General features: G+C 48.1%; 1 protein-coding gene across 2 annotated transcripts; it reads left to right on the forward strand.

The window, feature by feature from the left end:
• Positions 1-10,676: 10,676 nt before the first annotated feature.
• LOC149362522 (uncharacterized) lies at positions 10,677-49,405 on the forward strand. Of its 2 annotated transcripts, XM_089569737.1 has the most exons (6): positions 10,677-10,838; positions 27,570-27,670; positions 33,053-33,115; positions 35,699-35,773; positions 47,870-47,923; positions 48,282-49,405. In XM_089569737.1, the coding sequence occupies exons 1-6, from the start codon at positions 10,709-10,711 to the stop codon at positions 48,363-48,365; spliced, it is 507 nt and encodes a 168-aa protein (XP_089425863.1). In that variant the 5' UTR covers positions 10,677-10,708; the 3' UTR covers positions 48,366-49,405. The 2 variants fall into 2 exon arrangements, with proteins under 2 accessions (XP_089425863.1, XP_089425864.1); XM_089569738.1 differs by lacking the exon at positions 35,699-35,773.
• Positions 49,406-72,089: the final 22,684 nt, after the last annotated feature.

Raw genomic sequence — 72,089 nt, forward strand, 5'->3', positions numbered from 1 at the left:
TAGGCTACATAAGAGCAATGAAATGCAATGTCTGCTCATTGCACAAAGAAGCTCTGCAATTCCTAATGCGAGTGCCCATGCACACCAGCTATCGATCCCACATAGGCCGTGAAGGGGCTAGGAAACTGGCGTGCCCAACTGCTGTGCCCATCGGTCCCTTGTAGGCTACATGAGCGCAATGCAACTTCAAGGTGGGCTGAATGCAGAAAACACCTCTGCTAGTCCAAATGGGGCTGCCCACATGAAATCGCTGCAGGTCGCTCGTAGGCCGTAGCGAGGCTGTGTAACGGGCGCGGCCTACAGCCGCCTACAATGGTCCCTCGTAGGGTACCTGAGGGCAAGTGGAACAAAAATGTGGGCTCTGTGCTGGAAAAAGCTCGTTAAGCCTTATTGGTGCTGTACACACAAAACCGCTAAGATCTCACACCAGGCGTGTCGTTGCTCAAATGCGAACCTGCCCATAAGCTGCCCTCACTGGTCCCTTGCCAACGTATTTTGGGAAGGTGTAAGGGAAATGCGGGCGCTATGCGAGAAAAAAACGCGGCAAGCAGAAATGGGGAAGCCGATTAATTGCCCCAAGCTGTCCTACGCTGGCTGCTGCTGGGCTTAACCCACCGAGCTGGTTCCATCGTTTATGGGTGATATTTTTACTAGATAAATTTGTATTATCCGGAATCTTAACTTACTCTCATAGATTATTTGTTATAGAATTCTCAGCATCTTTACTCGATAACACAAACTTACATGTTTCGGGCTCTTGCACTCGACCAAATTGTGCAAAATAATCAGACTATGCTCTGGAAGGAATGTGCCCACTTATCATGGTGCACTGGTCTACATGACACTCTCTAAACATTATAGCTAGGATCATAATCATCGCTCCTCGCGCAACGCCCCAAAATAAGGTGCGCTGCCCGAAAAAAGTGCAACAGGGCCTCGTTATCATCCTCATCATCAGCCTGACGACGTCCGCTGCAGGGCAAAAGCTTCTTCCATGTATCCACAATTACCACTGTCCTTTCCCAGTTGCGAAACCGTATCCCCGCATCTCCTTAATCTCATTAGCTTAACTTTCTGCCACGCCATGATACGCGTGCCTGCTCTTGGAATCCACTCCGTTACACTTAAGGACTAGCGGTTATCTTGCCTTCGCATTACACGCCCTGCCCAAGCCCATTCCTTCGTCTTGATTTTGACTAGGATGTCACTAACAAGCGTTCGATCCCTCACCCACTCCGCCCGTTTCTGATCTCTTAACGTTACACCTATAATTTTTCTAGACATAGCTCGCTCATTAGGCTCATTATGGGCAGCCCATTTGCCCCATGTTTACAAAGAAAATTTTGACGGCTTGCATGGGTCAGGCTGACCTCCCAACACATAGCATCGTGCAACTGCTTCCGTAAAGCATCGAAAAGAGCCTTGCGGGTTAGTAAAGGTATTCGTGGGATTTTTATGTGCTGCAGAAACAAGGCAACGCACAGGCTACATTCCACAAAAGTATGACGGTGGCCCCTCTGTGTAGACTTTTGCAACCGAGCCATGACCGAGCGCCGAGCGTATGTGATACACAAAATATAAAAAAAGAAAGCGTCATGTGATCACTTATAGGAACAACGACCGCAGCATTCGCAGCGCCTTACACATGTGACTAACCGGACTAACCCGCGGCCGGACTCGAGAGAAGGGGCGCTCTCTTCTCCATCATGGCTACGACTAACCAAGCAAGGCAGAATGAAACGAAGAGTGCTAAGCAAAAAATGGCGAGCCTTAACAGCCACGGCTATTTGTGCTCTGGACACCAGCGAACACTTTTCGAGCGCCTACTACTGAACGACGTCCACTTTAGCATGGGGAGCCAACGGGTAACAGTCGCCCGTAGTGTTACAAGCCGCCAGGCCTGCGATTTTCTTAGAACCGTGCTTCCAGCGCGGATGCACGCAAAAGCACATCGCCAAGTGTGAAACTGGTTGGCGCGCTGTCTTACCGAAGAAAGCTTTCGCGGGTATTGAGAACAATCAGTTACGTAAAGATAGTATGCTGAATGAACTTAGCGCAGCAGTGAAGGTTAATGCGTAAGGTAGGCCTTGTAACCCTTGCGCCATCCGCGAAACGCTATGATTACATAAAAATGTGAATGTGCACTCGACTCCGCCGACTTTGTTCCCATGAGGCAAGCAGACGACGCGCTGCTCGACCGGCCAGTCCTTGGGAAAATGCGTGACTTCTGGCCTACTTTTGTCATGCAGCTCGTATAATAGCGGCGTTTCCTTCGTCCCTTTTCATTCCTCAATGCTGTGGATTTTCAGTTGGCAGGGGGAGGGTTGGAAAAGAGGAGATAATTGCAGCCATTGCCTCCTCTCTCTCCCCTTCAGTCTTCGTCTTCTCCTTTGGCTGTCTCTTCTCGCTGGCTGAGCCCCACGTAGTTCATTTCGACGCCAAAGTGTCGAGCGTTTTATGGCTGTATGGCTGGCAACACGCCAAGTATACTGATATGTTAAGTGTATTGGGCGGAGAGTCAGGTTCGATTCCCACCCACACAACACTTTTCTTCACATTTTTATAATGGAGGTCGGTTCAAGGTCTCATTAGAGCCGTAACATGACCTTCAAGATTTGTACGCGAGATGTGGAGCTTTTGATCCCAAATATCTCAATCTGAAACAGCATGAAACACAGCTGCGCATAAAAACGAAAAGTTCAAGTAAAGGAGGAATATGAAAATATGAGCGTCACTTTTAAAATGGGGTGCTGACCTTTGTCGCTATGCTTGGCTTCTTTTTTTTTGTATTGCTTTCAACCTTCCGCAAAATTTTACGGTTGAATGCATGAATTCGCCATTTTCTGTTAATTACAAGTTTTCATCCTGAACTTGTAACCTTACACCACTGCCCTGCTTTTCAGCGACCGGTCTTGAAATAGCTTCTCAATCGTACCGCAGATTTAATCACATTCTCTTTTTTCAGCTCTTAATGCTAGAACCTCAGGGAGGTTGACTGTGCGTGAATCTACAGCGGGAATATCGTCACATTCAATTATAAGAAGATAAAGCGTTTCTACTGACTTACGCCACACTACACAAGTATTTTTCTTGATTAATTTTCTTTTTGTAGCTTCGCCTCTAAAGAGGCCCCATCTACCTTCAAAGATTAGGGCGCGGCCTCTTGAGTTATCACAGAACGATTTCTTGCTGATATGCCCGTTTTGATATGGTTATAATGTCCACTTTTTTCCTTGAAATGAATCCTGTTCATACCTTCTGGGTTTTCACATGCCGTTTTTAGCTCCTTATTTCTCTCTGCCTGTTTTCTGTATACTTTCTGGCTAGGTTGCCAGTCTTTTACCGCAACTGTGCCACCACTCTTTACATATGAGTACTTCTGTATGAGTATTTCGCGGTTTCAGCGCAAGAACGGCATTCCTTGTTATCTGTGCTCCCACCGTTTGCGGTAACTCTCACTAGATAATATACAAGTCTGCGGGTGCAGATCGGCACGTAGAGTGAACGTTTTGTTGCAACACCAACGCACGTATACATGTCTACACAGATGGCTCAGTGACTTCAACAAGCTCTGCTGGGTCTGTGGTGATACCGGCCAGGTCTGTTTTAATGAAGGTGAGGACTACCTATCTCACCTCTTCAACTGGTGCAGAACTAGCTGCCCTACGGGCTGCAGTTCAGTTCATTAGTCAGGAATCTGCAGATGACTGGACAGTTTTCACCGACTCTAAAGCAGCCCTTCAAGGCCTGCAAACTGCACTACGCCGTGGGTCACACGAACAACTCGTTGCCGAAATCCGCAAGCTCTACCATGACGCCACATTGAAAGAACATAACATAATTTCCAGTGGCTGCCGGGCCACTGCGGCATTCATGGCAATCACCAGGCTGACGAAGCTGCCCGTTCTGCCCACAATGATGGAATCCCCGTTAATATCCCCGTTACGAGAGCTGACGCAGCGTGTGGGCTTCGTTCTTTGAGGCTGGAGCTCACACTTTCGGCGTGGAACTCTGGTGAGTTGTGCAACCGTCGCCTCAGGACTTTGGACCCTGGACTGCGCCTCCGTCTTCCGTGTAATGTAGCGCGTCGTGAAGCAACACTACTGTGTCGTCTATGGCTCGGTGTTGCCTTCACGAATAAGTATGCTTTCCGGATCGCGATGGCCGACAGCCCTTCTTGTGTGAACTGCGCCTGTGATGAGACAATCACCCATATCTTGTGTGAGTGCCTGCCTTTGTAGCCGAAAGACATAAGCTGCGATGTGCTTTGGACCGCCTGGACCCTCGCCCTTTCACAGAGGCCAAGATCCTCGGTCCGTGGCCACAACAGTCAACTGCCATCAAGGCTTACAAGGCACTCTTTCGCTTTTTGAGAGCGACTGCCTTAATTGACAGACTGTGATTATTTCCCGTTACTTCTCTCTTTCCTCTTTAATTCCCCTCATTCCCTTCCCCTGTGCAGGGTAGCCAACCGGAATCCTTTCTGGTTAACATCCCTGCCTTTCCCTCTCTCTCTCTCTCCAACGCACGTAGTTATCGGACGCTAAAGAGAACTTGTTTTTTCAACTTTCCTTAGTCATGTAGTCCCAGGTGTATTATTATATTGCCACAAAGTTGCCTAATAAAGGTTTTGGTTTGGTTTTCTGGGGTTTGACGTCAAAAACCGACTGAGGATATATGAGGGACGCCGTAGTGAAGGGTTTCGGAAATTTCGACCACCTGGGGTTCTTTACCGGGCACTGACATCGCACAGTACACAAGCACCGAGAATTTCGCCTTCATCAAAATTCGACCGCCCCGGTCGGGATCGAACTCGAGTCTTTCGGGTAAGAAGCCGAGCGCCATAACCACTGAGTTCCGCAGCGGCTAATAAAGGTGTTTAGTTTCTATAATTTTTTGAATGATTTGAGTATTTCCAGCCACCGCTAATTTCTCGAAAAACGTTCACAAAATGGCAGAAAAGGTTTTTTCTTATGAAACAATAGCCTTTTTTTAGTGTTTAAATGGTCCACGTGCACAAGATAAGCTTTTTCGTGCGGCAAGAGCTTGCACGGGGAATAAAGAACAGAAAACGAATTACTGGGTTCGAATTCGCCTGTGCCGGCCGCGCTTCGATGCAGGCAAAACGCAAGGGCGCCCGTGTACTGTGCGATGCCAGTGCATGTTGCAGATCTGAAGGTGGCCAAAGTTATTTCGAAGCTGTACACACAGCACCTCTTTATCTTTTTCTGATTTTATTCCCAATATCATTCCTTCCCTTATGGCGACATTCGGGCGTCCACCTCGATATGAGACAATTACCGCGCCATTTATTTTTCTCCAAAACTTCTTTTCACCTTTTAATCGATGCTCCGGTGAGGGATCGTTCCAATAATTTCAGCCAGTGTCCCGAGTATTAATTGCAGTGTTTGTGGGCTAATTCTTGAATTAATGTAATATATTTGTCATAGACAAGGTGGGCTTATTCAAATGAGGTTGACCTCAACAGCTGTGCTAAGAATTTATCAATTGATAAACTTAAGTCTTCATAATATGATCTCAACTGGCATTTCCTTTGATGCTTAGACTACCGTCATATATGCAAGCGTGCGTCCACAAAGCAGGCTTACAAGTGTCGCCATAGAAGTCTGACAGAAGAAAGCAATTGGAAGCTAAACAACGCAGGCTCGAAATTTGTAACCCGACATTACGAAGTGTGTAGGAGCTGAGACGTTTCCAAGTCTCGTAAATGAACACGACGGCTTCACAGGACAACTAAGGCAGCAGCGACTGCGTTACAGAGGATCAAACGCATATTATTAGGGAAAGAGGGGCCCGGACTGATATGGCCAGACGTTTTTTACGTTCAGAACTTTAACCCCTGGCTACAATACCCGGGTTTTGCACTACGGACGAGCCGGGAGTTCGCGGCGCTGGGCCGAAACCCAACCCCATTCCGATTTTCCAGGATAATGGACAGCTGAATGCGTTTAATGAGATTGTTCAACAGCTAGAGTTAAGAAGACAAATAAAAAGGAAGCACGTTAGGCCCATCGAAGCCGCATTTAATGATGACAGGAAAACCACTAAAAACGGCAGCTCTCTCTGTCTGTATGTACACGACAATGACTACAAAAAATAAGAGTATACTAAATCGTAAAGGGAATCAGTACCTCACACTGTGGCTTACACAAGTACAGGAACTTGTGCCACTTATAAGGACGCATCGGGCATAGTCAAGAGATATAGAACGGCAGCTACTAGGCAAACACACTTTAAGTAGATCACTTTATCGGAATGTGCCTCTGACCGTCCGGACCCTCATGTTATGAAGCTGTATGCTATCCGTGATGCTAAAGACGAGATAAATATCTTGCTGTGTATGAGACAACCCCATCCTTACACCGACTCTCTAGCGACTATTAGGCAATTTAAACCAGCCAGAAAAACACTAAGAATGACTCAACGGTTACATGTTTTCAATAACAGAATAACGAAACGCATTCATGTACACTGTATTGAAGGAGACTGGCAGAACGTTCAACACAGCACAGTAGATGCTCTTATACACCAAGCACCAACCTCAATTGCCTTGCCAACTAGCCTAATGCGGCTTCCTGTGGGCAGCCTAATTTGGGCTAGCAGCTCTTTTTCATCATCGAGACAACATAGAAGCTGCATCGACCCTCAAATACCCTACATGGGACCGATGTGGGCTGGACACGCCCGTTTCCTAGCTGCGCCGGGACCTATGCGGATCTAGACCGGTTTCGTGAGGTCACCAAATTTGGGCTAGCAGATGTTCTTCGAGCATAGAGCCCACGTTCGCGTTTCATCATCCCTCAAGCACCCAGAAAGGATAAAACTACGATAAATACGAGGAGAGGACACAGGCAACAAGGAACATACAAAACACCACGGGTGGAGTAGGCCTATACGGCTGCCACATTTTCAAAGCGTACTGCTCCAGTTTCTTGTATTACATGCCCAATTTCGGTGAAAAGGCTAGCATGTGGTGTCGAGTAGAAACGATCGTGAATGTAAATGGAAAAGCCGGTGGCGGCCATCGGGAAGCATTCATCCAGGTAACCTTACTAGAGCTTCGTTCTAACGTCGGTCTCTTCTAACGAGGTGTCACAAATTCGACTTAGGGTACTTTCCAATGGTCCGTTGCCAGGTTTCTTTCTCGAAAGCAATTGCTTGAACAGGGCAGTCTAATTTTGGGTCTTACCAGCGAAGAATATTTCTAGGGCACACTCTAATAGGTCTTGATTGCTTTGCTTAAACCATCACGGTTTATCCTCTTGAGTAGCTTGACCGCTGAATACCTCTGGTTTTTGGTAAGAAAGCCTCCTTCAAATTCTTTTTTTACGCCTTCAGTGACCTTTTTTCATAAGAAGCTACAGGCAAAATGACAAAGCCACCTTCTCATCGGCCTCTATGGTAGCGAGGCCATTTTTGTTGTGATAGCTCTCCAGATTCTTTATCAGAGATTTTTATTTTTAAGCGGACCTCTTACGGTGCGTCGCAAGATGTCAACTACGCCCCCGAAAACGCTCTATCGCTGCTTTTCATGAACACGCAGACTAACCTGACGAACCAAACAAGCTCGGTGCGATTGAGTGCAGGCAGGAAGGAAAACTTGGGGCTTTTTTCAAGGACCCTCTGCACCTCTTCAGGCAGGGTAGCGTTCCCAAGGACGATCTTGGTATTAACAGACGGTCCTTCTTGACGTTTTTGAGGCTGCACCCGTGGTGAGTTTGTGTTCCTCGTTGCCTACGTCCTCGTCATTTGCAGTTTTAACTTTGCTGGAACTATGACCCAAATAGCCCGCAAGAACGTCCTCAAGTACCTCAAAACGAGACCGATGTTGGATAGATGCAGAAAAGTTGCATGAGGAAGCCCTCGAATACCGATATAGGACCCATGTAGAAAACAGGGCTAGTACAATTTGGGCTGACCAACTTTTTTCCCACAAGAAGCCGACGTAGCGTGCTTCAGCGGTTGCCCTAGCCTCACGTGCCCATGTGGGACACACTAAGGCCCCCAATCGTGTACCACTTGGGATAGTTTCCTTTTCCTTACCAAAGAAAAACCAAAAACAAAATCGCATCGTTGGAGACCGCTACATAAAACAAGTGGGCAAACTGACCACGTAGCGAGTAGCTTCGTGCCAAAGCGAAATCAAACAATGACACGACTTTGTTTCTTGTGTTATAGGATAGGATAGGATAGGATAGGATAGGATAGGATAGGATAACTTTATTTGGCTCTAGCAAAAGTGTTTTTTTTATGTGGTCAGATGAGTTCATCCGCAACGGTCGGTTGCCCCTATTCCAGGGCTCCGCTGGATGCTGCCGTCAGCTGAGCTCGCCGTATCAAACGGATCTGGTCATCGCGGCAGTCGCTGGAGAGCAGACCCTCCCATTGCTCCACACTTGGGTTTTGTATAACTGGGACGATGTCGACTTTTTGACATGCCCATGTGATGTGATACAGTGTAGGTTTTTCATGGCACCACGGACAATTGTGTGCGTAAAGTGTGGGGTGAATTTTACTTAGTGTGTTTAGATTTGGATATGACCCCGTTTGAAGTTGTCTCCATGTGACAGCCTCTTCTTTGTTTAAAGATTTGTACTCCGCTCTGTAGACTGCAAGACGCAACAAACACATGCAAAACCACACAAGCGGATCAAACATAAGATCATCTGAGTACCCGTGCACACGGGGGTGGCAGGAAACCAAGAGGCGGACAGGATAGCTCGAGGATATACTAACTACCGAGCATCCAACGTCAACGACCTTGAGGAATCCCTGCCAGTATCTCAGGAATACTCGGCCATACTCAACAACTACAAAGGCAACAGGATGCGGTACCCACCACCGCACAAATCTTTCTTGTGTTTATGTGTGCCCGAAGGTTGAAAGTATATCAATACCTGCATGAATTGAGAAAGGTTGTTACGCGTTTAAGTACTGCGCTTATACAGGGTGTCCCAGCTAACTTGGACCGAGATTTATAAAAAAACTAAGCGTTCTTCAGAACTGAAATCGCGTGGATGTTGTTGAGGTTTATCTAAAGTTACAGAACCATTTTTTTCGTTCCTCCTATTCGAATAATTAGTTGAGATAAATAAATTAACTTTTTAAATATAGCTTGAAACGTTCAGGCGTCAATAGGAAAGTTGTGGAGCTCCACAAATATCATCCAACCCCGGCACTTCCAACGAGATAGACCTAGCGTGGCCATTTTTATTCGGGAAAAACGAAAGCCCGCGGAGTTTAAAATATACCACGTGACAGCGCGCTCCGTGCGCCCGGATGCGCTGCGATTACAGCGCTCTCATCCGTGCTTCGTAAGAAACATCACCCGCTTCGGGTCTTTCGTGCTGCCCAAGACAGGGCTTCGCGATGTGCTTGGTTCCAAGATAAGCACCAGTGGGTACGAGCGGCAATGGAAAGAAAGTGCGGCTCCTGTTTTTCAGCGCAATTCGCACGACGTTATCAGGTTTGTTATATGCGTCTTTGTTTGTTGGGATTTTGTTCCCAAATTCAAACTCATGAGATTGTCATCGTTCCTCCGCATGCAATCTGCTAACGTGAGTGTGCAGTTATTGCCGCAGAAACGGGAGCCGCGCTTTCTTTCAACTCCCGCCCGAACCCACTGGCGCTTATCTTGGAACCAAGCACGTCGCGAAGCCCTGTCTTGAGCGGCACGAAAGGCCCGAAGCGGGTGATGTTTCTTACAAAGCACGGATGAGAGCGCTGTAATCGCGGCGCATCCGGGCGCACGGAGCGCGCTGTCCCGTGGTATTTTTTAAACTCCGCGGGCTTTCGTTTTTCCCGAATAAAAACGGCCACGCTAAGTCTATCTCGTTGGAAGTGCCTGGGTTGGACTATATTTGTGGAGCTCCACACCTTTCCTATTGACGCCTGAACGTTTCAAGTTATATATAAAAAGTTAATTTATTTATCTCGACTAATTATTCAAATAGGAGAAGCGAAAAAATGGTACTGTACCTTTAGATAAACCTCCAGAACATCCACGCGATTTCAGTTCTGAAGAGCGCTTAGTTTTATTATAAAGCTTGGTCCAAGTTAGCTGGGACACCCTGTATAGCATGTGCTTTCAGCCATAGATAATTATTTGGAAGTCTGCACCCCGTGGTGTCGTTGTCGTTGCTATGCCTCCTGTCCTGCACTATTCGCATGGTTCTACCGTTCATTGAAATGAATCAACTAGGCGGCCAGCATATTGTGCCTTCGATATCATTAGCGCTATTTTTCCTCCTTGATGGCCAATTTCCAGGAACGGATTTTGGCTCGATTTTGGTTCTCTTCTGCCTCTGCTTTATTTTTCCTGCATGAGCGCTTTTTTTCATTACCGTGCGATGTGTGCTAAGTCCTGGTTGTCCGAAATTGGTGCAGCTGGTACAAGCTTGCGCAGTACTAGAAAGTTGACAATTAAGCTTGTTCTGCAGAGCTTTATGCGTCGCGTAGAGGTACAGAGCCGTGTAAATGCTGCTCAATATGCCAACTGCGCAAACGCTAGTGAGAGTTAGCAATTCATCACCGCTTTTTTCAGTCGTGGCTGATATACGAGCCAGCTTCGAGTGAAAGCGGGACGTTGCTGAAACATTGGTACCACCCGTCCGAGCTGCTGCCGAGCTCGAAAAGTATATCTGCAGTTGTCTACCTGAAAAGGAGGCTTTAGGGTCGCTTCCTGAAGATGGTGTGTCAGCCAAAATGGACGCGTTGTGGGGGCCAGATTTGGTCTGCAGCGATTTTATGCATTTCGACATTGCTTGTTGTTGAGAGCGATCATTTGCAAGAAATGCGGTGGTGCGGTGGTCCCCTGAGTGAGTATTATTCCAAGGGTAGCGTGTTTTACAATAACCCTTGTATCGGGGCTTCTCGCCTGAGATAGAGTCTAAAGGGTGGCGGTGGTTGACGTTTTAGCTCTTTTTTGCCCTCAGCGCATCATGTGCTAAATTTGATGTCGATTTCTCCTAGAGGCTCCTTAGATTTCCTTTGATATGAGACTAGGAGAGGCCGAGAACATCACTGAAGTCCGGTTTGTCGGTATGCTCACGAAACGTCACTAAATATTTGTAGTGGTAGTAGAAGACCTTTATTCGGCCATAATTTACACGCCGAGCATGTCGACCGCCTGGACGACCAGAAGTCGCTGTTCTTGCTCCCCTTCAGCGCCAAGCCAGTCGAGACAGGTGGTGATGAATTAAGAAGGCGGGGGGTAAAAACCCGACTTCTGAGCAGTGCGGCAATGGAAGAGGCAATGGGCCAGGTCCAAATAGATACAGGGGCAGTTGGGACAGGAAGGGTCCGATCGATAGCAACAGAGAAAGAGGCGAGACGGGGTGATGACTGCATTCATTTGGATGTGCAGAAGGAGTAGAGCCTCCGGCACCATGACTGATAAATGAGGGGGAGGTTAAAGGCGTTTGTCGAGTCGGAGCTCGAGGTAGACCTCTTTTATGGTGCGGCTAAGGGTTAGTCTCCCACCGTCCTCCGAAGCCTTCGGCCAGGGGATGAACGGTCGCCGGAAAACTGCCTCGCGGGCGAGCTGATGGGCCAGCTTATTGCCGTCAATCTCTGAATGGCCAGGAACCCAGCGGAGGAAAAACGATGGAAGGCTGCACTGCGGAGACCGCTCGTTCGACCTCCTGTTGGAGAAAAAGGGTTAGGGTGCGTTTCTGTATGTGGCGTACAGCGGCTTGTGAGTCTGAATATACTGTGTACTCTTGAAGAGAGGGAAGGATGGCAAATGACGGGAGGGCATGCGCAATGGCGAGGACCTCGAGGAACAATGCATCCGGAGGGCGTAGATACGGCCCGCAGGTGTGGGTTTCAGAAGCGGGGAGGTGGGGATGGTACAGGGCATAGCCGCAGGAACCTCGAGGAGCCACGAAGGAGGCATCCGTGTAGGCTACACCCTGGGTATCAAAGAGAGGGGAATGATGCTGCGTGGCCACATGATGGTGACCGGCGTGCGGGACGGGGGACATGTTGGACAAGAGGGGGAGGATACGAGGATTGGGCGCCGGGGTGGGAATAGGCGAGGTAAACGGAGCGCTGGGAATGGGCGAGATACCCGCTTGAGTCAGTAACCATTGGACCTGAAGGGTAAGGGAAAGCCGGGCAAGCTGCGAGTCACGATGGAGAGAGAGAAGAGAAGGGAGAGGATGAAAGAGGCCTGTGGCAAAGATCTTAGCGGTAGAAGCAGTGATAGGGAGGTTGCGAGCTGCCTTGTAGAGGCCCACATGGGCAGTCTCGAGAGCGTTGAGTCTGAAGTAAACGAAGGGTGCAAAGTACAAGACCTGTCTGAGGGCCAGCGCGTTGGCAACTCGGAAGGCATGAGCCCCGTGGAGACCTGAGCGTCGAGTGACCACGCGCCACAAAAGGTGAGTTACCGAGTGGCAGGTGGTGACAGCGTGGTGGAGGGCTTGCACGTTCTTGGCCGCATGCAAAGGAAAGCGAAGAACTTTGCAGTGCGTGACGACAGGATTGGTAGAGCCAGAAAGGTGGAGACAGATGAAGTGGTTGTGCGAGCGCTTGTATGAGGAATGGTTGAGAAGAAGCTCGGATTTTTCAGGAGCAGGAGAGAGGCCAGCGGTGGTAAAAAAGAAGTCGATAAGATCTAGGCCACGTTTCAGTGTCCTGTATGTGACCGGGAGAGTCAGACGAACACCAGACAGTGATGTCATCGCCGTAAAATATAGGATGCAGGTCGGGTATTTCAGCTAGCTGGGAGGTGAGAGAGGCCATAGCGATATTGAAAAGGGTAGGAGAGAGAACAGCATCTTGAGGAATGCCACTGAGGTGGTGAAGGTCGAACAGATAGGTGTCTACTCGAAAGCGAGCCACACGTTTAGAGAGTAATCACCGAATATAAGAGTACATGCGGGAGCCAAAGTCTAGGGAGGCGATTTGGGAAAGGATGTGGTCGTGGCAAGCACCGTCGAAGGCCTTGCTAACATCGATGGTCACAAGTGCGTGAATATGAGTGCAGGTAGGTGACTCAAAGGTGTGCTGGAGAATCAGAAACATGTCCTGTGCGCAGACGCGATGTCGGAAGCCGATGACAGAATGGGGGAAGAACTCCCTCGCCTCGAGAAAGTTAGAGAGGCGAGTCAGGGCCATTCGCTGAAGTGTCTTACCAACATAGGATGTCAGGGAGATTGGGCGGAGGTTAGAGAGAGAAGGAGGTGTGCCTGGCCTTGGAATCATAGAAATGAGGGACGAGGTCCAGGAGCTCGGCAGGCAGCCGCTGTCCGAGGCGTCATTGTAGGTTTGAAGGAGAAATTATTTGGCGCAGTCAGGAAGGTTGGGAAGTGCGGTGTATGTAATGTCATCCTTAGCGGGAGCCGAACGTGTAGCATTAGCAGCCACTGCCGATTCGAGCTCTCGGAGAGTGAAGGACTGGTACAGATCGGAGTTAGACGAGAGCGAACGCGACGGCTACTGGCCGTGAGCAGTGCAGTGATGCGCGACGTCCAGTTGTCGTAGGATGGAAATGAATCGGAGGCAAGATTAGCGCGGAAAGCGTGCCAGTCAGTGTGAATGACCGGATGACATCGAGGGATGTGGAAAAGCGAGGTGGTAATACGGACAAGAAAGTTGTCACTGAGAAGAGTTTCGGCTGTCACCTGCCAGTGAAGGGAAAGTGAAGCCAGAGAAAAGTGATGTCGGGTGTCGTGGGGCGCTGTGAGGCAGTGCCCACTCGAGTAGGGGCCAGAGTAGAAGCCAGCCGAAAGAAATAAGCTGCATTGTGCTCTGAACTGCCTTGATCCTCGCCCTTTCACAGAGGCCAAGATCCTCGGTCTGTGGCCACAACAGTCGACTATCAAGGCTTACAAGGCACTGTTTTATTTTTTGAGAGAGACTGCCTTGATTGACGGAATGTGACTGTGTTTCCCGTTCCTTCTCTCGTCCCTCTTTAATACCCTCATTTCGTTCCCCTGGGCAGGGTACAACCGGAATCCTTTCTGGTTAACATCCCTGCCTTTCCTCTCTCTCTGTATTTATTGATCTAAAGTCACCACCAATGAGGAGATGGGAGTTAGAAGGAAGAGAATAAAGGAACTTGCCCAAGGCGGAGAACAGGAGGTGACAGGGGGGTTGTAGGAAGGCAAAAGGGCGAATGAGACACGGTAAGAAGAGTGGTAATAGACCACACCAACTAAATATTTAAGGAAGGTGGAAGGGATGTCAAGTGGCTCCACGAGCACGTCGCTGCGTGCAAAAATAGACGCAAGTGGTGCGGCCGTAGTGGCATGGTAGGCGCGGTAGCCTGGGACAGTGCGGGCCGTCCGGGTCTCCTGGAGAAGGAGAAAGTGGGGCAGGGAAGGGCGGGCTAGTAGATACTGGTGGAGGGGGGCCTTATTATGGCACAGATTTCAGCACTTCCACTGCACAATCTCGAGGTCCTCGCCAAACGCCATTATGATAGTACAGAGGTAGAGGCTCGTGAGGGTACGCGTTCCTTCTTTTCGACCAGGGGCAGTGACTCATGCAGGGAGTGGAGCATAGATTTGAAGGATACGAAATGTTTGGATTGTGCTTGGAGGGTGGTAAGAATCTGTAAAACCGATGTCTCTAGCTGAACCAAGCGAGTGGTGTGTGCCTGTGTGGTGGTTTCGACAAGATCAGCCAAAGGGGCGACCTGGGCGGTGGAGGAGGGATTGGTGAACGTGGCAAGGTGCTTATTTAGCTTGGTAAGCTAGGAGGTAAGAGAGGAGGTAGTTTTCTGGAGGGTTTGGGTCAAGGCATTGATCTGCTGTTGTAGGTCGTGGGAAATGCGCTGCTGCTCTTGCTGCTGGCGTTCCAGCATAGCGAGCCGGAGGTCGAAGGAGCGGCTCTCGTCAGTCAAGGATGAGGAGGGTGGTTTAGTGGAAGAGATTGACGCTGGAACCGAGGATCCTTTAACTTTGGCGCCGTAGGAGCCTGGTGGCGACGTGATCGGAGCTGATGGACGTTCATTATTAGAGGATGAGGAGGGGTGGGTTACGTGGCACGGCGCAAAACTAGGCCTCGTAGGTATGCAGCATTGGCACAATCGCGTTGTTTAGCGTGGAGGTAGGGGCTTGCGGGAACGAGGGAGGACCGGTTGTTTACCTGGCTATGAACGCACCAGGGCTGCGCACATACTTGATTGGAAGGGCCGGCGGGTAGAGGAGCAGCACAGCGACGGTACTTGGCCGGAACGGTGTGCTAAGTGCATTGGTGGGTGCTGTGTCCTAGAGTGAGACAACGGGTGCAGGTGGGAGGCTTAGGTTTATGATGACCGCACCGGAAGGCAGCGCGTTTAAAATACGCAAAGTGGGGGATGACGGTTCCATCGAAAGTTATGAGCACAGATTGAGAGGTGCCCATCATACCAGCAGCAAGAATATCGGTTTTAATGACTCGGTATTATGCATGAGGTCATCGGGGATGAAGTGGTCACCGACATTATAGATGATAACGAGGCATGAGACGGGAGGATTAGCAGCATATGTTTCGATGGTGATAGGCTTACCACGAAGCTGAAGATACGTGACTCAAAATAGGAGGTGGGCGGTGATAAGAGAATGAGTGTTTAAAAACGAAAATCTTTTGGCTGGCTTGGCCTGAAGGTGATCACTGCACTGCTCTTGGAGGAGAGTTGTGCAGCGGAGATGACTGCGGCGAGTACGTCGTAGAGAGGTAGCTTGGGGGTGAGGGTACCAGGGGGAAGCTGGATGGCAACTGTGATGAGCTTGGCGCGGGGTCAGGTGCGGTGGCAGGCTTATGGCTGGTTCCGATGGTGCTCCAGCCAATTTCAGGGGTTGGAATGAGATGGTCGTCGACCGGGGACGTCGTAAGGTCTGCCGACGAGTCGTCAGCCTGAGCCGCAATTTGCGACGCAGGTACCGAGCGGTAGGACAAAATAAAAACGTAAAAAATGGGCCTAAATGGTAGTTCTCGGTCGTCTGAGATATATGTAAGATTCTTTAAACACTGCAAACAAATAAGCGGATCGTATCTGTGTGCAGTCTTTTCTTTATTCTCTTTTTGTTGCAAAGTAGAATGGCATGAACTTCAAAATAGTTAGATGAATCGTGTGCGGCGCCGAAGAAAGACTTCAGTACCTCGTTCTTGCGTCATTCAGTTTGGAACAGGTGAAGCGCACGAAACGTTGTTGAGCTAGGAGCGGGGTAGTCATTAAAGTTGTGGCCATTACATCGGATGAGCTATCTCCTGATAGCGTATATGGAGTGGACAAAGCGAATCATCGTCCGTGGCGACGGTAAAAACTTTTCTATACAGGTAGCAAAAAAAGTTTTGTACACCACTAACAACTGCGAGACACTCATCTTTGGTAACAATGCAGTTCCGTTCGGACTAGCTGAACAATCGTCTGGGTAAAGCTACCAGATGCTAATGTTTGTCTCGTAAAGTCAGATGCCGTCTCGTCGACCTGAACATGTGCCGCATGACAGGGACCAGCATCGGAAGAAATTTCAGACGACAGAAAGCAGATTGACAGTAGGAAGTCCAGCCTTGTGTACGAGACAAGTGAGAATGTCGGCGTCAGCAAACTTGGGAGCACCAACAGCCAAAATAAGAGCAAAGCACTAATTACTGCTTAGGGTCCTTTAGTTACTGCTGTGCTACAAAAGTCCTGAAAGCCTGACTTCTGAGGGTCTGGCCGAACACCGTCACTATTGACCTTGCGACGAGAAGAGAAGTATGGCGTTTGAAAAAATCCAGTTCTTCGAGTAAAGTTCTACGCCTGTCGTTTCAATGCAAAGATGGAAGCGAAGCGGCATTAATGCTCGCTAAATATCTGCCCAAAAATCGTAATACTGCCTTACTCCAGTTGCTTAAATTCGCATCCATGAATCATTCAAGTGGCCAAGAAGCTTAACTTGTTCCAAAAGATATAACATTAAACTCGTACAGTACCTCTAATAATTTAAATTTGATCTTTTCTTTGTCGGCCAGGTGCCTTCGTTTTTTCAATAAACAGGTCTCAAATGAAGTCAGGAAACGCATGAACCTGCGTGAAGGCAGTCGATGGCATTGTCTGTGTGCAGAAGCTTTGAGAATTTTTGAATGCAATATCATTATACTTGAGAAAAACCAGCCAAAAAGACGGGGACAAAGGAGAGACGAGGCACACACAACGACTGGACTATCAACTGTGCTTTATTGAAAAAACAGCCAGTCTCCAAGAAAACCCAACAGAGCATGCGCAACTCAACGGCACCGCAAAACCAGCACAAAAAACAACAACAGCGATCTCGAAGATAGTCAAACTGCGATGTCAACGGGACAAGTAAGCTAATTCTTTCTGCATCAACGTGACAGAAGCCGTGCTAACACAGCTATCTCCATGATTGCTAATGTGAAATGCTTCGAGGATTTCCCGCTCAACCTTACCCTTGCCTCCACCGAGAAAAGTGACATTGGAAAACAACGGGTAGCACCCGCAATCACGGTAATGGCGAGGCAAGTTTGCTCCGTCAGCCGGAGTCAGAGAGTTATGGTGCTCTCGTAGCCTTTCATTTATACACCGGCCAGTTTGGCCGATGTAAACTTTTTCGCATGTCAGCGGAATCTTATAAACCACCCGTGTCGCCCAAGGAACATAGCAGTTTTGATGCCGCGTCGAACAAACAGGTGGTCTAGTTCTGCCACGCGCGACACGTGAACAAAGGCCTGAAAGTTTGCAAGGAGCAGAAAAGACAACATTGACACCTTGTCTTGCAGCAACTTTTTTGATATTGTGGGAAGCCCCATGCACATAAGGCATCACCTCAAATTTTCTTCTTTCAGCCCTAGTAGGGTCAGCCACCTTTTCGTCACGGCTCTTAATTATTTGCAGCAACGACTCTGCCACAGCATTCAAAAGCGGTTTTGGGAAACCGGCCTCTTGCAAACGCTTAACCTGGTTGTCGAAACTTGACTTCATGCTATGGTGGCAACTCTTCTGCAGAGCATTGCGAAAACAGCTCATGGCAATCCCTCTCTTGACGACTTTTGAGTGTGCAGACGAGTACGGTAATAAAGCCTTCTTACTCCTAGGTAAAAAACACCAGCATACATGGCCATCGTCACGAAAAGTTAGTTGAAGTTCTAAAAAACGAATCGACTGGTTAGCGGGTAGTTCAAAGGTAAAAGAAAGGGAGCTTGAGCAAGCTTTAAAATCTTCTAAGACATTTTCTACAACCTCATGCAAGGAGTCAGTCGGTGAAAGATTTAACATTATCAAGAAATCGTCAACATATCTAAAAACTTTGTACACTCGTTTGTCAAGAAAAGAGCCTAAAAGTGTGTTGTCAAACTTTGCTAAAAAAATTTGGCACAAGATAGGAGCTACGCTAGCACCAATACAGATTCCTTTTTTCTGTATGAACAGACCGCCCTTAAAATCTACAAGGGTAGATGAAAGATAAGTAGTTAACAGTTCTAATAACGCATCGACGGAGATGCCACAAGCATTTTGGAAGGCAAATAGGCCGTTCTGTATTGGTGCTAGCGTAGCTCCTATCTTGTGCCAAATTTTTTTAGCAAAGTTTGACAACACACTTTTGTTCGTCTATCAGCATTTGTTCGTCTATCAGCACCTACTGTTCGTCTATCAGCATTTGTTTCGTCGCTTACGCTCGGTAAGGCTTCTGTCCTGTCGGAAGAAAAAATTCAGTATCAATCGCATGAGAATGCAAGTAGTTAGAAGCAGTGCTGGATAGTCCTTAGAGGATTCGGACAAATTGACATGCTCCGAAAGAGGTTCTACCGCAGTGCGGTGTTCTTATGACGGTAGGAAATTGTTAAGTAGAGCCTAACCTACAGCCTGTGCACAGGGGTGCTCCTTCTGTTTAAAAGAACGGTTACTCAGCGGTTCAAGAAAAGTGACACTCCTTCCTAGAAGTAGGTGATTTTTATTCCACAAGTTAAGAAGGCTGCCTCTTCCAAATAATTCATTATCCACAGCGCGCCCTGCATGCTGGTCACTGGGACTGTGCAACGGGGCACCAGGATACTCTTCTTAGCGAAAGTGAGTATAAGAGGTTGAACCGCGCGTAACAAGCGTCGCACGAAGTTCGAGAAGAAACGAACTGGGTGAATCCGACACACATCGCGCACAAACGTTTGTCTACGGTTAACGACCACGGCCTGATATCAGCGCACCAGCCCACCACAAGAACAGATATTAGAGTACCGTCCACAGAAATCTGTCTAGTATGGCACTGCAATGCACCGTACTGTTCCAAGAGACGCTATAAAGGTCCGCTTATGCCTATGACCTGGCAGCGCTGTGAAATCTGTTCGATACACCAGGCCTATAATAACAAATTTCGAGAAACATCAACATTCCACGCAAGTGCACTGCTTAATCCCAGCAGAACGTTTATTTCCGTCGCCGACTACTCTTGATTGCCTCATTCATAACGGATATGTATGTATACTTACGCCATAGGGCTAGTACCGTCTATTAACACTAAGTTTATTCTTCTATATAAACATCGGCACAGGTCTCCCGATGTTTACTCTCCGGCGGCCTCACTTCCATCGGCTACATCGCCTAGTTTCCCTAAGGGGGAGAACGGTGTCGCTGGAGCATGGGTGGTGGCGCCATGCTTTGGTCAGATTTTGGCAAGGCAGTTCTTTGCAGTGTCGGGAGGTACTTTACCCAAGACATTGTAGTTGCTGGTATTCAGTACTGGTATTGGGTATTGGATAAGACCAAGGGTATTGCTCCTGTGGCATCGCGCCCCGTCGGTGGCAATATTGGAATGTATGTACGTACACTCACGCTAAAGTTGTAACATACAGGTGATAACCGCCAGTGGTTAGCGTAGGAGTCCTGGCAAACATGACTCGCGTGCTGATTGTAAACGGGATTGAAACTCGCCTGTGTACCCGGTCCATCCCATCGGCTGGTTCTCCTATCGGCAAACTAAGGCGCACAACAAGCCGGAGCTAAAGAAGTAGACGGGGTCGCGGGCTGTGGTCTGAGCGTAGCCGAATGCGGAGCTTCATCACGGCGCAGAAAGTCCTGATGCTGTAGTGGTTCCTCGCGCACAATTTTGAGAGTCATTTCACGCACACACTTGGCAGAAATGTCATCAGCGCTCACGAGAAGGACGATGTCTCGTCGCCAAAATATCAGGGTGATACGTCGGAACTTCAAGGCCTCGAACATTCTACGGTGTTTTATGACGTCAGTAGTGCGGATCAAGTTTTGTCTGTTTATGAGGAAACCAGGCCACGGCGGTCGAATTCCGATGGAGGGGAAATTATAGAGGCCCGTGTACTGTTGCAATGTCCGTGCGCGTTAAAGAACTTGGTCGAAATTTCCGAACCTCTTCCCTATGTCGTCCCTTATAGCCTGAGACGATTTGGGACGTCAAAACCCAGTAAACCAAACCTGTTTATAAGGGAAGTTTAGACTCGACCAGCATTTCTTTTAAACAAGTGACAAACTTTATCTCCTACAGATGTCCACGGGTATAGTAACCTTCACAACTTTATGCGATCTTTTGTGTATTTGGTGCAGGTCTCACCAAGCACATGTCACCTTTGAGACAAGGTTTGGTCTGCAATTTTAACCTTCACAGATCTACCACCATAGCACTTCATAATTTCAGCCTCAACAGCATAACCATGCCGACTAGTTGGTGACGAGCAAACATAATGTAATCAGCTAAGAAAATGGGAGCACAGTAGGAACCACACAGCACAGTGCAGAACTAGCCACTCCAGCGCTCTTAGTCTAGGTTACTTCTTATGTTCCCGTTTTCGTTGCTGGTTACACTATGTTTCATTTCATCCATAAAATAGTTACAGGTAGAAAGTATTCGTAGTTGGAAAAGTAAACGCGCAGTTGATTTTAAAAAGTTATGCGACGTTGGCTGGCATAGGAATAGCATCCCACCAATTATACCGAGCCCACCATCTTGTTCACTGGTCGATGTCTCAATGAGACTCTCCGGCAAAGGTCCGCAGTTCGGGAAAATGCTGCCAGTATCTCACAGCTGCTGTAACTTCCTCAATGTCTTCAATGCTGTTACAGCTCCGATTGGATGGGTGCGACTGCTCCGCCGCCAGAATTTTTAGGGCACTGCGCTAACCGAGGTAGGCAAGTGTGGTGGAGGGAGGCGTCCGTGGTTTCACCGAGTGTTGAGCTGCCAGGCGATAGGGTTGGCAGCCAGTGCTGTGCACCCTCCTCGATCAGCGGCATGACTTAATGATCGTGGACACTGAGGAGGTAATGACTGATATGACTGACGTCGGCTACAAGGTTTCAAAATTATTGAGCCTTCGGAAAAAGCAAAAGGACCGGATTCCGCTGATATTTTCGCCAATAGAGAAATAGCTAACTTTAAAGGCTCGTTCACACTTGCGAGTCGCAGAGGTCGCGCGACTGTTTTGGTCGAAAAGCGACAGTCGCAAACGGTCGCCCTGGTCGAAAAGCGACAGTCGCGGGCCAGTCGCTCGCTGCTCGATTTTTCAGCCTCGCGAGTGCGAGTCGCAAACCGCTGAGCCAATCAGCGAGCGAGCCAAGCTTCCGGCAACGACACCGCTCGCGGGCGCGCCGGGCGACGACCTGCGCTGCTCCCAGCTGGCTGCCCTAGTCGTCGCTAAGCCTAGCCGGTTTCATATCAATGCTGCAGCTCAGGGCGCTTCGGATCCTGGCCAGCGCTAGTAATTAAGATGCTGCTTTCGTCCCCGCTTTATTGTGGACCTCGTGTCATAATAATATCAAGACATGCTCGACTTCCGTGACGCCTTCAGCAGCGGAGCGGGGCTAGCAAACAGCAGTCGAGCAGCATGGAGCAGCAGCAGCAAAGCGGCTATGGGAAGAAATTTGCTTGGGTCGCAGTTATCACTTCTACCAGCAACTCGGTAGTGGCCAGCGATCTTCAAAAATGATTCATTTTTTACATTCCTCTAAACAAGGGCTTCGTACGAGCGTGAACAAGCAGTAGTGGCGCGTTTTTCTGACGCCGGCGGCCGGCATACTGCAGGCTGGTAGGCCGGCCCTGCAGAGAAGCGCGCCTCTGTCATCATGACGCTTGTACGACCGCGGTGCACATCAAAACCGTCACGACAACCTAATCTTCGCTCGGGTCGTTGCAGTACATTGCGAATAGCAGTTTAGACGACCGAGCGCGAGTACAGGAGGCGCGGCCAAAACAGACGAAACTCTCGAAAGCGCGCGAACAACGTCATTCCCGAGAGTTATCGCTTCAAACGAGAATCTAACGAGAAAGCGACCCGCTGGTCGCGCTTGCAAGTGTGAACAACGGTGTTGTCAAGCTGCTGCTTGGTCGCAAGCGACTGCTGGTCGCGTGCCCTTTGCGACTCGCAAGTGTGAATGGGCCTTAAGGCGTCGTTCGCTGCAGTCGTGCGATCAGAACACGTTCACAGCCCATCTATTGCTCAACAGGATCTTCACCCAGATATCTCCACTGAAGAACTAGTTGACATTCTTTTGCAGTGGTTACAAATTGTTAATGTAATAGTGAAGGGCAAATTTCTCCAATTCTACATGAAAAACACATGTTATCAAGGAGGTCCAGATGTGCTAAATTTGCGTAAACGACCTTCCCTCCTTTAAACCGGCAAGGCTTTCTCCACCTCTGGTGACTAGTGCATCGTATGAAGTCTCCAGGAAACGAATAGGCCGCGAAGCCTCCGAACCATATTGTGCCAACATTCACTCCTTAAAGAGTGCCGAGAAAAAATGAACCTTGGGTTCAAAAAGGAGAAATTGACGAGCTCATAGAAACGCCACCGCAAAGTTTTACGTACGAACCATTTGTACATGTTGCTACATTTTTGCACGAAGGATCAAAACTAGCAAAGGCGCGGTGGCGCCTAGTGGACTTCGTTTTTTGCCAACTGTGGTGGTGACCCCTCAGCGAGCGGCGGCGGTGGCTGCAGCTTCCAAGTCAGTGGCCTACGCTGTCGAAAGTCTTTTGTTGCTGGCGTCAAACCCCAACTTACTGAGAATTCTGTTCCTAAGCGACTAAATTTCCTACATTTTATTTGGATCCTTTAGTTGCACCAACAAAAAGTCCATGTCCTTTACCGACCATTACAGCACAGCCTTCCTGACCGAAGTTCCGCGCTTTACATACGCCGGAAAATGCAACATGCACCTTTGAACACCTCCGATCTTGGTGGCGGCAGAAACATTTATTGCCAGTATTACAGATGGTGGTGGTGGAGCCCCCTGCATGGCACATGGGAGCTCGCCCCGTGTAGCGAGGGCCCCCTTACGATGCAAAGAAAAGCCCTTAGAGGGCTGTGCTACAGAGAGCACTGGTCCTGAGCACTGGAAGCTTGCGCTTGTCCCGATCGGAAATACTAGTAAATAGGCACTGCCAGTAATATAAGAGCACTTCTGGTGCGGGAGGATGTGAGAATGAGGGGCGAGACTCCTCGTTACCTGGAATGCCCGCATGTGCGGATGCCCAAATAAGGGTGACGGATTGTCGGGGTTGCAAAGGACGCAAAAAAGGCTGGTGGGTGGGAACACTATGTAAGTGCCAAAGTTAAGGACAGCCGTTTTAGAGTTCGAGATGATTTTGGCGGCGGGCGTTGAGGTGGTGGCTAGTGCAATGGCTGCCTCCTTTAGAGTAGTGTAGAGGGGCTTGGAGGAAGGCGCAGAGTTGTTTAAGTGCAACTCCGGAATAAAGAGTTTAGACGATCGCGTTCTTGACTTGTGAGGGGTAGGTAGGGGTAGGTGGTCTTGTAAGGTGAAGGGAGTTTCTATCTTGAAGACCTGTTCTTCGATGTGCTACACGACGTATGAGTCGAGTAGTTTTGTTGAGCGTGAATCTGGAAGGCTTTGAGTACATAACTGTGAGCTCCATGGGAATAGAATGTCGTTGCTGGCACTCTGACTTGTGTTACTTAGGTGCGTGCAGAGTGCGAAAGTGGTAGGTGGGCTCTTAGGGTGAGTGGATTTCGGCCTGTCCAGGCAAAGTTGGGATTAGAGGCTGAGCAGGATAGGCCTCTGTCTTTCGCATGTCTATAAGTGGTGTCAAGGGCTGTCTGGAGATGGGTCTCTATGGCGGCGCCACTGCCTCGGCATGCCCATATCGTGATTTCATCCACATAGAGACTGAAATGTATGCCTGGAATTTGGGAGATTTGTCGGGGCGATGAATGACTGCAATGTTAAAAAGTATTGGGAGAAGCAGCGCTCCTTGAGAGGTTCCCCAAGCACCGAGCTGGGTGTTTGGGAGTGTGTAAGGGCCTAGTGCGAGCGTTGCAGTTTGGTTGCTGAGGAAGGCCGTTATATAGTTGTACGTAGGGTGTACGTATGGCGGCCTACTTGCAGTGCTTGTAGATATTTAAGAGTGGCAGAGTGCACTACACTGCTAGCGGCGTTGTTGAGATCTACCCCAACACTGGCGCTGGTGTCTTGAGTTTTTCAGTCAAGGATGTGGGGTTTTAGTTGTAGGAATACGTCCTGGGCTGCGAGACCCTGATAGAAACTAAATATGCAGGTGGGCAGCCGCTCCCGTTCCTCGAGGAAGATGCAGAGTCGTTTCTGCATTACATGTTGCAGTAATTTTTCGACACAAGAGGTGAGATAAAGAGGTCGGAGGCTGTTAAGGAAAAGCGGTTTACCCGGTTATAGGATGGAGACCATTTTGCCTCCTTCCATTGGGGCGAGTAGGCTGCCTCGTTGCCACCATTCACTAAAGCAGCCGGTTAAGGCCGTTATGGACGGGATGTCTAAGTTGCATAAAGCTTTGTTGGTGATTTCATAGCGTTCGGGAGCCGAGAAGGTATTTATGTTCAGGAGCTCTGCCTTTACCTATGCTTCAGTGATAGGCTGACTCAGAAGATCATTTGGAGTCCTTGATAGCTTGAGTGTAGTGCGGGTTAGAAAAATGCAAAGTATGTCTTCTTTACTTCCCCAAGTAGTTCTGACACCAATTTTTACTCCGACGTCAATGAAGCAGCGGCTACGCGGATACAGCTAGGCTTTGGAGTTCTCTGTTCGTTCATGTATGTACATGTCACTGGAAAAGAATTTTATCGTTGAATTGGTTTCTACGGCAGTTTTCTGACCACTGTCCAGCTCCTGAAATTATCTGCGATGATTTCAGCGCCCTTCGCACCGGATGGGGAGATGGAAACATGATTCACGCGGGTAAAATATCCTAGACATCGTTGAAAATCCGATCTTGTGTGTTCAGAGTGTTGCAATGGGCACTTTATTTGGGCCCCTAGCGGCAGCCACAGCTGCATGCTTAACTTTCAATTCAGATCACATCCGGCTGGAGTGGTCAACGGCGCCTTACCTCATGAGGCATGGCCATTATCCGATTTTGGCGTTTGGTGCCGATTTCTCTCTGCGTTGTTCGAAACATGATGCCCACTCGGGTAAGTATAAGCAGCATCCGAAATGCGTGTCTGCTGATGTTATCGACAAAATTCTTTTTAGTAAGACGACAGTAACAATAGCGGTCAGCTTACCGGACTATTTTCTTGATGCGCATTTATATGTCGGTAACATACACGCAGTGCGCAGGATGCCGAGGGGTAATTAAATTATTAGGAAGAAGGATAAAAGAGTTCTAAAGACATTCTTTAATTGCCTAAATTTGGCCTTTCTACGGCGCATGAACCATTTCTGAATGTCCCAACGGGCTCATTTTCCGGCTAGCTGCACTGAATTTTTTTCGATGATGAGTATCAGGCGAGCCATCAAGGTGAATATCTTCTTCAACGCTTTTTAACAATCTCGCATTTGGCAAGAAGATGCCTCTTGCGTGTGTGGCTGAGGGATTTGCAGATGTCTTTGTACTTGCTAACTCGAGAATTAACCCTTGTCCTTCCGCAGCTTCGTCCACGTCTTTCATCTACGCCCCTATCTCACTTAGAGAACTGCAGTGAAATCTGCGTGACCTTCGGCGGTGGCGTGCACCTGCTCCGGTAGCTTCGCTATTGAAATGCCGCAACCGCCCTCTCTTGACCTCACGAACGCGCTCTTGGACTACACTCAAGTTTGAGAGGCCGGTGAATTTACAATATCATGCAAGGTGGCTGTGTGTTCCTGTGCTGAAGCGTGGCAACGAGATGAGGGACCTGGACTCGTATTGTCGTGTGTCACTGACATGTTTTGTGGCTAGGCATTTGGAGAAGCTGGAAAGTGTTCGCTTGGCGAAGTTTTTAGAGGAAAGCAAGTCACTTGCCTCGTGCGTGACCGGATTCCGCGAAGGTGTGAGAGCGCAAGATAGAGTGTCTGACCTGGTATCAGCCACATTGTCCATCCAAAGAGTTTTAGCCTTTCCGCCCAATAGTCGGGTAGCTTACGAAGAATTTTGGGGTCAGTGGCTGACACAAGACAAGTTAATTTAAAATGTATTGGACATGTCTTTGAACTGCAGTTGGTGTGGTTAGGCTGTTGTTGATGATGATTATGAACAATGTGGGTCGATGCCGAGAGAACTCAAGCAAATGGGAGACCGAGAAAGAGAGGTGAGAGAAAAGGATTAATGATCCTCAAAAGCGGCCGCTTTTGAGGAGTCATAAAAGTGCCCTGAAATATCAAACGCGAGTAAATCATATTGTTGTCAAAATCTTGAAGAGCAAATTGGCATTGGTAGGCTTTTGGAAGCCAACCATTCCTCAATACAACAAACAAACGGGGCTGTAAGAGAAGAGAGGAGCGAGAAGGGAAAGAGAAAATGCGGGCGCAGTGATCGAGCTCTGGAAAAACTCTCTCCGGAAAACAGGAAGAAATTGTGAAATCGCTTTTACCATGAAAGTGCAGGTTTTCTTTACCACTTATTACACGCCACTAAGCCAAAATCACATATTTTCAATGCCGTGCTCGTGCTTGTACTGGTTTTGTTGTGTTCGTAATTCCCGCATGTGCGCCAAAGGCTCTCATAGCGTTCACCTGGACACAGCTGCGTATATTGCAGTCTTCACTATTTCCACAGCCGCCCCACAATATCTTAAAAAGGCCTGTCCAGTAAAACAAGAAAGGCTAAACCCTAGATCATCCTACGACTACTGCGAAGCGCGTAGCGCTTTATGGCGGCCGCATTATTCGTGTGATCGGTGCGATTTTGCGAAAGCTTCGGCGTGTTTGTTTTTCCTTTTGGCGTTCAAGCAAGAGCAAGAAGGCAACATGTGTGTTTTGTGTAATTCCATTTTCGTTTGAGATGGCACAACGAAATAAATCGAATAGCACTTGGTCTTCAAGACCACATTTTTTCGGTCAACGGAAATCTTGGTTGAAATTGTCGGATCTTGAAACGGGCGCGTTAAATTCTATGCTCGAGATCAAAATAGATTTTTCCCGGCAACTATTAGTTGGATCTTTCTGTTGGATCTGCTGCCAACATGCTGCATCTTTCTTGCCACCTTAATCTGACACAGGAGCTTTATCTGGTAGGGGGTTAGAGCCAGTGCGCCAGGGTTTAAAAGACAGGTACACCAGATGCACAGCAGAAACAAAGAATTGCGCGCACCGTCGGTGAATTTGTGCAGATTCAGTCGCACTACTCTTACACACTGCCCTCGTACAGTTGTATTCCTCTTTCCTATATTAGGTTTTTTCCACGCAGACCCCTGGCACGAAGCAAAGGCTGCCGCAGCAGCAACCACATTTGTTTACACCTGCAAAGAGGAGGCTATGAAATTGGAACTTCGGCCAGGATTGACACAGGTGAGAGTAAAATCAAATTATATTTCTCCTAAGTCCAACATAGAGAGAAGGTTAGCAGAGTAGTAACAGAGTTGCTTTGTAAAGCGCACCCTTTTAAAACATGCTACGTTTGGTTCAATATCAAGCAATGGTGGGAACAGATGACGTCTTTAGTGCTAGTGTGCCACCGTCAGAACAATCCAAGGCGAATCTTTTACTCTGCGATAGCGCCACGCGTAGCTTCTGCTGAAGCGAAAAAAGCGGCATCGGTTTTTCAACGTCGGTGCGTCGCCGCCGATTATGCCCCAGGAATGGGTTCCCTCATGTCGACTGCTCCGTAATCTGCAGCTATACCAGCTGTGCCATCGGTGCACCAGATTTCGGTTTGTATCAGCAGTTTGCTGCTGAATGACTTGACTATGCCAGACACATGCTCTCATTTCCGCATTAGAGTACTCGCAGCCGCTGGCTCGCGCCGATGGTTTAACTAGGTTGTTGCCTAGCTTAACCCTTTTTTTTAGTTTTCGGGCATTTGAAAGCATGTTCCCTTTAATTTTGTAGCCAGTGAACTCTGCTCCTTTTTGGCGACGGCAGTTATAAGGGCGTCCAAGACGATGTGAGGGCTCTGTTTCCTTTGGGTACAGTGTTATGGACGTCCTGGCAACGCCGAAGGGTTATTTCTTCAGCTGTGGCATAACTTTCGGTCAAATAAGTGTCCCTAAAATCCCAAAAATAGTACACTATTGCGTCGCGATTGATTTTCGGCGTTGTCTAATTGTGTTTTTAGTGCAGAGAACAAGCAGCCTCTCCGTTTTGGCGTCAGTTCAGACGGAATAAGGGCTTCTTCTGAGGGATATAATCTTTTGGAAATGGTCCTGCAATCCGGCTGTTATTTTCCTTGGATCAAATATAGATTTGTCGGTCCTTAGTAGAAGTTTTTTTTTTAGTTACTGAACTTCTGTTATCAAACGAGTTTGACCAGCACAAATGTTCTCCAGTTCGCCAATTATGGTGTCAGAAACATGAACGGGGTCAGTTTCGCTCTCTCCCGACGGCAGCAGCAGAATAGAGGATATAGTGAGGGCGTCGTGAAGAGCGATAGCATTCAGACACTACAGGCTTCGTAGCAGCACTATGAATTGTTTGTTTTCTTTCGAAAGAAGCTGCACTGTTTACTGACATGCCTTGTCAGGAAAAGTGAATCAGTGGCGTTTCCTCTGACACAGCCTATAAGCCCATGAAGTGTCGCTTATGATTGTTTCGCTTCCATAGTTAAAAAAATTGCCGACTTCAACCACAAGGGGCCAGTCCAGGGGGAAACGAAGGCGGGGTCGATCCGCGTTGGCATATCAAACGCCGCGGTAACATCGGCTCTGAAGAAGCTAGTTTCGACTGTAATGGAGCCGTGTTGAATCAGAGAGTTATGACGTACCCAACGGCGCAGTTGTCAGGACAAGCAGGAATATTGTCAAGCGCTACCCAAGGACCCTGAACGACCAGTGTAGAAGTGGGCACGCAGAAAAAGGAGGAAGTTTGGTATCTTGCCGCTGACGTCCATGGCTCGTTTCGGCCTGCCTATGTAAATAAGCCTTTATAAATACAGCCTGTAACAGTGTGCGGGAGTTGCCGGGCCCATCACCACGGACCGCCCTGGACATCTCTGGAGCCGAAGACTTGATGCATTGCCCCGTTTCCCGTGCAAAAGACAAAGGAAACCGACGAACTTCCGACCGAAGCAGCAGCGCCCGCTTGGCAGCACTGCCGCGGGCGCTTTCCGGCAAGGCTGGCGAAGGCGGGGTTAAGTATCTCACCAACTCTCTGCGGGTGAGAAAATATAACCGCTGGGATACCCCTCTTCTGCTGGCCAATGCTGTTTTCTTTCTGGACGGTGCAGCCTGTACTTGTTTCGAAATCCATGAAGCGTCCTTAACGAGTTGGGACCGCTCCGTGGAATAGATCCGGAACTTCTACGGGCGTACCGTTGCCAATCAAAAATGCGCTTAGCAGCCTATGCTTCAGAGTGCGCAAGTGCCCGCTGAGACATGCACGGCATACATACAAGAGGATCTGAAGGTCTTAAAATTCGTTAATCGACGTATTCTAATCAATATCGCGTTGGCCATCTCCTCAGGAGTATTGCAAACGACGTCTACATGGATCCTTATTAGCAAATACAATTTCCCTAGACTTCCACCGACATCATCAAGCACTGCCGTACCTTCTAAACTCTTAAGCTACGCCTGCCTAACGTCACCACCACCGATAGCGTGGATTTCCATGAGGCTGCAATTGCTGTCAGTCTTCCTGTCGCCATTCGACAAATCATCCGGGACAAACTCCCGGAATCAAGATCTTGGGCAACACAGTGGAGTTCCGTATGAGAGCTGTTTTCTGCAGGCAGCTCCAGCCCACCGCTTCTTCCCTTGGAATCTGTCCAGTGATGCTCCTACCAGTGAAACTCGCCCCGCTCACACCAACGCTCCGCGGATCCCCCATCCGTGCCCCATTGCGCCAGCTCGTCCTCAACGCAACCAGTGGCAGGAGAAGTACTATGGCCGCTTCGAAGCTGGCTACGAGGAGTATTGCGAATGCGAAGGCATTACTAGGCTATGTTCGCGGGGTCGTGCCGCAAAATGTGTCCGCAGCAGTTGTGGGAAATTCATAAGAGGTAGCTAAAAGAGTGGCTGTATTCGAGAGAGAAGGATGTCAGGGCCGTGAGCAACAAAGAAGTTTCGAAATCGGATGAGTAATTAATTATCAGAGAAAACATGTGGGAAATGTGGGCGGAGCTAGAGTAGCGAGTTGCGCCAAATTTGAAAACTCTGGAAGTGTGGGAACACGCGAGCGGAAGTTTGGAAGGAACCAACGCATGGCGCCAAATTTGAATGCTCGAAATGAATACTGATACGAAACGAGGGAAAATGCGCAGTGAATGAAAATCTAATCAATAATTAACGATTGCAGAAAAGTGTTAAGAGTGAACTCAGTTGAGTTACGGGTGCATTAAGGTGAAATAATTGTGAATACAGGTGAATAAGAGTTAATTAATTATGAAATAAATGCGATTGAATGTGAATTAAGGCGAAGTAATTGTGAATATAGTTGAATTAAGGAAAGAGGTGACGAGGGGCAAAGAGAATTCAAGATGTGACGTTGCCACTGTGTGATGTTGCCAGTGCGGGGGCCTGTGGCTTTGTCAAGCTGCCGTTGTGACAGCTGTTTCCGCAGGCCTCCGGCATCATGTATGCATGATGTGACTAAAGTTGTTATTAAGAGAAGCAAAGAGAGGCGGCGAGTACCGAGACGGCGTCAGTACTTTCGCATTACTCCAATGCTGGTTACCGTAGTGATCTCGAGCGTTTTTTTCAAATGCCCTCGCAACTCACCAGGTCGTTACCGATGTGGTCTGATCGGTCACATCTCCGGATTTTTCCGTCGCCGGGGACAGATTTTCTGCTGTCAGCCCCAGATGTCGAACCCTCGTCCGAGTTCCACTGCGCCTGTTCGTGACCTTGTCTTTATATCCTCTCCGCGCCAATCCAGTTACGCGGCCCCAAGGAACGACTCCTCTGCAGCCTTACTCCACCTCCACAAGGCTCTCTCCGCTCGCCTTCTCCCCAACATGTTCCGGAGTAGGAATCCCCACATCAGTGAACAAGAGAAGTGCCTCGTAAAGTCGGAATGGATCGCACCCCTTATATTCTTAAAAGAATAAGGTACGTCCTTCGCTCTCCAGTAGCGCATACATCTTCACAAATTGTTAACAGAGGTAGTAGTGGTTTACTGTTAAGAAATACAAAAAGAAGAAAAAACATTGACGGTCGCGGCAGTTTTATGAAATTATTAAAACCTGAGCTGCAGCCGGCGGAAACGCGTTGACAAGAAAAGTTTAGCAAGGAGAATTACTGAGGCAAGCGATGGCGAGAAAGAACATGGAGAGCTTGATGCACAGTTGGTAAGAAAAAAATACGTGAACAAATTTGCACCTCGAGCGCTCGAGAGCCCAGGCAGCGCCTGAAATATGACCTCACGCGAGCGACGACTTCACATATTTACAGAAACATTAAAACACTGCAAAGGAAGTTAGAAACCTGATAATTTGTTATCAGGCCTTATCTTTCTACGACTCATTTCTCTTTTCACTGATGAGGAGGACGTTTCTCTGAGAACTGAGTGCAGTACGTGGTTTTTCGTAATGCTGGAGGAAGCTAAACTGAAAAATTCTGACGGCGTTGCACAAAACAGACACCGCTCAGCGTAACACTGATAATGTACCTTACCATGGAAAGAGAATTAACCTTCCGGCGCTGAAACCGACGTAGAGGTAGTTTGCAGCTCTCCACCTCATCTCGATGGAAATTATGCGAGGGTCCCTCTAAAAAGTAGGTACTGCGTAATCCCAACGCTACCTGCGTTACAACACCGGATTAAACGGAGAACATTACGCGATTCGGCGCACAGTCATCCTCCATGGACTAGTTGGGGGCGCTTGCACAGTGTGGTGACGATTTTGTATAAACTGCCAACGCGTGCTTAGAGGGTTTCTAAACCAGAAACAAGTTATCCCTCCGCAGCTCTTGCGTCCTCTTTATTACTAAGTTAACTGAAGGAACTCAAAACATGGTAATCACCAACTAAAGTTAGTTGTCATCTAAGAAAGACCTTCTATATCGGCATACTTTCGTTGAGCCAGCCGTTCTCTACGTAGGCTGTCGGTTGGGGCTTAGCTTTGCTTCTCTTTACTGGCACATTACTCACTCACAGCGGTCATCTAGGACTCGAGTGAGGTGTATACATACAGCTGCACTAGCCTACGTTAAGCCTTTTGTGCACTTTCGTAAATGAACTTTTCGTACACTACGACGTTCCTTCCAATTCCTTTGAGAATTCATCCCTTCGCCTCCTTTAAATATGAGTAATGCGATGAAGTGGCCTGTGGTGTTGACATGTTCAGGCTACCGGAAAGCGGAAGTGTAACTGCCATATTATTGCCCAATGACGTATCAAATCCGCAGCGGGCACCAGCTGTTGAGCCTATGGGCCGGTGTGAAGTATACACAACGATAAAGCTAATTCGCGTTTTCATGACCTAGTGATAGAACAAGATTTTGCGGGGCGGAGATTTTGTCATACATATGACTGTTGGAGCGCACGAAATAGTCAGTGTTAAAACATTTTCTTTACAATTAGACCACGTAGAGAAGAGGCCTTGAGTGGTAGCGCATGTTTCTCCTGTTATATTGAGAGCCAGAACACACTGTTTTGTCTACACGTGTACAGGATAACGTTTCAGCACATCAAGAAAATTTATTGCGCTCATTATAACTCCGTCTCATGGGGGTAAGCTGGATTCTAGGAGGTTGACTACCGACAGCAGCTTGTTGCACTTGTTTCTTTTTTCAGGAGACACACCGAATATGCGCTCTCATCAGGCTTTGCTACGCGGAGATTGGGGACAGGAAAAACGTAAGGGCAACCCATTTGATTTCTTTGTAGAAGGGTTAATTTTTACGCGTGTTTTTCTTGAATAAATAACCTGCACAATTTATAAAAAGGCAATTGGAGAAGTGCTCGAAAACTAACTGAGGTGAAGTGGGGCGAAGAAAATATTAACATTCATTTAATTTACAATAACCAGGATCGGTATTCAAAGGACACACCCTGTCATCTTAATAACCGATGCTTAATACTCAAAACAGCACCGAAACAGATAACAAACCACCTGTCGGCACATGTCTCTTAAGATTCCTTGAACCAAAAATGTTTTTCTACTGTTGCTTTGGCATCTTGCTAGTGGCCAGAACAACCTAAATTTCTGATGCGAAAAACTAGGTCTTATTTCCACAGGAATTTCCCATTAACATATTGCATATAGAAAACGATATCATTGAGGCGCCTACTGCATAATTCGGTGAAAAACCATTTCTTCTACTCTCTTACCCACTTTGCAACTAAAGCTCGTTCACGTTCACACAGCATTTTACTAAACTGGCTTGCCGTCGACGCTGGATCCACCGCCGCACCGTCAATCTTAGGAGCCCCATAGAAAAATTGCATTTTATTATCTGTTGTTCATTTTCATTTAATTTAGTATTATTTGAGCACGTACCCAGTACAGCCTTTAAGGTGGGATGAGTCTTTACAAGTAGAACCCGAGAACTATTCCATAAGAATGGTGTCATCAACTCTAAGGTAATTAGACGAAGCACATATTATGCACAGAAGATTTGTTAAAAAGGGTTTAAAATTTTACCAAGAATTTTATTAAAAGAATTTAAAAATCTGCATCGTGTTTTATTTTTACATATTTATAAGTTTTTTGAAATGGGGCCGGAAACACAGAGCTGAAATTAGCAGTGCGTGAAGGGATATAAGGGTATGTTCTGAAAGTAGTAGGACTGATTTTTGAAATACAATTTATTCATGAGAGTAGTACAAACGATTAGAATTTTTCAAAGTAGCACCCTTCCGCACCTACACGCTGCTGCTATGAGTTTTCGAGTTTTCGTACCCCTCCAGGAACGCCTGGACCGGAATGCTGTATAGCTCCCTCGTTACCGCCTGTTGAACCGCCTCTACCGATCCGTGATATTTCCCCTTGAGAGTCGATTTTATTCTCGGCAATAGAAAAAAGTATGGCGTGGCCAAGTCGGGGCTGTAGGGGGGCTGAGGCAGCGTTCCTGCCTTGTGCTGGGCAAAAAATCGGGGTCCTCATTCACATGAAGAAGAAGATCCTGGCAGATCGCTATCCGGTTGGCCTTTTGCTCCTGTGACAACACTCCCGGCGCCAACTTCGCGCACACTTTCCTCGGGGCTCAGTTTTCTGTCACGATCTCAAACACTTGGGTTTGAAGAATCCTCAAGTCGTCAGGAATCATTCTGATACTTATCCTACAATCACTGTTCACTAAATGTTTCACTCGCTAAACATTTTCTACTACTTTCAGAACAGACCCTGTATGTGGTACAGAGAGAGCGAAACAGAAGGGCGGCAAGGCTGGGAGGCTAACCAGGCTACCCTGCACGTAGGCTACCCTGCACGTGGAGGGGGGAGCAAACGGCCTACACAAGTAGTACAAAAAACAGGCAAAGAAAAGAAAAAGCTATAATCTAGATCTTTTTTCTGTTGAGGGCGGGAATTTGCACAGTTGCTTGTACATTTGTGCAATGCTTCATCTAGGGAAATAAATGGCCGTGTCACCTTTAAAACACCCACATTTTTTCCAGAGCCGTGAAGGTTCTGTATGCAAACTGCATACAGAAAGGGTTTAATAAATCACTTGAACACTTTGGGACACATTTATGGCACCAGGACAGTCCTTTTCGTTTTCCCACCTCGGACAAAATACGGGGTGCTGGTGATCCCGAATGCTTTCTGATGTTACTCTCAAAATTCCCGCCAGCGTTGTTTTCCCAATCTATAAAATCCACCGAACTACCTCCATCACAGAGGGCGAAACTACCCTGAGGAGAGCGAAGGGAAGACAACTCTATATGCAACGTTGAGACAACTCTACAGGCAGCGCTGAGCCCCCGAAAATTTAGGCGTTAATTCCAGAATGCATGTGACTTGATTATCTTCGCTGAATCGAAGAGGAGTATAGATTCTTGGGGAAGACTTGAATTCAAAGTACACATAATTAGAAATCAACGGCAGCAAGAGATTTTATACAAAGTGAAATAAAACGTAGGATATGGAAGAAAGGACACATTAGGAACTATCACCGCGCCATGAAGATCGCCGCGGTCATCGCATGACGGGTAACTGGAGATCACCCCAAGAGACGAGCCTCCAGAGATAATGCTGAAGCAGGGTTTGCATAGTAAACAGACAGCTGTAGCATAAAATTACACACCAGTGGGTCTTTAACGGCTGCTCCTGTCTGGGACTGCGGCCAGCGCAGTAGTATTTTAGCGACCTTCTGCTTATTGGCGCCTCACAAGAAAAGCTCTTAGTACCGTACATTGTTCAGAGCGTGCGTAAGTAATTGCGGTTTCATAATTTAAGCGACTTAGATTCGTCGCCTTCTCGCACTCAACTTTTCACAGGTATCCGCCAGTTTCAATCAGCAGCTGATGGATTGCTATGAAAAGGTTTCCCGGACGTTTGTCACCCTGCATCCAGTAAGTGCGGCAACATATATTTTAAATTAGTAATCTAACGCGCATAAACGAGCATAAATCAGGACTGCATTCAGTGCGCAGCAAAATTGTTTCCGGAAGCTTCCACTCGTGGGAAGGGGACAATCATTTTTGAGACATATTTCCGTGAGTGCATTCAAGAAGCGTTAAATTTCTAACTACTACGCCCGTCTTGCTCCAGCGCTTCTATGTATCTGAAAGATTTCCTTACAAGGAGCATTGCCCACGCGTTTGCGAACAAGCACATGCGGGAATATACAGTAAAGCGCCAACGTTTGCTGGCTGCCTGAACTGAGCAAAATTTCAGACCAATGCTACCTCGTGACCCAATCGCCTGATAATAACACCTATGAATCAGGCATCTCCTTCTCCTCGTATATGTACGTATTTTACGCATAATGATGAAATAGAAAGTGTTTTTATTGTATAGCTGGAGTGTTGAATGTAATCAGGGACCTATGGTTATAAAGCATAGTCATAAAGCGTTTTTTGTAACACAGTGACATGTGCGCAATCCTATTTTCCGCTAACCTCTAAAGAATAGAATTCCCTACCCGCATCATTAACTAGCATCACTGATACAATTCAATTTAGAAGAATACTTACAACTCTGATTACATAATGCTCGCTTTTGTATTTTATTGTAGTGTTGTTTTCTCCACCTACTAGTATTGTTCTTAAACTACTTTATTAATCTGTTCCGAGTTAATTTTGCTCACTTCTTTTTATCTTTACTCAGTTGTTCTATAGTTTTGTATGAATTGTGCTTTGTTTACTTTTTTCTTGTTATCAACTGCCCTTCCCCTCTGAAATGTACAGGGTCGTCCACTCTAAGTACGAACACGGCGCAGCGTGGCCGCGCTCCGCGGGGAGCGAGCGCATCCGGCGCGGTCGCGCATCGAAGCTCTCCGGCGCAGGCGCACACGGGCCTGGAGGCGGTGCTTCGCGTCGTCTGCTACAGCGCGGCCGGGTGAACACAGTGCTTGCTCTGCGGTAAAGCGCGCCTAACTTTCTGCAGCACTACAGCGCTTGTGTGCACCGAAACAGCACTGCGGGAAAGCGCACTAACTACAGCGCGTTGTCGCTGGTTGCGCGTACAACTCAGCGGCCTCTCGTCTCAGTGCCACGATCTCTGTCATATGCATGTATTGCTACAAATCTGTCATTTCTGGTTTGAATTGATTTGGTTTATGAGGTTTAACGTCCCAAAGCGCATAGAAATGCCTAACTCCTATTACAGATAACAAAGGGATTCCTACTTAATCACGCTCGCCCGAGGCATGAAAGCTACGCCTAGAAGACTTCCCGCCTTAAAGCAGCCAAGATAGGAAGCTTCACCAGTCATAGGCTTTGAAAACATAAGAACGTTTAGTAAGAGGCAGGTTGCCTTTAACCTCTGCCATACCCTTAAACTACTGGGCCCCCAGCTGTTTGTTTCTAGTAGCTTCCTTTGTCTAACCTCCGGCGGGAGCAGCCACGTTGTCGCCCAACAGGGCACTTCTGACTCTTCTGGCATTAAGGCACTGGGACCAGACGGTAGCCCTGTGGAATGAAGAAATAAATAAGGACACATTATAAGGGTTTAAGCGCTACGATTAATGTCCTGCGGCTAGTGGCATGAGCTTCCGACCAAATAAACACTCGCTCAGCCTGCCTAATTTTTCAAGAAATGATTGGGATGTAAACCAAAACTGTGATGGTTTAAATGTAATTGCAATTTCTTTTCAAACTAACAAGACGTTTTCGTTATTTCTATAAGTTCTTTAATATAATTCGCAGCACCATCAAGCCATCTGCGGGCTCCTTCGCGCTAGGCTGATTATAGGACCACTCGGTCGCCTACAAAAGCAAGCCCGACGTAATATTTGTCCCACGGCTTAGCAGCTGCTGCTGTAAAACATCCCATCAGCCTTAACCAGTGAGAGCAGAAAATAAAGCTTTCTATGAAGGCGAAATGCAAGGCGCCCGCGTAGCCCCTGTACTGTGGGATGTCAGCGCACGTTCAAGGGTCCTCGACTATAATGTCCCTTGGTCTGTGTCGCTTTCGGACATTAAACCCCATAAAACAAATCAATTCAAACCTGAAATGACAAATTTGAAGCAATAAATGCATATGACCGAGATCGTGGCACTGAGACGAGAGGCCGCTGAGTTGTCGTACGCGCAACCAGCGACAACGCGCTGTAGTTAGTGCGTTTTCGCGCAGTGCTGTCTCGGTGCACACGAGCGCTGTAATGCTGCAGAAAGTTAGGCGCGCTTCACCGCAGAGCAAGCACTGTGCTCACCCGCGCTGTAGAAGACGACACGAAGCACCGCCTCCAGGCCCGTGTGCGCCTGCGCCGCAGAGCTTCGATGCGCGACCGCGCCGGATGCGCTCGCGCCCCGCGGAGCGCGGCCACGCTGCGCCGTGTTCGTACTTAGAGTGGACGACCCTGTACTTTGTACCCTGAGGGTATCACAAATAAATAAATGAATAAATAAATAAATAAATAAATAAATAAATAAATAAATAAATAAATAAATAGAGAAATAAACTCTATAATGCAGGAGTCTGAACAACCTAAAAATACCACTTTTGTAACTTATAAGTAAAAGCGCCGGTGTGGACTCCACGCGCCTAGCTTTTGAGTTACTAAATGCAATTTCCTGTGGCAGTAGTGCAGTACTGTTACGAAGTTACGAAGTCGACATTCCGCGTGGGCACAACGTACGCCAAAACCTGCGACATTTTCAAACGTCTGAGACTAAGGACTTATGTGTTTTTTTTTCAAACCCTGTGCTGTGCCCGCGCCAAAAAAAAAGTTATCACGAATAACTCTAAGAGCACTCGCTGCTGGGCTAGTTGGTTTTGGTTCATATTTCAATAGGTTTTAGGCGCAAAAAACAGACAGACACATAGGTAGGTAACAGGACGAAGCGCCAACTTCCAACTGATTTTATTGCATGCCTGAAACGTACTTATAAAGCTTGTCGTCACATGCGCAGGAGGGTCACCTAAAGATCAAGAACGACTGGATAAGGCGCGCTCTAGGAATTTCTTCTCACAGTTAAACAATACAACTGATGTGTCGCTTACGCACATGTCGCCTTTCTTTTTGATAAAAAACGCTTCTATCAATTCCCTAGCCGTAGTGTCTTTGCTTTGGTTCTAACGAATAACTCGTTAGAACCACCGCTCAAGTAGGGAACAAGCGATTAATTTTCTACGAAGAACGTCGAAAGAGTAAATAGGAATGAGTGCCGCGAGACAGGACGAGCGATGGCTCTAAGCTAGAGTTTTATTGGAAAAAGTAGAGTTTACGCAAGAGTAATGTTAGTGATGGTCCTTTGCTTTCTGCGCTGAGCGGATGCAGGCCGAATTGTTGATATACCAGGTAGCGAAGCTTTTACACCAGACATCAACTTGCCCGGGGCTAAGAGAAGGTTTTCGAGACGAAAGAATTTCAAATCTAAGCACATGTTTATGCACAGCTCAGTTGTTACCTATGGTGCGTCGAATTCAAAAGGGCAAATATGTTTGCACTGTCTAACTCTGAGACACTGCCAGTCTAGGCAGTACCGATGATACAGAGCACCGCACCTTAGAGTACGACTCCAAACTGGGCCTTCATCTTCGGTTTTAACCCTTAACACTCTGGTCAATGTTCAGCTGACACCCACTTAAAACCTACGACTAAAATGAACATGCACAACGTTCACTGTTGCAATCATGAAACCACCACTTGGTTTGGCAGCGACATCACTGATATGAGTGGTATTTTAACTTGCGGTGTGAATTTTTAGAGTGACACTATGATGGGGCCGTATATTTTGACAACACACATACGAACGATACCTAAACAATATCCTCGATGGACCGCTTCATGATTTTCTTAGCGAACTACCATTTCCTAGGATCAGGGATATATGGTGTCAGCATGAGGGTGCTCCTACACACAGCAGCAACAAAGCTTGCATGTAACTAGATGAAGTTTTCCTACAGGAGTCATTTGGTCATCACGGGCCTACTGCCTCGCCAGGAAGGTCGCCATATTTAATCTCCCTGTATATCTTCCTTCGATGGTCCGTATAGGATCGAATATGCCTGAGGCTAACCACAACATTAGACAACTTAAAAGAATAAAAAAGTAAGATTAGCCTTCAAACCCCAGACAATGATACCATGAGAAGTGACCGACCTAAGTTGCTACCGGACCAGGCGCATCCCACCCGAGTGGGGAATGCGGTAACCCGCGACACGAGTCCTGACCTTTGCTAAAGTTGATGCCTGGGAGAACTTGAGAGATTTTCTAGGCAGTGATCACTTCCTTCTCCGAATTAGAGTCGTGGCAAAGGCGGCACGCAAAAAAATGGGGTCAGGCCAAACTGACCGATTGGAACAAATTCCGAAATCACACTATCCCTCCCGTGCTATTTTCCGGCGGCTACGCGGAGTGGGCTAACCACATATACAACGTTCAGAAACAACACGTCGCAACACTACAAACCACCGAAGAGATCCCCGCAGTGGACACCCACCTCCTGCATTTGTGGGAGGAGCGCCGGAGCTTAACTAAAGGGTGGAAAAAGCAGAAAGCTAATCGCAAACTACGGGCCCGCATAGCCAAACTCGCAGAGCAGGCTGCAGCGTATGCTGCCGAACACTCAGATTCAAACTGGATAGCACGCTGCGACGCCGCAGCTCATCAGATGAGCTCGAAGGGGACGCGGCTCTCTTTCGCAGTCTAACAGACCCCTACGAAACGAGAGGGGAGACGCAAAAGCAGCTGAACCTTGATACCCTGAAAGGGTATCAAGGTACGACGGCCCAACTTGCGGACACTCTGTGCGACAGATATCTCTCTCGTACGGAGGACCCGGCTGGGCCTGAGTACATGCACTCTGGCAGGCCTAATGAAACATTCGATGCCCCTTTTGACTTGCACGACCTTAAGGCGGCCTTAGCAAAAATGCGCCAGGGTACGGCTCCGGGACGAGACCACATAACAGTGAACCTGTTGGCGAACCTACCGGACTCAGCCTACCTCCATTTATTAGAATACATCAACCAGATCTGGAGCGTGAGTCCACTCCCTCCCGAGTGGAAAACGTCACTTGTGACGTTTATCCCTAAAACAGGTAAGGCCGTGAACACGGGCAACCTGAAGCCCATATCATTGACCTCATGTGTGGGCAAGCTTATGGAGACGTTGGTACGGGATCGCGTCTCTCCATACCTGGAGAGCAAGGGCTTCTTTGCAGTCATCATTTTCGGGTTTCGCCCCCACATGTCTTCACAGGACGCCCTCCTCCAGCTGCACAGGGATGTAATACGACCCATAGTTATGCAACACAATGATAAAGCCATCCTCGCCCTTGATCTGAAAGGGGCTTTCGACAATGTTAAACACGGAAACATCCTGGCCAACTTGAGTTCTACCGATTGTACGGTATGTAACAGATTCCTTGACTAAACGCCAGGCCTTTCTTCGGATTGAGGACGAGGAATACGGCCCTTACCTGATGCGAACACGGGGTACCTCTCAGGGATCGGTGCTATCACCGCTCCTGCTGAACATAACTACGATGCGTCTCCCAAGCCAACTGGCCCGGGTGGAAGGCATTCAACACGCGTTATATGCAGGTGATATTACAATTTGGACTACTCAGGGGAGCCTTGGGGACATGGAGGACCGCCTTCAGCAAGCCGCTTCCAGAGTCGATGCGTCTTCTATTGACTGTTGGCTCCAATGTGCTCCAGCGAAATCAGAGCTTCTGCATGTCAGAGCAAACCCAAAGGATTGGACGGCAATACACATCTCCCTGTCAGTAGGTCCTATTAGAGAGGTGGAGGAGCTCCGTATTCTGCGCCTTTTCATTCACCACAGGCTCAGACCGGATTCCACTATTGCGAAACTCAAGAGTAGGCGAACAGGTAGGGCGCATGATCCGCCGCGTTTCCAACAAGCGGGGCGGTCTGCGGGGCACGGACGCGCTTCGGCTCGTCTATGCCTTCGTGCCTAGCCGGATCCTCTACGCCGTGTCATATCTCCGCGCTACTAAGCAAGACGAGGCGTGAATAGACGCCATTATCCGCAAGGCAACTAAGTGAACCCTGGATCTCCCGGTGGCTACCTCTAATGCCAAACTCAAGGCATTGGGGGTGCTAAATTCCTACCAGGAGCTGCGCGAGGCTCACCTCGTGAACCAATACACGCGGCTCATGCAGACGGCCCCTGGGCGCCGCCTGCTAAACCGCTTACACATCCAACACGACTGCACTCCAGAGGAGGCGGAGCGTATCCCAGTACTGTGGTGCCGTATGCTCTGGGTAACATGGACACCGACTCGCACGAAAACAGACGACAAGCGCGGGCTCGGGCTCTTGAGAGACAACACGGCTCCCGACCCGGTGTATACATGTAGACGTAGCAGGGCCATCGTCCACGGGATTTTACACGGCCGCTGTCATTCACCAGGAAATGCACGTTGACGGACTCTCCTTTCGAGCCGCGAATTCAATGCGGGCCGAGGAAGTAGCGAGAGCGCTTGCTGCCGCCCACGCTAATTCGATAGTTATCATCACGGACTCCCGAAAAGCATGTGGTTATTACTTGGCAGGGGAGATTTCCACTTTAGCTGCTTGTATTCTAAGGCGGACTGCCACTGATCCAACACCCAAAAAAATCATTAGGGCTCCTGGCCACCAGGGCTTATGAGGTAATGAGGCCGCTGACGCGGCTGCCCGAGCGCTTACTCACTGGGCTCCTCATCCCAGCTCTTCTGGCTCGGAGACTAACCAGCTGCTGCTACGATTCAGGGAAATAATAACGCATTATAGCGACAATCACCGCCTTTTCGTGGCGCCTGCAATGGGGCTCAGTAAGACGGAGGAGCGAACTTTAAGGCGCCTGCAGACAGGTACTCTACTCTGTCCTGCAATCATAAAACATTAAGAACCTAACACGGATGGGCGATGCCCGCACTGTGGGGAGACCTGTGATATCTTCCACATGGTTTGGGCATGTACTCAAAATCCCCACCTCTCCCCTTCCGCTACCTCTTCCAGAGAGGCATGGGAGACTGCCCTCCTCAACTGCTCCTCGCTTGAGTCCCAAAGGGCTCTGGTGAAACGGGCGAGAGACGGTGCCTCGCCATGCGGTGTACCCGACTAGGGACGCCGACCATGTAGCGGGACCACTCTTTCACCAAATAAAAGTTTTCACCACCACCACCACCACCATCACAGAAAATGTGCCAGTACGATGCCACAGTTTCACTGCAGCAGAAAGCGACCTGTCCTAACACGCACTGCCGTTAAGTTTCGTTTTGTGAAATACCGACCGCTGAAAAAAAAACCTGTATAGTGATATCGTCATTTCGCGCCCGCCACTCCCTGCTCGCCTTCCACCCGCTCACACACATTTCAAGCCTCAAAAATAAAGCTTCTGTTAACGTTATCCTGGCGATGCTTTTGGCGGCCTTGGGATTCAGATGTAAAAGAGAGCGCCAACTGGCGGCTGTCTTCTGCATGCTTTGCGACTTCGGAGAGAGGCGTCCACTCGCAGGCGTCAGGAGTATAAGGTAATATGGTGTCCATCGTGAACGACGGCTCACGCCCACACAGTAGGAAGAAAGGGGTAAAGCCGGTGGTAGATTGCGTGGCGGTGTTGTACGCGTATGTGACGAAAGGAAGCACGGCATCCCAGTTGGTCTGATCTCCTGCGACGTACATCGTGAGCATGTTAGCCCGATAGTTTGGGGATGGTAGGCAGTGGTGGTCCGGTGTACGATGCGACATTCGGTAAGCCGAGCTTCAACGACGTGTGAAAGGAAGGCGCGGCCTCTGTAACTGAGCAGCTCGCGCGGAGCGCCGTGGCGAAGGACAAAATGGTGCAGCAGGAACATAGCAACTTCGCGGCTAGTAGCAGCAGGAAGGGCGGCTGTCTCGCCATACCGGGTGAGGTGGTCGACGCCGACGATAATCCAACGGTTCCCAGAGACCGTACAGGGAAGCGGGCCGTAAAGGTCGACTCCAACGCGATCGAAAGGACGCGCTGGACATGGGAGTGGTTGCAAGGGGCCGGTCACACGGAGAGTGGAAGTCTTTTAATTCTACAGTCTTGGACGCTTTATCGCTTAGGCAACACTCGGCCAGCAGCCAGCCAGCCGCCAGCAGCAGTAGACTAGCTGGAGGCCCTAGTACTAAAAGCAGCATACCTCCGTGCCGCTTCCACGTGACCGTTGCAGCCGCCCTTTTCACCGCTTTCACTCTTGAGCGAAGCAGAATAGCAGCGCGAAAGCGCCCCGTCATGTTGGCTGTTTTCATATTTCGCGAGCTTTCCTCAGAAAAAGAGGACTACGTGATACACGCCTCGTAAAAAACAATTTGATAAGTGATTTCTGAAGGTAGTCTACCACTTTGCCTGTCACACTTGGGTTCTAAAGCCAAGAGAAAAAATACAAATTAAGCATACCTAAGTAGGCAGCTACGGCAAAATGAAAATAGCCTGATTTACTCTAGGTTGGCGCAAACATCATGCGTTGCATTCAATTCGCATCCGAAGTGTCTTTCATTTTTGTAAATTTCGCTCAATTTACGTGGAGAACCTTTATTCTCTTGAAAAAGGAAAAGGAGCCCACAGGCGGTTCAACATTAGGCTAATGAGCAAAGAGGACGAATGCCGCCATACTGCATGGTACGTGTGCAAAGGATATCATTCAAGTAGCTTCTTCTGGCCACGGAACATACCGCAGTTTCCAAACTACACGGTGTAGTAATGGCTGGGGTATTGTGGTGGTATGATTTTGCACAAGGGGATCCTAGCTTCGGCGGCCACAGTTGAAAGGAAACGAAAACGCAGCTACCGGTACCAATGTTTTGCTTACTGCTTATTCACTTTATTTTTTGTTCAATAAAAATAGCTAAAAAAAGCTACACAAAATATGTCCAGCGTAAAGAATCAGCTCCAGCATGTAAGAGTTCGCGGAACAGAAGCAGCAAATTGTTAGACGGGTGAAAAATTGCAGACACAGGACATTTTTTGCGTTTGCTCGCCTCAGCCGGTTCTCTGATACCGCGTGCACCCCGTAAACCGGCCGTGCCCGATCAGCCGACCGTCTCTGCATCGGCGGTCAACACAGTCATCATTACTGCTATGGCAGCCGTTTTACCTCCGTGTCACGGTCCCATGAGCGCAAAATTTTACAAATTTCGAAGCTTCGTAACAAGCACAGCGGTTTGCACAGAAAAAAATTCAAACTGCTGTGATCAGAAATATGCAGTTTTTCTTGGGCTCTTACATGTCCACGTTTTGGTCCGACCATATATTCAAGGCCTGGATTGCACTAATTTTGACTCATTTCTGTTCAAACCTGCCCTGATTAAAACAAATGAGCTCATTTTAGGCACTTTAAAGTGTTCATGCTTGCAAAACAACGTACAAAAATGTTCACCATTAGCACGCAAGAGCTACCGTAAAATAAGGCTTGATCAGTTTAAAAAGGAAGCTAACTTTTCGTCATTTCTCAAGCCTGACCTTTCAAGAAGACGCTTTGTAGACTTCATGACATCAGCGCACTTCTACAGTTCACATTTGTGGAAATCACGCCCTTCTAAAGAAGGTATTCTACAGTTTTCATATCGCGTTCACGTATGTGGACATTCTGCCTAAACGGGTAGAGTTCATTGTGCGCAGAAGATTCTATTAAAGCGACACTGAGGAGCAATTGAAGTTAGCTTGTATCGATAGAATACCGCCTTCTAAACGTAAACACACCACTCATTCTATACACAAAGCTTTTGTAAGGTTGCAAGGGAGAAAAGAGCAAGAAATAAAATACAGGTATCGCCACCACAGGCCTAGTTTGCATGTACAAGCCTGAAGATGAAATAGGCGAAAAGTAAGCACAGATCTCTGAGGCTAACAAACGTGCATGAAGGTTACGCGTTTGGTCTATATTTAAGTATATAAGGTTTATTTTGAAACAACCAGCGAACTTTTTTCACTCGAGGAAGAAAGAAAAAGAGAACCTGAATGTTGGAAGTAAATTAAAACCTGCTAATGGCGGCGCAACAGGCGGCCAGCTGAGTTTAGGTATATTTCGTTGTGCTTCGCTTCTACACGTTCTGCGTGCCCGTATTGTTTCGTTATGCGCCTCGATTTTCACGGGCGGAGCAGCAGAGGACCTTCAAGTGCCGAAGTCCTACTCGGACGAAGTTCGTGCAACGTCGCGCAGCTGCGCCAAGGAAAACGAACTGTGTATAGCCAAAGTTCAACGCACCTTCACGTTAGCAAATGCACAGTTCGGCGTCTTCGCTTCGTCAATGTACCAAGAAGCTTGGCATCCTAACCAGCTCTACGAGGACAATTATTAGAGAATTGAAGTACACCTGCACGCACCAGCAGCTACACATCAGTCGTGACGGTTGATCGGCGGTGACCGCGACACTGCAGACTCCTCGGCGCTATGACTTTCTTGCCAGACACTCCACCAGAGCCTTCAAATGCCTCTTACGCTGTGTATGGCTGAGACCGCTCAATGCAGAGGCCGTACTCCTCTGCGAGAAATACTTTGTCGGAATCGTGAACGGGATCTATCGTAACGTTGGTGCAGACGTAAATGAAGCGACAAGGACTGATTGAGGCCTTAACATCCGTCCTACAGTACTTTTAATTTCGGCTGCTGCTAGGCGGGAGCGCAGAGCTTTCAGCTAGCAATCACAGAGTCCTCGTTTCCGTTTCCGCCGCTTTGCGTCACTGCTCTCTTGCTTCATCATCAGAGAGTCCCGAGCTTGAATAACGGAGGCGGGAAAGAGTTTTCGAACTTGGAATCTAAATCCCTTAGCAATATATCTACCTATCGCTGCCGGACAAGCGCCAACAAAACCACAAAAAGCCGAACTTTCCGATTCAACTAACGAACAAAATTTAATAGCGTTGACCTCAGTGTCCCTTTAATGTTCTCGCTTCTAGCGTGTATGCTTTATTAGTTTTTTCGATCATGGTCCAAAGCTATGCTGACATAGAGAGATAAGTTTATTGTTTAGAAGAGCCAAGTTGTCGGCCGGACAGGCGGATATGAGGGTTGCTACTCTGCACCGGGGAAGGGGAAGAAGGTTTGGTTGGTTTATGGGGTTTAACGTCCCAAAGCGACTAAGGCTACGAGGGACGCCGCAGTGAAGGGCTCCGGAAATTTAGACCACCTGGGGTTCTTTAACGTGCACTGACATCGCACAGTACACGGGCCTCTAGAATTTCTCCTCCAAAGAAATTCAACCGCGGCGGCCGGGATCGAACCCGCGAGGAGAAGAAGGGTCTTGATGGCTGATGTTGTGGGGGGAAGAGAGATCAAAATATGTACACACACAATTTATGACATGACAATCGGGAATCTAAGACGGTGTGGCTGAAAAAACGTGAAAGCGCCTCCATTGGATAGATAGTTTTCCAATTCGGCGGCGTAGCGCCTAAGAGTCCGCGAGAGTGGCCTGGTGTCTAAACGCCCGCAGGAAGCGGCGAACGTTAGTATTTCACGCACATATGCTAGACAACCCCCTAGTATATGCTATGCTCGACGGTCTCGGTTGTGAGCAGCGCGGTGGCTCAGTTGTTATGACGCTCGGCTGCTGACCTTAAAGACAGGGGTTCAATCCCGGCCGCGGCGGTTATATTTCGATGCGGGCCAGATTCTAGAGGCACATGTACTATCCGATACCTGTGCACGTTAAAGAACCCAGTTCGTCGAATTTCCAGAGCCGTTCACTATGCCGCCCCTCATAGCCTGAGTCGCTTTGGGACCTTAAACTTCCCTAAAACAAACCAAGCATACTCGGTTAAGCAACAAATGGAACAGTGGCAGTTAACTGTGGCTTTCATTGGATCGGAACAGTGCTAGTCATCGAGTACATAAAGGAACTGTGTTCGAAGTCTAACGTCTTTAGTGTGAATAATCGTAATATGCCCTTTTGAGGGTGCATCACAAACGAGGCTCTTACTTTCTTCTTCAACTGGAAAGAAAACGGCTGCAGATTGCAGTCTCCAGATTGATGTAAATGCGTTTCGACGGCCTTTGAAGCTCATTTCGCTGTTCTTGCAGTGGCGCCAGAAGAGATATAACCTGGATCCGAATCAGCTTATAGCTGCACTCAGGGTAAGTGGAGACCCTTTGCGCTTCCGTAAGCTCCACTTTTGGTTCAGTTGAAGAAGGGCAAATGAGGCTCTTTTAGATACATGTGCTTACTGGAATTCTGCACTGCTCTTTTGTCTCGGTATTTTCATACGTGGCTAAGTGCTAAAACACGCACGTCGAGTTCATCCATGCCGGTTACCACAACTAAGTCTCACACCGCTGAAAGCTGTCTAAGGCTGCGGAGTAATAAATGAGTCAATATATATGCTTACAAAAATATTGTGTTTTCTGTGACAAAGTGAAAATAGATGACAGCTGCCTTCACACACGCTTTCGCTTGGTATCTCATCGGCGTCTCATTTTCTTTCCCTCAATCTAGCGCTGTGGACGGCGTGTATTCCCAAAGGATGTGCGCTATGCTCTCAAGACAATCATCTATATGAAAGACTTCGTACTCGGCTGAAGATAAACTGCAAATTATGTTCGTGGTTTATAGATACCATAAAGAAGAGGCCGCCAATGGCTTCCAAGGAAGATGTCGCATCGTGGCTTTTGCGGTACTATTCGGTATTCCAACTCGGCAGTTTACTTCTTGTTTACCAAATATTTGTTTGCTTACTTGTGCACCAGGAACGCGCGTATTATTGCTATGCATGAGAGAAAATGCAACAATATAGTCGAATTATATATTCATAAGCTTGGTTACAGGCCTAACAGGCTTAGAGCGGTGTCCGCGATGTTGTACAACCTCTGAGGTAAGATTTCGATGCACCTAAGGCGCATCATAATCAAGGCGCTGGTTGAATCTGTTATAACCTACGGCATACCTTCATATAACACGCTCTGATGAAAAAATGGAAGCCATAAATCGGTTAATTAAAAGAATCGTAAACAGTATAACTCATGCTACTATGCTGCATGAGGTTGATAAGGAGGGAAATTGCGATAGACTGGGTGTACTAGAAATGCGTGAACTGTTTTATTACACAGTGCGTCATTACTTTACAAATGCATTCAAAGTGCCCTTCAAGAAAAACGCTGCCTTAAGAAAGATGGAAATTTATATTAAGTCGGGATGCTTTAGATATTATTGTAGAAAGATAAGGATATATTACGTGCCACAGATATTCAATGAACTTGGCGACGAGTTTTGCAATTTCAAAACTAAACGTAAAATGTCTAATGCAACGTGAAAATGGTGCTCATTGTTGCAGGTGAATCACTGATGTCCTCTTGCATGCTGTATTCTGCTTTCCTTGGTTTTAATTCAGATTTTAGAGTTGTTTAGATATGGCTCATTTCGAGCTGTTGTGATGTCCTCTGTTCATTTTTTTTCTTTTTTTTCTTAAGTTTTATGCCTATTTGCTCAATACGCATACATAAGTTTTAGATAATACGCACGTCGTGTGCCTACTGCATTGTTTTTTGAATAATTTATGTACATATTCGGTGATGCACCGTACTGCCTATTAACCAACAAGCACGATGTGCTTAGGTTGGACAAAAAAAAGTCATGTACTAACGAGGATGAATAAATTTTCATTTTATTTGATTTGTCAAAGCATCGTGTTCGCGATGGTTTCTTAAAGTTTCAAAACAGGTCTGCTGAGTGCAGCTCTCTAATACAGTACGGCTGATACCACCCTGTTCATACGGGCTTAATAATTTTGAACACCAAACCGAAGCGCATTCATTTCCAAAAGCATTCTTTCAATTTGTTTGTTTTTCTGGCACCAGCCAGTGTAGAAAGAGCAAAACTCCCCTCAAGATGTTTTGAGAGTGCTCGCATAAATTTGCAATCACGGGTGTGGTATTGGAGCACGTGAACTGTAGCCACGGCAATATTTGAAATTAACTACTAAATTTGTTATGCATCTTTTATGTTCCAAATGCTTCTATATCACAATTGCCTCTAAAATTTTAGCTTATTAAGGATTTAATTTTTTTTTCCTCCTCCTGTGACCTTGCTTTCGTAACAAATGAACTTTTCTGTTAAGATAGTCTTCTAGCGGCGGAAAATATACACTTTGTAGTGAATTATGCACTCAAGCAGCAACACATTGGGAGGTACGCACGATGGGCACACAGATTTTGTCATTGTGCTACAGAAGAAACGATGCCCATGGCCGATACCTCAGATAGTCCAATTACCCTCTCACAAATACTGTGATGCAACCTACACTCATCCTGCAATCTCTTCTCCACCGCCTTCCTTGAAATTTTGTATTAGGCAAGAGTAACGAGGCACCTGTGAAAATAAACTTTACCTCTCGCCCTACCGAGGCAACGCAAGTTCTCGCAAACTTCCTTTTGCGCCCTACCGCGACCCTGACTTATCTCTCGGCCTCCTTCGAGCAGTAGCAGAAAAATTGACTTGAGAGGCGCCCGTGTCATTACGTGGGCGGCTCTTCTCCATCGAGTGTTCGGTGCCCGCACGGACAACGAACAGAGCAGGGGATTTGAGAGAGCGGCGCCGGACGGAGGGGGCGTAGCCAAGCGACAACCCCAGCAAGTGTAGGTGTCATCAACCTTCCCCTGTACCTGCCGCCTGCGCCTGACGGAGGGTTGTCATTGAAGTTTGGGGGAAACACAAATAAACGGTTTGACTGCGGGCAATTGGTCGGTGTGTTGTGCTTCATGACCAGCACAGTGTGAATGAAGCCAGCGGGGTGGTCCTTGTACTGAGAGCGGATCGCCAGCTGCTCTAGAAAGGCCACACAGTTTATTACCACGCGAAAGATTACCGTAATGCTAAAAGATTCTAAAAAAACAGGGCTCGCACGGTAAAGAATTTAAAGTTGTCATGTAGCTGTGTATTTAGAAAAATTTCAGCTTTCAACACTTTTAAGAATAATTTTTTCAGCAGAGGATTAATTAATATCTCATCAATATAAAGTCACTTTATTTTTCTTAAACACCTCTACGGAAAATGATAATAAGGGGTGCGATTTACAAGGTGAAAGCGTTGACAGCAGTCATAAACGTCAATGGGAAAGTTATGGCACCGATATGGTGTGGATGGGCATTCCACTTGGTTGCTACTCGACAAAAATGAGATGTTAAAGACAGTACGGGACTTGGGCGCAGAATTTGAAGAGGCTGACGGATGAGATTGTATCTGTGGAGTGGGGGTGCGCAGAAGTAGGGTTCTTGTCTGAGCGCTGAACAAAAAAAGCTTGTGAAACCAGAAAAGACTGGCAGTGCAATGGCGGACAGAATAATTACACAAACCTGACTGTAGTTTTAATGATGGTATGCTAACGTGATAAGAGTACGAAGAGAGAAGGATTCTGGTGGCTCTCTTTTGTACAGCTTCAAGGGTATTTCGTAAATGCCCTGTTACCTTTCTGCACAAAAGTCTTTCGATCCCAGCAGGGATGACTGCAATATATCGAAGATATGGTGCACCTTGGTAGCAAATAAGAAATTAATGCTTTTGGATGTCCTCCAGCGCAAGCAGCTGGTATGTTTCACACTTCAACGAAAGCCTTCATTACCAGTATTTACAGGTCGTACACATAAGGTGCCTATAGATTTCACACTTGAAGCGCCTGATGCCAGAATACTTGCAAATTGTCTGATAGCCAAAATTTTTTTCTTGTGCTTCCGAATATAGTTTCTCTGACATAAGTATTGTACATGTCTAAACTCTGAAACAAACAAAAAGAAGGGCTGCCCGTTCTTGAATTATAATAAATCTTTAGAATAGCAGCGACGTAAGGCTTATAACCTGTTCAGAATCTGGCGTAATTCGTTCTCTTAAGGGTACAGCGCACAAAGGTCAGGCTGCGCCTCAAGACGAAGCTGATAAAAAAAGGATTCTACACTTTTCATAGACTTCTTACATACCGTACTGCCTTGACTTCCTTTGGATATTTCCTTTTGTGTAGACGTCGTCTATAAACTGTCTGTCGACAAGAAGTCATTTCGTATTATCTGCTACTTTTGTGTATTCAAAATTTCCATTGGGGGCGAAAAGTAGGCTCAGCGCCCATAGGAATATATAAAAACAAGTGTTTGCAAACAAATTTCCTCGTCTCGCAGTGAACCTATGATGCCGTCCTTTCGCGAAGTACACCCAAGTTTATCTTAAACCAAATTCTGAAGTATGTAGCGTCATTTCGAAGGCGATGTGTTTTTAAAACATCGCGTTAATTACACATGGGTGCGATTCAGGGCTGTGGTATGAAGCGGTTACTTGGCCCATAGAGGCGCATGTAAAGAAAACTTACTCAATTATATTTCTCTTTGACCGAGCACCGATGAAGGCGGCCGTTCGTTTACACATGGCAAGTGGTTTGAAGTAGATTATCACAAAGTGGGCTTCGTCATTTCGAAGCCGTTTTTGTAAAACCCTACTATAAATGTGCATCGTGGAGCCGGACACACCGTGAGGAGGCGCTCTATTTGCCGGGTGCTTCCCCGATTGCGCTATCTTCCCGTGAAGTCTGACATTTCTGTCGCGCACACTACAATCGCTCATAAAGAAAGTACGAGCGCTAAAATGATAATAAGGCTTACAATAAAGACAGTCCTCAAACAGCAGAATAAGAAAACTGCGCACTGTAGTAGACTATCGACTAACCCCATGATTATATACATAGGCGGCGCTGGCGGACGCTGCAAGTGGCCGGGGATATTGCCTTCGGCGCCTCCGGCTGCAGTGCGTGGTTATCTTTCGTTTGCATGCCATTGCGCTTGAAAACCAGTTTTTTTTTAATTTATGATGTCTAGGCTGCAATATCAAACGACGCTATTAGCGAGCAAATCTAGCGCACACGGAAGCGTATCCAACTACTAGAGAAGCTTGCGCAGCTCGGGGAAACACCGAGCGGATAGAGCGACTTTCGGGGGTGTGTCGGGTTTCAGAACGATCATTTACCGCGGTGTCTTATGAAGATAGCTAAGAAATGACCTAACATACTCACTCACACTCGTCTTTAAAGCGCTTTAGAACTGTGAACAAACATCCGCCCGTAAGGGTACTATGTCAAATCAGAAAAATATTTCTGAGTGTTATGGTAACATTATTTCAATTTGCCGCGCTCCGTTCCACTCCCCCAGCCGAGAATCCGTTCCCATGCACACTTAACGCGCTGTTTCAAAATGCACTGCCGTAGAAATGGCGCTTGATATTTTCAGGATCTGTACTAGGGTAAACTTGATGTTCTTGACAAAGGGACATCACCACTGCTGCACTGTGACAACAGAAAACTATTTTGAAAACAGTTTTTTCAATGTATTCCTGTGGGCGCTAAGCCTTTTTTTCGCCCCTCAGTATTATGCCAGTCGTACCAGCTGGTGACAGCAGCCCCACCGCATCTTTGGTATGGCACAGATCGGTGTTGGTCTATAGACAAAAGTACCTTGGGGACTTTTAGACTTTTCTCTGTACTTTGTCTGCATAGTGTTCATCAATAAAACTTCGTAATAAGTAGTATAGCTTTTCTCTATTAAAATTCCATAGACAGCCTAAAAGAGCATTGTGTGTAGACTTTTTATAGACGCAGTTCGACTCAGTGCTTTTAGAAGCGGAGAGAACGACAACTTTCTGGCTGCTACGCAAGGCGATAGGACCCAGCACGGAAACACGCAAACTGGAGTACCGGAAAAATTGCATTTTGCCGTGCATGAAGACAGTTTGCAGCGAGCGAGATTATTATCCTTCGACATTCAGCGAGGCCGCTCAGCCTACTGGGGATGCTTTTGCCCCTCGTCAACCGGGACCAATGCTTCCGGTGAGTGCAAGAACTTCGCATGTGATTTTGTCAAAACACATGATGTTAGAAGTCAGGGAAACGATGAGAGAGGCTATAACATTCCACCGAGCATCGCTGCGAACTGTTCATCTGCATGACTTCCATTTCCTCTTTAATGCAGGAGTACCTCTGTAGACAAAAGGTCTCGTAATGTTTTGCGAACGCATTACCCCAAACTCCCCGAGTCCGGCAATTGTTGCAAATACCGAATTACGAATATGCGTAGCCGCTGATGCTACGGCATTGGATGCATACGAAAATTTAGGGAACCCAGAGGAAGCGTTACGCTCGCATAGCTCTTCAGCACTCGAGCTACAATTTCCAGCGAGGCGGTTCCAAAAACCAAAATGGGCTTATGGGGAACCGCCCCAATATACCAAAATCATCTTTGTCTATCAGCCTTGCTGTTGGTCACCACGCTATTTCAGCGCTACCATATAGACAGAGGCCGCTAACGTGTAAACAGAGAAAACAGAGTAAACAAGTAAACAGAGAGCGCTCTAACGGGCCACTCTAGTCTGCGTCATTCTTGTGTAGAGCGCTCGAGCGGTGCACCGCCCTGTAAACAAAGCAACCCACGCCGCAACTGCTAGATTGTAGAGACCACTGTTTTCCGGAAGATGAGCTATAGAGACCTGCATGCACTGTCGGCAAGAGAACTTTCCCGCAGACCATGGGCTACTGCATGATTTTAGATTTTGACGCCCGCTGCGCACTGCTGGAGTGCTCTACACAAGGGTGACGCAGACTGTACTTCTTTTGTAGCCGATCAGCAGCATTGGCACAGGGTTTGGCTCCTCATTGTTGTCGTCACTTAAAGTACTTTATCGTCTCTCATAATCGGCACCGAAAAAATACGAACATTATTCCCGAAGTATGCGATTCCTTTTCGACTCACTTCGATTCCATGTAGATTCGTATTTAAATCGCATCAAGATATACCATTCGCAATCGATTGAATTTAAAATGTACTAGTCTCAGATGCTTACTTGGCGGCAATACGCAGTGCCTCAATGATGCCAGAACACACACAAAAAAAAAAAACTGTCAGCGCACTGTACCAATTGCTTTAAGAAAACGATGGTCGCATAGTCAAACACAAGGAAACTAACGACACGTTGCTACCAGCAGCAGAGCCACAAAGCCAACCGAGCATTACAAGCAATGCCAGCTCCTGCGCAGTACGAAAACAAAAAAAAAAGTAAGCAGCAAAGTAGCTTTGTAGCGCCTAGAACTGCACCATGCAAATAAAATGGAGAGTCAAGGGGCTATAGCTACCAGACAGGTGCCATGCATTTATGGCACATGTAGGGGTAGAAACTAAATGAAAAATTAAATAAAAACAGCGAAACGTCAAAACGTAAAAAGTTAACGAACAGTATTATCGAGGAAATATTTCCAGAAAAAATACTAACCAGACAAATTACAACCAGAAGTAAGTCGAGAAAGAAAAAAAACAGGACCTAGCATTGTTTCAAGAAAAAATATTTCTCCAGAGAGCCAGGCAAGATTCAATAGCAGGATTACCAATCTTCTCTCAATGAAGCTTTCTAGAAAGTTCACTCTACACAGAGCCATAGAAGGTTCACTTACAGAAACGTTACAGAAGTGGGTCACTAGCACATTTTTCAACAGCAATGGCAGAGAATCTCTTGGCATTTGCCCAACATGTCAACAACACTTTGTGCCTGTTAAGTAGAGCCTTGCGAAGAGGTAGAGCTGGAACTGCACGACATGTTCGCCCACACTGGGAAAGCACAGTAGTTGTTCACTGAGCCATATCGGTGATCTGGTTGATAAATCAAATTTCACGCCTGTATTTTGTTGCACACCATGCTGTTGGTCTAAAACAAAGGTGGAGAACGGACTCCAAAATTACAGGCGGGTGATTCCATGAGAGATCGAACTGCCTGAACAGAATCAATTTTTCGTTTATTTTATATATTATGCACACATTATTCAGAAGGACAAAGTGAATTTTGTTTTGTGAAAACTCTGATATTTCAGAAGCAAAAAGTATAAACGGTATCGTGGCAGAGGCATCCTTGTCGTGCAGAACTAACTTTCGCAACTATGCAAAGACATGCGACTTCAGATATTAAAGCCACGAAGGATATATTTTGCACGCTAAAATTACAGGTGAGGAAGCATATGTCAGGCTTATTTCCGCCATTGCTAAGTGTTGGTAGCTTCGTAGAAAAAAAATTATATCGATGCAAGTCTCAAAACAGGGTACTTTCAAGGATTTTTTCTCCATAAATATTGAATAAGTTTCGTCAAATTCGAAGAATGGATAAGCTTCCAATCGAACCAAAAGTGTGCTGGCACTCATTGCTATGTAGTGCTGAAAAGTTACCTTCGATCTGGCGCTTTAGAATTAGTGGCGCCGCTACCGCGGGGTGAAGGTAATTACTGGTAGTGCGGCCCTTAGGAGTGCCTGTAAACAAAATCTTTTAATGCAATTTTCTTAATGTACAGTACAATGTACCTGTGAGGTACCATTAGGCAAAAACAGCGGACTACATCCTGGAAAGGAAAGTGCAAATGTAGAACGTCATTTCAAATCACATGTACATTTAAAACATCACATTATGTGTGTTCAAGAGACGTTCAACAAATGCCCTTTATATTCTTGGCTCTTATCGTCTTGCACGAACGAACAAAGAACTCACCCCCTTTTAAGCCTGTGGAATAGGCAACCGCCTAGATAAAATAGCAAACATCTTGAGGGAATTACCGGCTCCAGCTTCACTGTCGCATGCTTAAATCAATGATGATACGAGTAATGAAAAGCAAATAAAATTAAACTCAAATGCACTTCTAAATTAAAAGCACATTAGATGAAAAATTACACATGGTATGCCAGCAGTCGAGCGCCAAAGAGAGGGCCTGAGACACGCATCAGCGTAAATTTATTTTGCAGTAAGAAAATTACATTAAAAACATTTGTTACGTATATTCCTAAGGGGACCGCACTATCAGCTCTTATCTGCATCCGGCGATAACGATGCCACCGAATCCTGCTTCCGTTACGGATCGGTGTTTATCCTTTAAAATGCAATTAGGTGTGTTTTCTCTTGACGAAATAGTCATAGGCTAGGAATTTGGGCAAAATTTATACCAGTGGAGGGCGTGTTTGTTGCATTCAGCTCCTTCATTTAGGCTTCCCTGGCGATGGTCCCGAGGCTACAGGTTTGAGCTACGATAACTTCGTTGGGAATAACATAATTCTACATGTTATTTCATATTCTGTTTCGGCTCCTTCTGCAGATTTGCTTCAGAATTTTAAAGAAAAATTTGGGATGGGGTTCATTTCCTTTTGATTTTTGAAGAAGAGTACGACATCAAAAAAATGCCAGGTTTAGTGAAATATTTCTAGCGTTTCATGGTATTATATTGCCACCGGGTGCTCTCAGGGGGCGCAAGGAAGTGACGACATTGAAGTGTAATGGGCTGGCTAGCTACCGTATTCTGTCTGTCAGTGACATGTCGCCATATCTTCCGTGACATATTTTGGTGGATGTGCTGGCTAAAAATCGCTTCATTTGTCTCATACTCCTCCGAGACCCTGGGCTCCAGTCTTTCGCTAGTCGAGACCCTTATGCACCATGCTAGCCGGAGAAACCAAAGCCTACCTCCCGAGAACGGGCCTTTGGAGTTTGCCAGGGCACCCACCCTTCAACAAAACTTGGGTAGGGCCTAGTTGGTACATGATGTTGTGAAGGTAAAGGATGCGCAATCAAAGGACGAACCACGAAGAAAGACACAGGGACACACACAAGCGCTTGTGTGTGTCCCTGTGTCTTTCTTCGTGGTTCGTCCTTTGATTGCGCATCCTTTACCCACCCACCCTTCGACCTGTGATGAAAGCTGCGGCCTACTACACCTCAGAGTCCGCGACTGCCGAAACCCTTCCACGGCAGTCAGCTCGAAGATGCCAAGACTGGCTTGTCGAGTTTGAACGGGTCGCCTCGTTCAACCAGTGGGACGACAGCGCCAAGCTTCGAAACGACTTCTTTTGCCCGGAGAATGGGGCACGTCTTGGGACGAGAACCGAGAAGACGCCTTCACATCATGGCGCGAGTTCTGCCGACGCCTGCTGGAGATCTTCATCACCACGGATCATTGAAAACGGGCTGAAAGGCCTTTGCAGTATCGCAATGAGATGCCGCACGAGATTGTAACTATGTACTTGGAGGACATGACCCGGCTCTTCCTGCGAGATGACCCGGCCATGCCCCGAAAAGAAAAAGGTGCGCCGCCTCATGCGCAGCATTAAAGAGCAACTGCTCGCTGGCCTCGAGCGCTGTCCACCAAGTACTGTTCCTGAGTTCCTTACGGAAGCGCGGACACGATGGAGAAGATGCTCCTGCGGCGGTCTACCACCAACGATAGGCCGGCACTCGCCGCTTCGGCTACAGAGCCATTTCCTGCATGCCTTGCTGGCTAACCATGAACTTTTCCGCGAGCTATTCCGCTCCGTTGTGCGCGAAGTGCTCCAGACACTTTTCAGAGCTCCGCCGCCGACGGCCGGCTCTCTCGTTAGCCTCGTCCGCTAAGAGGTTTTCAATTATTTAGGCCTTCGTTATCGTCTGTTGACTCACCGCCTTTTTCCATGGAGTACCGTCAGCCAACGTATGCTGAAGCCTTGCGACGGCCTGTGCCCTCTCCGGCACCGTTTCCTTCGTCCAATCAAGGCTCACTGTTTTCCGCAAACCCCGACACGTACATCGACAATCGCGACCACCCCAACGGAAGACAAACCTGCGGCATCTGTGCTTTCACTGCAGGGAGCCTGTTCATCTCTATCGCCAATGCCTATATCGACAGCTTGGGTAACACGGGTTTCCCGTCGACATGCCTTGCCCACCATTAGGTCAACGACCCCGGGTGATCGAGGCCTACCTGTTCCATCAGCACACGGAGACAGTCCCCAGCGGCAGTCCTGCTTTCCATCTCCCGCCGACCTTCGCCACAATCCCAAGACATCTCCTAGATGGCGCAGAGACGGTCGCCAAGCCCTTGCCGGGAAAACTAAACAGAAAAACCTCCGGGGCCGAGGCCGCTGGCAGCTGATGCGAACAAGACCCCCCAACAACGCGAACAGCGGCCGACCGCGACATAAAGGCAACGACTGCAGTTCCTGAACTCGGAGATCGATTCTCGCTAGATATACTCGTCTTTCTTGACGGCTATAGACCAGATTGCTTTACCCTCGCACGCAGGCTGCGGGTGCGCTCCTACTCTCGACACCATTTGCCATGTGTCGCCGCGCGCGGCCAGATGGACTGTGGGTCGCGCAGGCGCTGCGTGTAGAACGCATGTTTACGTGTTCGCTTCGGTCGCTGTTTCGTTCAGTCACCTAACGTATGAGAGTGTTTGCTGTGTATCACTAATCACATTTTCTCTCTACCATACAGTACTGCGGTTATTTTGCGCGCAGTTACTCGTTAACGTGATATCCGAGGGTAGTCAACCAGGTAGGGTACGGACTGGAAACCGGCACTTCTAAGCAGATTTCTGCGCTGGCGTGTCCTTTGTTGTCGCCTTTTACGTGCGCTATCATCTATGATAATTTTATGTATCGGAATGTAGATTTAGTGATTTGACTAAATGGTGTAGTAACTGAACAAGCGAGCTGCAAACTGAAGGTTGCCCTGTCGAAGCGCGTGTTTTCGATCACCAGTACGTGTTCGGCATCCTTGCGCTTAGCTTGCTCTTGTTCTCATTAAACACATTTCATGCGCAGGATTGTAAGCACGACCGCTACCAATTTCAGTTGCTCTTTCCGCACGCATGTCACAGGGATCGGAGGGGGGGGGGGGGGGGGGGGGGCAAAGGGTTTACCGTAGTATCTTTCTGCTGTTGGTATCTACCTTAATCTTAAGAAAATATGCGTGATTTTATTACATTCTTTCATAGCCAAACGGCTACACAACGCTCTCAAATGCAGCGAGTGCTCCCGAATAAAATAAACGCGACTTCGGACCTCAGAATTCGTGAAAGCTGGATTCGCTGCTCATATCTATTCAAGCTTTGATAAATTAAGCGAAAGTACGTTTTTATAGGTTGCGTTTTTTAGGTTGCCTAAACCATGACAAAATTTCTTTTCTGTTGGCGCTGCGACTCAGTTGAGCTCACAGGGGTGATTTTTTGATAAGGCGCACCACGCAGGCAACAAGAAATCCCTACTTGTGGGGGATGCTTTATGGCCGGCGGGAAGGATGAAGAGTGCATGGGAATGGGAACTGTATGCTAGCCGCACACCTAATGCTTGATATTGAACAAAAAGTTTTCTTTGGGGTGGAGCACCAAGACGGTAGCGATATAAGCACGAGCGCGGTCTAACCGCCAGCACAGTTAACGTGAATGTCAAACTACATGTCATTACAACGCATTGATGTTATACCTTTGGTAACGTAAATACTTCATACAACAAAGCCACTGTGCGGAAGTATGCTCGCCAATGCTTTTTTAGCGCCTGAAGCGCGGCTATATGCAGGCGCGGCCGCGGAGCTGCCGCAGCCCCGCAGTCCACAAAGAAACGCCCGCACCGCGGCACGGCGGTCGGCGGAAAATGGCCGCGCCGGGAAGCGGCTCTGGATTCTGGTCCATAAAGTTAGCGCATTGGTGGAGACTGGCGCTGAATTCTCACTTTTAAGCGGAAAGCTAGCGGCGCTTCTTGAAAAAGTAATGACGCCATTGTCGGGCACGCAGATGCGCGCGGCTGGCGGTCATGTCGTAAATCCGCTTGGTATGTGCACGGCAACCGCCCAAATTCGTAGCTTCACATTTGTTGTCAGCTGCCTAGTTACACCTGACTATCCCCTGACTGTATCCTTGGCGTTGATTTTCTCTGGGAGTATGGAGCTATTATCGACCTCAGAAGGCACACTGTCACATTTTCGTCCGAGAAAGCTGATGCTTACACCGTGGACCGTCAACGCCGCGCCGCCCTACGAATTTCCGCCGAGAGCATTTGGGTTCCGCCAAGCTCCAGCGTTTTTGTGAGTGTTTAATGCGACGGACTATGTGAAGAGACAGCGGTCGCAGAAGGCAACCTGCCCCTTTTGCTCACCCACGGCATGTGCTAAGCGCGAAGCCACATCCATCTCCGCGACGGCTGGTCTGAGGTCTTGGCGACGAAGTTCTCTAACGAGGCCCGGCATCTTTTTCGTGCTACTGCCATAGCATTCGCAGACTCCTTAGCGGAGATTCCAGAATGTTTCGCGTTCTAAACTTTTAGAGCTGTGCACCCGTCCCTTGATGCTCATACCATAAGTCCGGATTTTTCGGTGACTCAGCAGCGAGAACTACGTGCCCTCCTACTCCAAAGACAACCTGTTACGCGTCATCGTCGAAAGTCCGGCAAACGGCTCTTTTGAAGAAGGGCATTATTACTCCCGATGATGCCCCTCCTATCACCAACAGCCGTACCGTATCTCACCGAAGGAGCGTGAGGCGATCCAAACGCAGGTGAAGGAGATACTTTGAGATGGAATCATTCAACCTTCCAACAGCACCTGGTCGTCACCTGTCGTGCCGGTGAAGTAAAAGGATGGGACACTCCGCTTTTGCGTTTATTATCTAAAGCTGAGCAACATCACTAAAAAAGACGCCTACCCACTGCCTCGTATCAACGACTCGCTTAACAGACTTCGTCGCGCCCAGTACTTCTACTCAGTCGACTTACGCAGTGGGCACTGACAGATAGAGGTCGACGAGCTAGACCGCAAAAAAAAAAACGGCTTTCGTGATGTATGAATTTAAACAAAGTAGTGTCGGTCTGTATTCAGCGCACGATGGATACAGTTCTCACCGGACTCAAATGACAAATTTGCTTTGTTGATCTCGATGACGTCGATGTCGTTTGTCTATTCCTAAACCTTCGCCTAACATCTTGAATGCCTGAGGACAGTATTAGATGTCCTCCGGGCGGCCGACTATACGCTCAAGCCCGCGGTGCCACAATGGGTACAAAGAGTTGGAGTTTCTCGGTAATTCTGTGAGTACCGATGGCGTTAAGCTCGACCCCGAGAAAACTGCTGCTGTTGCAGATTTTCTGTTGCTACCACCAAGAAAGGTGTGCAACGCTTTCTGGGTCTGTGTGCGTACCACCGCCGCTTCGTCGCCGACTTTTCAGCGACTGCCGCAGCCCTGCACCGCCTCACGCACAATGATACACAGCTCGTGAGGGCCGCCGAGCAACAGGAGGATTTTTGCCGAGCTGCGAAGGCGACTGCAAACAACCCCTGTTCTTGCGCACTTTGATGAAGAGGCTGACACTGAAGTCCACGCAGACGCTAGCAACATCGGCCTCGGCGCCGCACTCGTCCAACAGCAAGGTGGCGTGGAAAGTTTCATCGCCGTTTGACCAAGTCGGCATCGATCTTGTGGTCCCATTTCTTGGTCGATCTTGTGGTCATCGGCCGGTCATAAATGGATTATAATCGCGACCGACTATTTAACAAGCTATACGGAAACTAAGGCGGCACAGCATGGCAAGTCATCTGAGATCGCCCAGTTTTTTTTTATGCAGAAAAATGGTGTTGCGTCATTGCGCACCGTCCGACGTTATCACTGACTGAGGCACGGCATTATGGCACAGCTCATGCGCGACGTGTTGGGCTCAGTCACACGAGCCATCGCAAAGCCAGTGCCTACCACGCACAGACGAACGGGCTCAGCGAAAGATGCACCAGAAAAATCGTCGTCATGATCGCAATGTACATCAACTCGCAGCACAAAACCTGGGACGAGATTCTCCCGTACGTCACATACGCCTACAACTCGGCCACCCAAAAGACAACCAACTTTACACCATTTCGTCTGGTCTACGGACGTGACATCAAAATGATGTTGGATGCCATGCTTCCATGCTACACTGATGACCACCCGCTCACGTTAGACGCCGAGCAGCTCGCTCAGAGCGCCGCGGAAGCACGTCAACTGGCCCTTATTCACATTTAGCGGCAGCAGGGTACGGATGCGAGCCGCTACAACCTCCGTCATCAGCACGTCACATTCAATCCCGGTGACCAAATTTGGGTGTTGTCGTGCCGGCGCCCACATTTCGCTGGCGGGCCTGTCTAAACAAGCGCTGCGCGCTCGCCGACGCTCAAAGCAGGCCCAGACTTTCTCGGACAAGTCGCGACATGCAGCGTGACTCATCCAGCCACGCCGGCGCCGACACGGACCCTTCCTCCTTCCCTCCTCTCCGTCGGTGCGAATTCCTCCGACGCTCGCCGGCTCTCAACCATTGGTCTAATTTGAACGGTGGCCAGTGATTGGAGGATTTGAACGGCTGGCTGCCGTAACCGTTACCAGCGGCTTTAAAAGCGGAGCCGCGCTGAACCCGAGCAGCCGACGGGCAGCAGAGGAGCCATCACGCCGGAGCTACGCTCGCCGCCGGGGCCGCCCTTCTTCTGTGTGCCTGCCCGTGGTGCTCTTGGCCCTTGTATCATGTAAAAGCCCTTGTACATACTGTACATAAAGTTCATTTTACTCACCGTCGCCCCGACCGTTTCCTGGCTCGGACTCCCAGTCCCAACAGTGGTGGCAGCGGTGGGATGCGCCAGTCCCAACAGTGGATGGCAGCTGCGGGATCGACCGGCGTCAGCTACCTCGGCGCGGTGAGTGCCTGATGTTTTCCTCTCAATTCGCCAGACTGCTCTAGCACACGTGATTGTAGTTTAGAGTAGGGCTGTGTGTTGCACTGGAGAAAGCTTTGCTGTTTCGAGCCAAGTCGGAGCGCTTTGAAACGAAAGCTGGTGCAGAGGGAGTAAACGAGGCGTTTTGGAAAGAATTACTTGCGCGTGTCATACTAGTAGCGCTATAGTAGTGAACGGCAAGGGAATTCTAATAAAAGGGCAAACTACAAGAGGCTATTGTGAGCGATGGAGAACTTCAAAGTGAAGGAACTCATCGAAATTTGTGAAGAGTTGGGCATTGATTTGGGCCCCGCAAAACGAAAGCATGCGATTCTTGAGATCATGCGAAAAGAGGAAGTAACGGCTGAGGAAGCCAATGAGGCTTGGGATGAGATCAAAGAACGCCGTGAGAGCGAGGAGGCCAAAAGACGCCGTGAGCGCGAAGAGACAGAAAAACGGCGTGCTCGCGCTAAGAAACTGATGGAGCTGGAGCTTGAAGCGCACGAGATCGATTTCGAGAGATATAAAACATTGTCCGCTCTGCGTGAGACTAACGGTCAGCAGCTGAGAGACAGGCCGCAGCCCTTCGTGATCGCCGAAGATATGGCGAAATATTTGGCGGAGTTCGAGCGCGCCTGCGAGAGAAAGCGCGTTGAGCGGAATGGTTGGGCACAGAAGTTGGTGGCCCTGCTTTCCAGCGAAGCGTATGACGTTGTCAAGCGCCTGTTGGACGGCGGTTTGGCGGACTACGATGAGCTTAAAAGCTTCTTACTGACGAGATATAACGTGTCACCGCTAGACCTTCGCAAAAGGTACCTGCGAGAGAATAGCACCCCATCGTTTAACGATTTTCCCTACCAGTTTAAAGCCGACATTTTAGAATGGCTCGAAAATGCGGAAGGTTCGGAAGATCGGGACACAGAGGTAGAGTGCGTCGCTGTGGAGCAGCACTGCCAGTGCGGCACAGAGGAACGTAGTCCGTACTTGGCAGATGTAACTGCTGCTGTAACAGTGGAAGGTGCCTCACATTCGCGAACGGAGGGAACCTCTCTACCATCAGATAACGTAGTCACAGCATCGGACGATGCACTTATAGAGGCCTCGCCCATTGAAATTGTGGCGGAGTTACCGGAGAGCGGATCTCCTAGCGAGTCAAAAGCAGGAGAAGTTGCAGAGCAGGGCAGAGAGGACGTCCGTCTGGACAGTAATGAAAACGCCTGCGCCGACGCAAGCGAAGTAATTGAAGTAAACGAGGACGGCACACCGTGTTGTGCATCGCGTTCGGCAGAAATGCAGAAACCCGACAATTGCGATCAACGGAAGCGGGCGCATGTAGAATTTGCGGACGCTGAGTTGTCCGTCGGTGTCTCTAGCGAGCGAGGCGAAACGAGCCTCGTGCTTTCGCACTGCCCTGAGCTTTGCGATATTCCAGAAAGCAGCTGCAGTAGCGAGAACACCGCGACTGAGTGCACAGCCGACCCTCATCCGAAATTGGCTGAAACGCGTCAGGAGCATGATGAGAGCTGCGTGTCAGCAGTAAAGTCAGTAGAAAACACTGGTTCGTCTGCGCCTGAAGAAACTAAGGTGCTGGACGACAGTGGAGAACAGAACGTTCCAGACGACATAGGGGCGGTAGACGTCAGCCCGTCCGAGAAAGATGAGGACGAATGCGCACTCAGTGACGCTGACAAGGAAGAACGCAGTTTGGAGGAGGCTAGTAAAGGCGCCAAAGACAGGTCTGATCTAGGTAGCGCACGTGAATCGGCTGAGAATCACAGTGACATTGTCAGAGAACAGGAACCTAGGCGACGAAAGCAGCATGTGCTTCCTCAGGAGAAAATGATAGGAAAGCACAAGAAAGAAAGCTGCAACCGGAAGGAAAGTAACAGCCAGTTCCGAAAAGTGAGCTATCACCACAAGGTGTTTGACAAACAGTGCTGCCGCCGAAAGGGCAGTAAAGGCAAGCTCGAGATAGAGAACTGTCACCGAAAGACGATCAAAGGCAGGCAAAAGAAAGAGTGCCGCCGAAAGATCAAAGGCAGGCATAAGAAAGACGGGCGCTGCCGAAAAGAGAGAAAGGGCAAACGCGCGAAAACGGGTTTCCACCATCGGAAGCGCCAGCGTCGCCGGCAAAATGACTTCAGTAAAGTCAGTCACGTTGTCAGCCCTGAAACTAGCGTAAGAACCAGAGCTAAAGAAATGTGCGAGGCATTACTATCGCGCAAAGCGAAGCGCATAAGTGTGTCGGGGCACATAGGTCTGGGCAGTAGAATAAACTGCAAAAAGAAATCGTGCAAACATTCGCGCAGAAAAGTGCACCAAGGCACCAAACCGAGATTCAGGAGAGCGCTGCCCGGGAGGCGAAAAATCAAGGAGCGGGACAAGTGTGAATCTTGCCGCCAGCACAGAGAGAGCGAGACGCGCAAAGGCACGTGCTCTCATGCGGGCTCTCGCTTTCCGCTGCAGTCACGAGACAAACCGCGCTCCCACAGAAAGCGGCACGCGCGCACAGGGAAAACGCGAGGACGGCTCAAAAAGCGAAAGACTGTACGAGGCCGCAGTGACAGGGGCAAGAAAATTTGCAAGAAACCGTCTAAGCGCCCGGCCAAGCACAGTTATCGCGATAGAAAGCCGCGATTCGAAATGACGCCACTTAGTAGGCGTAAAATCAAAAGGCCGTGCAGAGGCGAACTACACACCGAGCGGAAAGGCAAACGGATGCGCGAGAAAGTCAAGACTCGTGCAAGGTCTGACTTGCCCCCACGAACAGTGAGAAAGAAAGAACGGTCCCATCGGAAGCGTTGCGCACTCGCTATGGGACGTCGCGACTGGCGCGCGAAGCGCAAAGAAAGGGACAAGTTGCCAGTCTATGAAAGCGAATCGCTCTCGTACTGTAGCTCCCGTAGAAACTGGAAAGACAAGTACAGAGAGAAAGAAAAGCGCGTATACCGCGAAAGAGGCAGAGACATTAGCTACCGCGGTAGTAGAGAGAGAAAGAAAAGCGCGTCTACCGCGCAAGAGGCAGAGACGTTAGCTACCACGGTAGTAGAGAGAGAGAGAGAAAAGCGCAGCACAGCGAAAGAGGCAGAGTCATTATTAGTTTCCGCTGTAGCGGGTGTCGTTTACCGTCCGTTAGAAGCGAGGAAAACGCGAACGTAGACGCACTAAGCCGTGTGTTCTAAGCAAGGCTGGCTTCGCCTCCTCGTGACCTACATTTTGTCTCTTCGCGAACCGCTGTTAAGTTCGCTCGTAGATCCGGGAAAAATTAATGTCCTCATTTGTGGCCTCAGCTGAGTGTTCTTCTGGCCGAGTGATCTCAAGAGAGCGAATTTGCTTTGCATTCATTTCATTCCGAGTGTTTCATGTGTTTGACACTTTGTTTGAGTTAATTAATTTCAAGTTCTTGTATCCCACATGTGTCTCTTGTTGAAGAGGGAACAAAAAGGGGACAGAAATATAGCCAGCGGAGTTTTTATGACGTAAGTCTGGTGTATTGACGGGTGACGGAGGGCACTTGCTCGTGTTGGGTGTTTGCCTGTTGTCGGTCGGTTCTTGGCAAGATGCAGAACGATCAGCGACCGATGCTGAGAAGCAAGCTCTTCCGAAGGACCGAGCGAAGCTGATCCAGTCACCTGGGCGACTAAGCTGCGGAGCAGTGATCCTGTCCTGACGAGCGGGACCCGTTCTCGGGAAGGAGCCTGGAGCTACCTGCGGCTGAACACCGGACGAGAACTTGGAGGAGCCTGGCGTACGAGCGCGCCCCGCATCCGAGCCACGCGGAAGTAGCTCGTCTTCGTGGCGCATTGTCTGGCGGCGGTGGTGCTGTCGTGCCGGCGCCCACATTTCGCTGGCGGGCCTGTCTAAACAAGCGCTGCGCGCTCGCCGACGCTCAAAGCAGGCCCAGACTTTCTCGGACAAGTCGCGACATGCAGCGTGACTCATCCAGCCACGCCGGCGCCGACACGGACCCTTCCTCCTTCCCTCCTCTCCGTCGGTGCGAATTCCTCCGACGCTCGCCGGCTCTCAACCATTGGTCTAATTTGAACGGTGGCCAGTGATTGGAGGATTTGAACGGCTGGCTGCCGTAACCGTTACCAGCGGCTTTAAAAGCGGAGCCGCGCTGAACCCGAGCAGCAGACGGGCAGCAGAGGAGCCATCACGCCGGAGCTACGCTCGCCGCCGGGGCCGCCCTTCTTCTGTGTGCCTGCCCGTGGTGCTCTTGGCCCTTGTATCATGTAAAAGCCCTTGTACATACTGTACATAAAGTTCATTTTACTCACCGTCGCCCCGACCGTTTCCTGGCTCGGACTCCCAGTCCCAACAGTGGTGGCAGCGGTGGGATGCCCCAGACCCAACAGTGGTGGCAGCGGTGGGATGCCAAAACCCAACAGTGTGGATCCCGGTACGCCGGCCCGGCTTGTCTGAAAAACTCAGGTGCCATTAATTTCAGCCTTCCAGTTTTGCGCCGTGTCACAGAAGTTACCTACAAAGTTCTTCCACACGGGATTGTGCATCTTCAGCGTGTCGCACCCCACTCTAAAATCGTGCACGTAGTCCGTATGAAACCGTACTTCATGCGGTAATTTGCAGTATGCTCTGCATTCGTCTAGTTGTCGCATGGGACACTTTCGCCCACCTTCCTTGTCTATTCTGCTATTGTGCTGATATTTTTTTTCTGTTCTCTCATTCGTACTCCAGCCCGGCTTTGATAATTTTTTTTTAGGGGAGTTGGAGTAATGCCATCTGGTGTTCTAGGAGGCTCATGAAAGTGACGACGTTGAAGTGTATCGTGCTGGCTAGCGGCGGGATTCTGTTTGTCAGTGACCTGTCGCCCTATCTTCCGTGACAGTATAACCATGAAAGGTGGTACACGTTTTAAGCGCCTAGATGCTTATCGATTCTGCATATTTGAGATGTGCTTTATATTTGCTGGGAACATAGCGCTTGAAAATGCTCCCTTTCGGGACTGGTGCCTTTCGAATTTTATTTTAGGAAGGGACAACCCCCTCACAATGGCGTACATAAGCCTGACGTATTTTTTCTCATCTGTGCTTTTAGCACGCGGATAATACCCATCATGGCTTTAATATCTCGATAACTACATGGTTTCAAAACTGAAAAATCTAGCTGTGCGTGAAGACTCCCTGTGGCACGATGTCGCTTGTATTTTTTTTTCTGCTGAAATATAAGTATTTTCACAAAACGAACTTCATTATCGTGTACAGAATAATGTGTACGTAATATGTAAAATAATGAATTAAATGAAAAATTCGAAATATTCGGGCAGTTTGGTCTCTCGTGGAAGCACATCAGCTATATTTTTTTTTGGTTGGGAGTTCCGCGCACGCATTTCGGTTTGAACAGTGCGGGCGCAGAACTACGGTGATGAACGACACAGACGCTCGATGATCTTGTGCATCGTTGAACTTCGTCCTTTTAGCTCAGTGCTTTTCCTGTCTGTCGTGCAATGCCAACCAGTATGCAGCAGTACCCTTGCTCGCTTTTTTTTCCTGTGTTTGCATTCTTCTGCTTGAGCACACTCTTTAATGATCGCTTAACGTACGTGAGTTTTAGGAGGCAACGCCATTCAGCGCAGGTGGTGCCAACTGCCGTGACTCTCCTCAGCTGCCACATAAGCTTGCCTGTCGCCTCTGAGTATATTATGTGGAGGCAACCGGCGGTTGCCACTTCAGTTGTCAAGAGCTAACTTTTCATCTTCGCAGAGATTGCTGAAGGCTAGGACGAGTGTCTAGGATCAAAGCATATTTTGCTGAGCAGTCTGTAAAAGTTGGCAGTCTAGCCTCTTCCTAAAGATGGGGCCTCAGTTAAAACATACACGATGTGCTGGCCAGCTTTGGTCTAGAGTGATGTTATGCATCACGTCGTTGCTCACTGTTCAGAGCGCTCAGGAAATGCGCTGGTGTGGTGGTCCCTTGAGTGAGTATTCTCGGAGTTCTGTCTTGTACAGCAGGACGTCTATCTCAGTAGGCTTCTACAATCAGTAGGCTTCCGCTTTGGGCATTCACCTTGTCGCTTGCGCTCAGCGCGTTTCATATTCTGCAAGACAATTTCCGTGTTCTTTTTAGCTCTCTTTCCACTCAGGTGAGACTGGGAGGCCGACAGCACTGTTGATGAGCGGTTTAGTGATCTATTTCACACACTGCATAACTGAAAAGTGTGCCAACAATGTGACCTAAAGGCATGACTCCAGAGTTGTGGATAGAGGTTAGTGCTCTTATTTCAACAACGAGAAATAAGAAGTAAGAAGCTTTTTCTAATTCATTATTAAGGCGAAAGCCTTTAATGTCTCATCGTTGTAAGCAGCAGTTGTCGACAGAGAATGTCACGCTTTTCAGTTGGTCGAAACGGTCGTGACGTCACAGTGCGCCAATTTCAAACGGGGCCAATTGTACTTTGGCTAGTAACCATGCAACCAATTGAAGGGACCATATAGTGATGCTCCAAGTAAGTGGGACTGAGCTTAGTTAATTGCTTAATTACCCAATTAGCCTAATTAACTTCTCTAGTCAGGCCATATAAATAAATAAAACCTAGTAAGAAATTGGTCGAGCACGGGAATCGAACCCCGGTCTTCGGAGTGCGAGACGAGCATGCTATCCACTCCGCAATGCCAGCTCGATGGTTTGGAACGAACAAACGCACGTCTAGTGAATACGGTGTCTTCGCTCACTGCCATCCTCCTCCCTACCCTTCCGGCGAGGTTTAGGTGTCCACCGAGATATGAGAGAGAAATACATTTCCTTTCCTCAAAAACCAGTTTATCGACGAGCGAGGCGTAGAACCGAATGGGCGATGGCGTTTTATGGACTCCCTGGCAGCGTTGCAAGACGCTCTCGCGTTCCACTCAGAGGTGAAGCTTAACATCTTAACCACACATCAGTGACCACACTTTAGGTCAAAAAAGTGCACCCCCCCCCCTGAATTTTGACGGGTGTCCACCGAGATATGTGAGACAGTTACTGCGTAATTTTCTTTACTCAAATACAATTTTCATTTTCTTCATTACGGGCCATCTTCGTCTTTCTTCTTTCACTCCCACTTCCTCCGTTTCTCTACGGTGCGGTTCAGGTGTCCACCGAGATGACAGAGATTTACTGCGCCATTTCCTTTCCTCAAAAACCGTTGCGTTGAAACGGCAAGGCATCGCGCCGAACGGGTGGTGGCGTTCCGTGGACTCCCTGGCAGCGCTACAACACGCTATCGCGTTCCACTCCTAAAGGCGAAGCTTAAGCTTAATTAGCAGTTAATTAGTATTCAGCCATTAATCACTAATTAACCATTAATTCGTGATTTGTCATCACTTAGTAATTAGTACTCAATTACATGTGACGCCACCAGTGCCACAGAAGCACTGAAAGTGGTGCGGAAAACGCTTTCGCCTCTACGCACTTTAGACAGTCAAAGTGCCCCCTGAATTTTTTTTGGAAGTGACAGTTAATGCTGGTGGTATCTGGCGTTGCCCTTCATTGCTGAAGAGACATGCATTCTGCCGGCGATGCTGCCAATATTCGATTTCTAAAGTGAAATATATGCCAAATAGTGAATTATACAGTAATCCTTACAAAATATGGTTTCAGTTGCATAATAACGTCTTTATATGTTGTTCCCAGTGTGTCTCAGTAGCAAACAATTTGGTCGTACAGGAGTCGGAGCTTCAAACAAAGAATGTTTTTTTTTTTATTTATTTATTTATTCATTTTTTAGGCAATACAAGTATTGCCCCCGAGGCAAGACAAAAGGAGACTATTGGTCTCCTGACTAGGTCTTGGCCTCGCCGGGCGCAGCAGAGGCAGTAGTACATAACATATCGCCATAATCATACATCCTAATCATGATCAGATCAGATGATTATATAATTCTACATGCAATATACATATGCACAAGCTGCGAGAAATAAATAAAAATAAATTGGTAGTGAGATCCGAGCTGTACAGGCTGAGCCTATGAAAGTCTGTGATTTTGCGCTAATTCTATTTCTTTAGGACCCCGCCGCGGTGGCTCAGTGGTTACGGCGCTCGGTTGTTGGCTCGAAAGACGCGGGTTCGATCCCGGCCGCTGCGGCTGACTTTCGATGGAGGCGAAATTCTAGAGGCCCGTGTACTGTACCATGTCAGAGCACGTTAAAGAACTCCAGGTGGCGGAAATTTCAGGACCCTTCCACTACAACGTCCCTCAGAGCCTGAGTTGCTTTGGGACGTTAAACTCAATAAACCCATCAACTATTCTTATTAGGTTATTTGTAGCCACAAATCAGCTGGACCTCCTTTGCAGTATTTGTGCCGGGAACGACCTGGTCATAAATCGTGTTTTGAAAGCACAGCACGAACCTAATTATGAGGCCTGAGCCCGGCCCGAGCCCTAGGCTTGATTCCCATGTGCTATGGCTTGAGTCCAGAGTCCAACCCATTCCCACAAAGAACTCAGTTGCTCCCCGGCTGACCTGCAAACTCGGAGAGAGGATCAGACCAGAACCCGTTTTTTCCCGCACAGTAGTTCAACACCTAAATTCCTCACTGTGTGTAAATATACGCGTATAATACTCAAAAATTAAGCGGCAGTGTGAGAAACGCTGATGAGATTCCATGTAGAAATAGTGTAGATGAAGCTGATCTTATTCCGCGCGAAACGAAGCTTGTCTGGCGAAATCTTAGCGCCGCATTTGTTCATTTCCTAACGGTTCCAGGCTGCAGGCAAAAAACACTGTGCTGTTTTTAATATTTCAAGCGTCCAAGGAATGCAATTCTACGAGGCGCAACA

The sequence above is a fragment of the Amblyomma mixtum genome, chromosome 2 (genome assembly GCF_055824585.1).
Source record: "Amblyomma mixtum isolate Tamu chromosome 2, ASM5582458v1, whole genome shotgun sequence".
Classification (NCBI taxonomy): domain Eukaryota; kingdom Metazoa; phylum Arthropoda; class Arachnida; order Ixodida; family Ixodidae; genus Amblyomma; species Amblyomma mixtum.

Bases quoted from the DNA above. Each gene is read 5' to 3' on its own strand.
- LOC149362522 (XM_089569737.1), top strand. From the start codon at position 10,709: ATGGTGTGTCAGCCAAAATGGACGCGTTGTGGGGGCCAGATTTGGTCT. The intron at 27,671-33,052 runs GTGAGAGTAAAA...TTCTTTTTTCAG, and splicing joins TTCGGCCAGGATTGACACAG to GAGACACACCGAATATGCGC. The intron at 33,116-35,698 runs GTAAGGGCAACC...AACTTTTCACAG, and splicing joins AGATTGGGGACAGGAAAAAC to GTATCCGCCAGTTTCAATCA.